General features: G+C 32.5%; 4 protein-coding genes across 15 annotated transcripts in view; 2 read left to right on the top strand and 2 right to left on the bottom strand.

The window, feature by feature from the left end:
- The first annotated feature begins 2568 nt into the window (after positions 1-2568).
- LOC102612642 (uncharacterized) lies at positions 2569-5857 on the top strand. Its single transcript, XM_006493138.4, has 6 exons — positions 2569-3180; positions 3575-3737; positions 3939-4115; positions 4194-4277; positions 4858-4939; positions 5209-5857. Exons 1-6 carry the CDS (start codon positions 2975-2977, stop codon positions 5646-5648), a joined length of 1152 nt encoding a protein of 383 aa, XP_006493201.2. The 5' UTR covers positions 2569-2974; the 3' UTR covers positions 5649-5857.
- Positions 5858-39487: 33630 nt separating this feature from the next.
- LOC102611846 (60S acidic ribosomal protein P1) lies at positions 39488-40398 on the bottom strand. The gene is made up of 4 exons (XM_052438872.1): positions 40327-40398; positions 40120-40216; positions 39818-40024; positions 39488-39722 (listed from the first exon to the last, which is right to left on the bottom strand). Exons 2-4 carry the CDS (start codon positions 40183-40185, stop codon positions 39669-39671), a joined length of 327 nt encoding a protein of 108 aa, XP_052294832.1. The 5' UTR covers positions 40186-40216; positions 40327-40398; the 3' UTR covers positions 39488-39668.
- A 3929-nt stretch (positions 40399-44327) lies between these two features.
- LOC102611169 (serine/arginine-rich splicing factor SR34A) lies at positions 44328-49760 on the bottom strand. Of its 3 annotated transcripts, none has more exons than XM_006493133.4 (14): positions 49595-49758; positions 48620-48885; positions 48354-48468; positions 47644-47709; positions 47469-47543; positions 47238-47388; positions 47048-47094; positions 46878-46935; positions 46531-46580; positions 46370-46426; positions 45874-45965; positions 45678-45749; positions 45556-45592; positions 44328-44563 (listed from the first exon to the last, which is right to left on the bottom strand). In XM_006493133.4, the coding sequence occupies exons 3-14, from the start codon at positions 48438-48440 to the stop codon at positions 44543-44545; spliced, it is 813 nt and encodes a 270-aa protein (XP_006493196.2). In that variant the 5' UTR covers positions 48441-48468; positions 48620-48885; positions 49595-49758; the 3' UTR covers positions 44328-44542. The 3 variants fall into 3 exon arrangements, with proteins under 3 accessions (XP_006493196.2, XP_006493197.2, XP_006493195.2); XM_006493134.4 differs by having other exon boundaries at positions 48620-48691; positions 49595-49740; XM_006493132.4 differs by lacking the exon at positions 48620-48885 and having other exon boundaries at positions 49595-49760.
- A 13243-nt stretch (positions 49761-63003) lies between these two features.
- Positions 63004-72089, top strand: part of LOC102610145 (uncharacterized) — a 10428-nt gene continuing 1342 nt past the window's right edge. The window contains exons 1-15 of one of the 10 annotated variants that reach the window (XM_052438532.1): positions 63004-63368; positions 63462-63546; positions 63657-63759; positions 63890-63974; positions 64530-64616; positions 64748-64842; positions 65757-65817; positions 66122-66585; positions 67034-67115; positions 67203-67379; positions 67451-67504; positions 68615-68707; positions 68800-68865; positions 69776-69822; positions 71355-72089. In XM_052438532.1, coding sequence (XP_052294492.1) covers positions 63252-63368; positions 63462-63546; positions 63657-63759; positions 63890-63974; positions 64530-64616; positions 64748-64842; positions 65757-65817; positions 66122-66585; positions 67034-67115; positions 67203-67379; positions 67451-67504; positions 68615-68707; positions 68800-68865; positions 69776-69822; positions 71355-72089 — 2351 coding nt within the window. In that variant the 5' untranslated portion in view covers positions 63004-63251. Of the gene's footprint in view, positions 63369-63461; positions 63547-63639; positions 63760-63889; positions 63975-64529; positions 64617-64747; positions 64843-65756; positions 65882-66121; positions 66586-67033; positions 67116-67202; positions 67380-67450; positions 67505-68614; positions 68708-68799; positions 68866-69775; positions 69823-71354 lie in introns of those variants that run through there. The other 9 variants (XM_006493128.4, XM_015525531.3, XM_006493129.4 and 6 more) reach the window with 9 other exon arrangements.

Here is a 72089-nt window from a genome sequence, read left to right as displayed (position 1 = left end):
TATGACGTTGAGTGTATGGGTGAAGTTGTTGGTGTAGTGCATGGGTGAAGAAGTTGCCGTAGGTTTAGAGGAGGAGGCTTGAAAGTTGTTCAACGCACGATTTGGGATCAGGTGCGATAGGTGTGCCTGTCGCACATGCGACACGCGCCTGTCGCACCTGATCGCAGCGACTGGCCCTCGCTGTACATCGCGCCCATTGCACGTCGCTCACGATGTCGCACGCTCCTCATGCGATGTCGCACGTGCGACAAGTGCGACAGGCAGCCTGTCGCATTAAGTTTTGTGCGACAGGCAGCCTGTCGCATTAAGTTTCGTGCGACAGGCAGCCTGTCGCACCAAGTTTCATGCGACAAGTGCCTGTCTCACCAATGCAATCACACTGAAACCCTCTTGCAAGTTGAGAAAATAACTCTTACCATACTTAGTGATGCGTATTGATGTTGGATCCAGATGAATTATTGTATTTGATCGAAGTTCACTTTTACCGTTCGCCGTCGGCGTTTGCCGTCGCCGGTGATGATTCAAGAGTGTAAGACTGCGTTTGGTTTGATAAAAGAGGAGAAGGAAAGTTGCTTTTGATTTGTGAACAAGGGTAATTTGGGGAGAAATGTTTGTGTTTGGCTAAAGTTGATAGGAAAAAATTTGAAGGGCTATTTGTGAAAATAGCAAAAGTTTTTAGGTTACTTTTGTAAATTTCCCAAGAAAAAGCCCGGTGACAATAAGCATGGTGATTCGACCTTTTGATCACCCATTTTTAAAAAACCATTTTGGGGGGCTCGTGCCTTACACGGGAAAGATTGGATTGCCGAATCACGAGTCTAATAAACTGTATTACGAAGTTATTAATTTATCAAATATTAAATTGTAAAAATTTTACTGTAACTCCTAAGTGTGATCCAATATCCATGTAATTAACCATAAAGTTGCCCCATTTGTAAGTATTTTATTTTTATTTTGTTGACCTACTGGTTAATGATTGCCAGGCAGCCAGGCACACATATTAGCTGATGTGCTGAAAATCCAATGGCAGTTTCACTACAAGATGAACTTGGCCTGATTATTTGGATTCAAAAAATAAAAATGAGAAGAGTTGGAGTATTGGCATTGTACGCCTTCATTAATCTTATGAAACCTATATTTTATTAAAATTTTATTTAAGAAAAATATAAATAAAATTAATCCCACTGTACTTTCTCTCTTCAATCTTTTCTTTAAATCTTTTTAGTACATGTACGATTTTTTTTATTTTTTTTATTTTTTTGTTGTATCTCTCTTCTCTTTTTCATTATAGATGAACAATTGTTCACGGCAATGCAACCCCCTTTCCACAGCCGGATTCATAGATTGACTAGAGAAGAACATCTATTTGTGATTGCATTTGGACTTCTGGGAAATGTTTTAGTTGCTATCCTGTAAACAATATGTATAATAGTTTATTTTCGTTTTATAGGTACATATCTGTTTCCTTGATTTTTTTTTTCATAAATGTTATCACATATATACTTATTCGCTATTTTTTTGACCGATTAATAAAAAAAATTACAAAAGAAAAAGACTCTTTTTAGGGAAAAAAGAGTATTTTCGGCATTATGTAGAACATAATTAGAAAAGGAATTCAAGAGAACATTGGCGGGGTGCCAATGGTTAGTCTCAAGAATTTGTAAATAAAACATCAAACTGCAAGTAAGCTCTTTGTATTTATCTCATTTGTTAAGATATGTTATTGTCATATATATTTGGAAGCTAGCTAAAGATAGCAAACTAAATACAAAAATATTTTTTAATTAACTAAACAAAATGTAAAATCAGTGATTTTAATTTTTAGATTGCGAGTTCGAATTGTGAGGAAAGAGAGTAAGTGATAAGTGATAACTAGGGAAGGTAGAATTCCTCAAATCTCAATCGAGATTTGGGATAAAATTTTATTCTGATTTATTACTCGGTTGGGATTTGAAACATTTGAAAATCCAATCAAGATTTCAAATATCTCGAAATCTAGATTTTCAAAAAAATATGACAAATTAATTTGATAAATTATATATATCTGACACGCTAGTCGTAAATGTATGATATGTTAGTTATAACATATAGGGCAAAATTATGTTGCAACAGTGGTATGGTACCACACTTGCAACTAGCCATTAGATCCACAATTGTATAGTTGTATTAATTGAATCTAATGAACGAAAACAACTTTGGTACTATACCACAGTTGTAACATAGATGGACTAACATATGAGGTATCGTTTGTGACAAAATTTATAGTTTATGGCAAAAAATTAATATCATGAGGATAATTCGGACTATCGATTACGATTTGGTATTCCAAATCGAAATATATTTTTATCTCAATTTATTATTTGAGACAGAATCAAAATGGACAAAGTTTGGCCATCGTGTCCCATTGCGAACTCTAGTGATAACGAACATTTTGAGAAATTTACATGCTGCTCCGCTAAATAATATTTTTTATTCAATAATACCAAATAATATGGTCAACTTCTTCTAAAGTCTGAACCACCGCCTCCTTTCATAAACAAATTCGCATAATTTGGCTAGGCAAAGAAATTATTCTCCACTCTCCAGTCTCCACCACTGATTGGCCCCTACGAGAAACTAACAACACAATCAATATCAACTTATTCACACGAAATCAGTACTTTTAAAACTCTTCCCAATCCCCAACCACCATTAGTGTCCTTATCAAGATTTATGTACTTCTCTCCCCTTTGTTCCTTCTTTTTTAGTTTACCGCCATTCAATTCTAATCTCTGTCATATCTTTATCCCTAGATTTTTCTTTGGCTTCTTAATATATTGAGGAAAAAAAAAAGAAAAAGACATATCGTCTTTCTCATCTTCCTCTCCGTAAACCTTCAACTTCCCTCTCCATAAACCTTCAACTTCAACTTCAAGCCTCTTTCTTTTGGGCTATGTTTTAGTTAAAACCCCATGCAGCCGTAGGATAAACTTGTATGGAGATGATACTGTATCTGGGTGCTGTATGGGTAGCATTTTTACTGGGGTTATTTATTGGATGGCTGTGGAAGCCTAAATGGGCCATCTCAAGAACTAAGAGACACAAATTGTGTGAATCAGAATCATCAACACCAACCCAGCGTCTGCAAATTGAGAAACCAAGACCACCCCCTGTATCATCCCCTGAATTTGATAATTCCTGGTACTTATAATTTATTTCCTGCATATGTACTGTTTTATTTATTCTACTTGTTCTAATCCTGTTTCATCGGACTTGACTGTTCTTACTTTATTATTATTATTACTTGGTTCAAATTGTGATGGAGGATAATTATTTTGATAAACTTAGGGATTTGCTATCATCATCATGAAAACTGAGTATTGATTTTTGAGACCCTTTCTTTATAATAATTATTCTGTAATTATTCTGTAATCCTTTCTTTATAATGATAAACTTAGGATAATGCTTTTTTCTTTATGATAATTATTCTGTAATCCCTTATGCAGAATAGGGCCAATCAATTGGCTATAATATGCCTTAGTATTTTCCTTCATAATTAGGGATAAATGCTCACTGATGGATTGTACTTGTCTAGTACATCGGAGCTTAATCATGGACAGTCTAATGTGGTGACTGAGGAGGATTTAGAACATCTATGGCGGCTTGCTGAGATGAAAGATGGAGGTCCTACATGGATAAAAATGATGGATCGTTCTACTGAAACTATGAGCTACCAAGCATGGGGAAGAGATCCCAAGGTAGGGTGTCTATACTTATATTGCATTCATGGCTTTTCTTTTAATGGAACAATCAACTTGTAATTGAATGGTAAATCTCATATGTGACATGCGGTCTTCATAAATCAGCCATGTGAGATCTGGGATTATTATTTATTATTTTTTTGCCATTTTCTCGGATTGGTATCTAATTGAAGGAATTTTTTTTTTTCTGATTTTTAGACTGGCCCTCCTCAGTATCGTACTAGCACTGTGTATGAGGATGTCACGCCGGAATTGGTAAGGGACTTCTTCTGGGATGATGTGTTCAGATCGAAGTGGGATGACATGCTTGCATATTCTACAACATTAGAAGAGTGTCCCACCACAGGAACTATGGTAATACAGTGGATACGTAAGGTGAGACTTCCTAAACTCATTTAGCTTATAACTTTCTTTGTTGCATATTCTTATCTTTTTAAATGCTTTGCCTTGCAGTTTCCCTTTTTTTGTAGTGACAGGGAATACATAATAGGACGTCGAATATGGAAAGCAGGAACAGATTATTATTGTGTGACAAAGGTATGAAGGACAAGGCAAACTTATCCTTAACTTTTGTTAATTAGATAACAATACTGATTGCAGCAGTTTGTGTACGGTTATTTAGACTTGTTACACTTATTGGTAAGGAATTAAGGTTTTGGCTTAGGATAATTTATGCAGACTGTTTTGTGAGTTTAGCTATGCATGGTGATGATGAGAATGGAAAAAGTCATTGCTGTGACTGAGTACTGACATTAGATCAAATTGTTCCAGAAAATGTTGGGCAACTGATAATTACTATGTTGTTTGAGACAGAGAGGCTGTGTGGATATTAAAACTAGATTGAACTCCTTAAAACTAGTGAGAGACCCAACCCCATTTGTTGGATATGAAATAACAGATGGTTTGTGCACCTTGAATTTACAGAACGATTTCAATCACCTGATGATTACAATTGGAAGAAATTTGATAAGAAAGAGGAAGCATGAAGGATGAAGATATCTGGCAGAATTGCAGCTCGATCTCTTCCTAGGATTTTTCATTGTGTTGGCAATCTTTTATTTTATAACTGTTTAATTACTGGAGTTCCCACTGCAATGACTCTCTGTTTCTATTGCAGGGAGTTCCATGTAATTCTGTTCCACGGCGTGACAAACCAAGACGTGTTGACCTGTGCTACTCAAGTTGGTGCATTCGACCAGGTAAATTGTCTCTTTTTTTCTTCTAACCCATTAATTTGATTAATTATTTTAGACTTAACTTTAAATGGCCAATGGTCTGAATGCATAGAGCACCTGAAATATTTGATGTCTTTGCAAAGAGAGGATATATTTTGTGGAGGACTCTTAGAGGCATGCTTTTTAGCTTCTAGGCAACCATTGCATGGTGTCAATAGGAGTATTATGTGTAATGTATTCTTGAATTTTTTAAATAGCGTCAATTGTTAACGCCTTCTTTATGCTTAATACAGTGGAGTCAAGAAGAGGTAATGGCCAGTTGACTGCTTGTGAGGTGATACTTTTCCACCATGAAGATATGGGTATCCCACGAGAAATTGCAAAGCTTGGCATAAGGCAGGGGATGTGGGGTGCTGTCAAGAAGATTGAGCCTGGATTACGTGTGTACCAGAAACAAAGAGCATCTGGAGCACCACTCTCTCAACCTGCTTTTATGGCTCAAATCAACACCAAGGTAGATCCAAGTTACTTGAGAGCTTTGGAAGGTGTTGAAGATTTGTCAAAGACTGAAGTGGCAGCTGCATCTGACAGACCATTGGATCGGAACATATCAAAGCTTATAATTCTAGGTGGGGCTATCGTCCTTGCTTGCACCCTTAATGGCGGACTCTTGCCTAAGGCATTTATTTTTGGTGTGGCCAGAAGGTTTGGGAATATGGGAAAGAAATTATAATTTAGTGCTCTAGAATTTGTCTAATTTCACCATTTTAGTGGCTTACTTATCTGTGAGTGAGCAAACTATTTTCCCTGTTATTTTACACTCATCTTTAATCTTTACGAATTAGCTTTTAGAAGAACAAGAAATTATGTATTGTATTTAATTGATACTCATTTACATAGCAGATGTGCTAAGATTTATATATTTCCTCTTTCGTTTGTCTACTTTTTCTCATGTTTGGATAACTTGCTTCATTCTGGAATGAATAGCTTTCATAGCATCATTTATGATTTCTTGTACTGACTAGTCTCTGATTTATAACATCTGCACTATGGATTCATCATGAAATCTTTTCATAACTGTATAATCATGAATTGCATTATACATATTTATCTGAACAGACAAATGCATGTCTAGCATTAGCGATTAATGAGCTACCAAGGTTTCGAAACTGTGCAAACCATCAAACTGTGGCGCCAGCTTTGGCAGTTGAACGTTTTCCACATCCATGTTTGGTTTTGCGAGCACACTTGCGATTGATGCCGGAGCAAATCCTTTAAATTCCTGCACGTAAATGATTTAGCTTTGCGTTTTTCATCATACAAATTAAAGACTTCAATTTACAGTCACAAGGAATCATTAGTCTTACCTGAACTTTGGAATGACTTCTGTCGAGGAGATAAATACTAAATGCAGCAGCAAATGCCGGCACTGTTGCATACATAGTACCCATAGCCATTGCTCTGTATGGGGGAGCTTCTTGAATATTTAGAATGGGAATTGGCTTATTAAGGTTAAATAACTAGAGAAGGAAAAATTAGAGCAAATGAATGAATCTGGGATGACTTGGTGCTGAGGCAAAGAAATAACTAGAGAGGGAAAAACTAAAGCAAAGTAACGAATCTGGGATGACTTGGTGCCGAAGACAAGTAAAGAGTAAAATAAAACGACGAGAGAAAAGCCTAATATTTGAATCTGGGTAAAGAAAACAAATCAAAAATTGACTTTTTTTTTTTTAAATGTTTTTAGATGTCATACGTGTTTTAGCCATCTAAGCCACTGACACTACCAAGTAAGAGAGAGAGGGAGAAAAAAAAATTGAAAAAGCTCGAAAGGGCCAATCAAACAATCAGAAAGGGTAAAACACAGTCAAAGTAGGGTAAGCTCGGAAGGAAATAGCATAGGGCTTCACCAAAGGAAAGCATGTGATGCGCCACATGGAAAAAATCAGAACAACTCGCAGCCATTGATGGTGGATATTGGATTAGGGAAAAATCCAAATCTCCCGCGCCATGGGACTTAACATCTATAAAATTTTTAGTAGTTTTTATCCGTCTTAACTAAGGATTAACATGGTAAATTAATAATTTGATAAATTTATTAGATAATAATTTTTTTAAAAAAAATCTTATTTTTCTCTAAGACTCTATCAATACATAAATTGATATTAACGAATTTGAAAGTAAATACACATGATATGTCTATATTTTTTTTCTTTTATTTTGGGTATTGGCATAATGCTTTACGCATTTGATCTGTCATTTTTACTTTCTGTATATTTTTCAAATGAGAAACTATTGTTGTATTCTAGGACCATGTTTAGAGAAATAACAGAGATATTAGCTTAATATGTTGCCTCCAAAAAGTCTCATTTGATGAGTTATCATGTAATCGTGATCTAGGCATATAATCCAACGAAAGGATTATTATGTAACTAATTCGCTCAACAAGATCAAGTTAGGATCTTGTCATATAGTTTGACAGAATCACTAAATTCTCTAATTATACTATCTGTATATATCATTAAAGTTTTATTATGAACGTGATATTATCTTTATAAATTAATGATTTATTAACTTATTAGTAATTATTAATTTATCGATATATTAATATTCACTAAATTAATAGATTTTTCATGGTGCCAAAATTATTAATTTATCGACGTTGTATTTATATTGCCAATTAGACAGTATTCAAAGATCTACTTTTTCTGGCAAAATAACTAGCCAATTTCTCATTTTCTCTAAATTTTTCCTTAGTTTACGAGTATTTAAATTGATTTAAGCGTTTGAAGTTCCTTTTCAATTACCAAAACTCGTTCTGCTCAACTTCTCTTCAAGTTCAATCCAAGGGTGATATCAACATAGGAGGTGAGAACAATTTCAAAATTTAATAAATAAAGAGCCTAAGAGACTTAGCGAATACATGTCAATTTGTGCAAATCGGCTGAAATTGATGCTAGAGCACCCGATTTCCCCTAGGCCAATCAGCCTTTGTTCCTCAAGACTCATAGCTGGTAATATCAAATAGTTATGAGTGCTCCACAAACTCTGAAGCAAGACAAGGTGAGGAAGTGTTGGTTGCTCTAAAACTTGATATAAGTAAAGCCTAAGACATAACTGAAATGTACTTTGTGGAAGGCATTATGCGTAAGTTGGAGTTTTCAAATAATATTCAATGTCTTATAATAAAATGCATTACGTCATCTACATTCTTCTTCTTGATTAATGGTGAGTTGGAGGTTTAGCCGAACCTCAAAATAGAAATTTTAAAATATATCAGATGTATCATGTCAGTCATAAAATAAGCAAATGATTCTATAATATGTGTGAATTTATTTTAAAAAATCATCATTCAAGTAATAGTTATATTCAATTCAATTACACATGTTATACATGCATCAATTGGTTATAGTATATGAAAGGTATTCTAAAATTTATCGCCCCAAAAAAGATTAAGATATGGATGTCCTCTTTCCCTTATTTATTTCTTCTTTGTGCAGATCAATGCTGAAAATAATAAGTTAATTTATGGTAGTAAATTTAGTTTTAGTTGCCCTATAGTTTCTCACCTAATTTTTTGCTAATGACAGGTTGGTGTTCTCCATAGCAACAGTTGCGAATGTAACCAACTTAAGAAGATATTTGATATCTATAGCAATGCTTTTGGGCATGTCATTAATTTTGAAAAATCATCATTATTTTTCAATCCAAACACTCTAGGGAACATTAGAGAATCCATTAAATGCATCTTAAACCTTGATTCAGAACATGTTTTGGATTGCTTTAAATGATCAAATAAGTGATTATTTGACAATCTAACACCCCTAAGAAATGCTTGATTAACATTTTAAGAATTAGATTATTTAGAGATCTACTTCCTTAAAGATAAAGTGAAAAATTGTTTAGTGAAAAGTGACAAGAACTATGAAAAGTAACTAGAACTAACCTCTAAGAGTCGAATTATTTCAAAATCTGATTATTTAGGGTAAAAAATATAAAATGTTATTTTAAATTATTTTAATTCTAAAATTACTCCTCTCATATCTTTTTAACCAAAATTGATTGCAAATTTCTTTCTTAACCAGAAATCCTAAAATTTCTCGCATCATGATTGATCAACACTGACAATCTCCGGTGACCATTTTGCGTCTAGCTAAATTAGAATTTCTCTCATCACAATTGATTGATTGCTGACAAACTAACTCTAGTGGTCATTTTACCTCTCGCTTAATCGATCTAACTTCGATTAGGCAAACATAAAGGTATTTTTTAAATTCTTTAGTTTTGATTTGTATTTTTTTCCTAGGATTTTTATTCTTATGGATGATTTTGATCTAAGTTTCGCATGTTATGGATTATATGAAGGATTTGATTGTTAGCTTAATCATGCTTAGATTTAAAACAGTTCTAGTTTCTTGTTGCAGAATTAGCTGCCGATTGACATATGCTTAGGTAGCTCTTCACTAAATGTTTAATGGTAATTCTCAATAAGTTGAAATCATAATTACTACCTTGGTGTGTATGGGTTGAACAGTGTAGTTACAGAGTTTATTGAATTTTGATTGTTTAGAATTTAGAGAGAGATTTGGAGGAGTTGTTTAATTCGTGATTTAAGATTTGATATTTATTGGATATTTTTCTCATTGATTGGCCGTTCTGAATTCACTTTCACTATTAAATCCAAAACCATATTAACTATGCAATGGCCTTTGGTACATCATTTGGATGGCCATCTTGATCACAACTACTTTTCTTCCTAAAGCTTGATCCTATTTTGAGAAGTTTATTGATAGCCATTTGGTTAATTATATTTGTGGTAGGTAACTTTGTTTTTATTGTAATGGTAGATGAGGAGGAAGAGCAAATTACTAAATTTAAAACTAATTAGAGAGATGATTGTAAGGAAGGATTAAAGGATTAGAGGGTGTATTTATAGAGAGATTTGAATGTGAATTAGAATAAAAAACATGTTACGATGTGGGGATAATGTACATATCAAATAGTGTTTTTTTAACTTAAATGGGGCTTGCCCTACTGTGTTGGCTTGTTCTAGGAGAATATTGAGGTTCATTTAATTGGCCTTAGTCTGGGAATTTATAATTTCTATTAACCAATATTCTTTTTCGTTTAAGGAAGAGGACTAGAGGCTGACATTAATCTCTCTCAATGTTTTGGTGTTTTGCGGTTTGGCACTTTAATGGCCTTGTGCCCTTGGATTTATGAGTGCTTTAGAGAAGCTTGTCTAACTCTCATAAGAATTGACCTAGTTCCACACTCACATAGGTGAACTTTCATCTAGTGTGTCATAAGTGTCATGCAGTTATGACACACCACCATAAACAAAATTTGGGCTATGGAGTTCATTAAGAGTTCAATTGCTCAGTTTAAATTACTACGATAAGTGCAATCTCGCCATAGGGAGGAATTATAAATAAAGGAAATCTTTATTAAATAAAAATAAGATTACATGATATCGATGGTGCTATAAGATAATAATTAACTTGTTTTCATCTTTATGAATCGACTTCATGGGATCTCCAATCACATAGGTAAGGTTACTATTACTCTTCTCTTCTGATCTAGACAGTAATTCCATCCTCCTCAACATGATCTCCACCAAACTCTTGTTTAGTGGTTTTATCATAGGATCAGCCAAATTCAATTTTGACTTACAAACCTATGCTCACAACACTTGATTCCAGTAGCTTAACAATACTATGCCTCATATGTATGTGTCTATTCTTCCCATTATATATTTTACTCTTAGCTTTTGCCAATAGTAGCTTGATAATCACAATGGATTGGCACAACAATAAGAGGGTGAGCAAAAATTAGAAGATCTACCAAGAGGTTCTGTAGCCACCCAGTCTCGAAACATGCTTGGATAATTTTTAAGATATTGCACCTCCACCAAGGGTGGAAATATAACCACTAGTGGATTTGAGCTCATTTGATTCAGAGATCCTCAATTTGCATCACTATACCCTTTTAAGTATTGGTAGAAATCTACTATATTTAAGCTTGTAATCAATAGTGCCTCTCAAATATCTTGCTAGTCTGGCTGATGCGGTTTACTGATCCTTCTTTAAATTTTGAGTCAACCCAAACAATTTTCTTACAGCGTATGTGATGTCAGGTCTTGTATTATTCATCAAGTACATTAGGCCACTAATTATTTGTTAACATGAATATGTTAATAATATTGATTTTGATAATAACAAACTTTAAATGGTTTTTGATTAAAATGTTGTAGCTATTCCTTAATAAACAAGAGCCTTATAAGCATTCCAATTATATTCATAAAAGATGGATCACTGTTAAATTTCCAATTGAAAAATGATTCTTTGCAAAATCTGGATTAAACTGAGATTTTAGAAATAAACGGTAAATCGTTTATTGAAACGGTTAACCGATTAAAACCAGAGAGCAACATATTACCTAAGCTCTAACCGATTAAGAAAAAAGGAAATCACAAAAAGCTGGGAAGGTTACTGGAATTTAACGGTGGACCGTTTATTTAAACGATTAACCGATAAAATCCAGAATTGAAGATTGTACTCATCTTGCACCATTTAACAAAACCGGATAAGGCTAATTTGTTTTGCAGGTTACTGGAAACAAACGGCGAACCGTTTGTTACAAACGGCGAACCGTTTGTTACAAACGGTTAACCGACAACTTCCAGAGAGGTCATTTCATGCAAATCCTTAACCGTTTAATGTAAACGGATAACTGATGTTCATCTTGCAGGTCTCTGGAATTTAACAGCGAAAGGGTAACCCTAAACGGTAAACCGTTTATTTGAAAATTGGCCCAACGGTAATATTGACCAGCTTAAAACGGTGAACCGTTAATGGCTAACGGCGAATCGTTCGAGCAGACAGCCTATAATGGCTAGTTTTTTAGTTCCAGCTATAAATAAACTCATCCAAATTCAAACAAGATTGATCACAACACGACCATTGAGCTTATATTCGAGAATACAATCTTCATAGAGCTTTAAAACACATTTGTGCTTCATCTATTCACACATTGGGCATTGATTTGTAATCTTAAATATTGTGTGAAAGAAAAATAATTTGAGTGATTGTAAGTGTTGGGATACACTTGGGTTAAGAGATTGGGGACAATCTCTTGTTGTAAAGGTTCATTGACACCTTGGAAGTCAAGTGTAAGCATTTGAAGCCTTGGAGGCTTGCTTAGTGAAATCCTCAAGCCCGGAAAGCTTGGAGGTGTGGACGTAGGCGAGGTTGGCCAAACCACGTAAAAATCTTCGTGTTTGAATCTCTCTTCCCTTATCTTTTTATATTGTAATTTATTTAATTGTTATTCCATTAAATTCATCTTAGATTTGCTTGATAATTTGTCTTAGAACCCAATAATTTTTAGAATCCCAATTCCCCCCCCCCCCCCCCTCTTGGGTTGCACATTTGTATTTCATTTGGTATCAGAGCCTGATTCTCTTGTTAGGACTTAACCGTCTAGAGTAAAAGATCCATGACAATCCAAAATGACTCAACCTTTAGGGAAGGATAGTCCACAACTAGACCACCGTTCTTTGACGGAAATGACTACCCATATTGAAAAACTAGGATGAGAATTTATTTACAAGCACTAGATTATGAAATTTGGGAAGTTGTATGTGATGGTTTGTTTTTGCCCCTAACTAAAAATGAAGTCGGGGAAGATATTCCAAAACCATCAAGGGAATGGGATGAATTGGAAAAGAGAAAATCTTCTCTAAATTCTAAAGCTATGAATGCTTTATTTTGTGCACTTGACAAGAAGGAATTTCATTGAGTATCTAATTGTGAAAGTGCCAATGAAATTTGGCATAAACTTGAAGTAGTCTATGAAGGCACAAATCAAGTGAAAGAGTTAAAAATTTGTAGGTACACTAGACAATATGAGTTGTTCAAAATGGAACAAAATAAAAGTGTGTACTCTATGTATATGAGATTTACGGACATAGTCAACACCCTAGGAGCCCTAGGAAAAACCTTCTCAAATAGCGAGAAAGTTAAGAAAATCATTAGGTCACTTCCAAAAGAATTGAGACCTAAAAGAACCGCTATTGAAGAGACCGAAGATTTAAATACTTTACCTCTTGATGATTTAATTGGTTCTCTCATTTCATATGAAGAAGATTTGGCCGCGGAAAAAGGGCATGAGGAGAAAAAGAAAAGCATTACTCTCAAAGCTTCAAAATATGAGAGTGATGGGGAGAGTGAACCGGATGATGAAGAGTTGGCCATGCTAGCAAGGAGGTTCAGAAAATTTTTCAAGAAAACCGAAGAACGAAGAAATTTCAGAAACTTCAAGAACCAAAGGGAGAATAAAGAGGTAATCACATGCTATGAATGCAAGAAGCCTGGCTATATAAGATCGGAGTGCCCACTTATCAACAAACTGAAGAAGAAAGCCATGGTTGCAACTTGGGATGATAGCGAGGAAGATTTAAGTGATAAAGAAGGGTCGCAAGAAGTATCAAACCTAGCGCTTATGGCAATAGGAGGGGATGATGATCTCAATGAGGTAAGTGATCCCACCTATGATGAATTGTATGATGCTTTTAAAGAATTGCATAATGAGTTTATGAAGATTGGTAGAAAGAATGTATGTCTTAAAAAGGAAATGGCAAATCTTAAAAATGAAAATGAATCTCTAAATGCAAGAATTGCATGCATAAAAGTAGAGAATAAAACATTGCATGATTATGCATTTGTGATAGTGGATGATTATTCTAGATATACATGGGTATTATTCTTAGCTAATAAGTATGATGCTATTGATGCCTTTAAAGTGTTTTGTAAGAAAATTCAAAATGAAAAAGGGTATGGTATTGCATGCATTAGGAGTGATCATAGAGGAGAGTTTGAAAATCATGCATTTGAGACTTTTTGTAATGATTTTGGTATTGAGTATCAATTTTCATCACCTAGAACTCCACAACAAAATGGAGTTGTTGAGAGAAAGAATAGATCCATTCAAGAAATAGCTAGGACTATGTTGAATGAAAATTCATTGCCTAAGTATTTTTGGGCCGAGGCCATCAACACCGCTTGTTATGTTTTAAATCGTGTGTTGATTAGACCTAGCCTTAACAAAACTCCATATGAACTTTGGAAAAATAGAAAACCCAATATTGGTTATTTCAAAGTTTTTGGATGCACATGTTTTATTTTTAACAAAAAGACAATCTTGGCAAATTTGATCCAAAATCAAATATTGGTATTTTTCTTGGATATTCAAACTCAAGCAAAGCTTATCGAGTTTATAATTTCAAGTTCACTAGTTGTAGAAGAATCTATGCATGTTATATTTGATGAGTCTAACCCCTCATCTACAGAGAAAGGAGTAAATTATGATGATGCAGATGGAGAGTTACAAAAAGAACCATCAAAGGATAAACAAGAGAATGCACCACAAAGAAATCAAGAGGATGAACAAGAAGAGCAAACAAATATGGAGCAACATGAAGGTACTTCTCAAGCATTCCCCAAGGAGTGGAGGTATGTTTCTTCTCACCCTAAGGATGTAATTTTAGGAGATCCCTTACGAGGTGTTACAACTAGATCATCACTTAAAAATATTTGTGAGCATAATGCATTTATTTCTCAAATTGAACCCAAATCCTTTGCGGATGCGGAAAATGATAAATCTTGGATTATGGCAATGCAAGAGGAGTTAAATCAATTTGAAAGAAACAATGTGTGGGAATTAGTTCCTAAACTGGAATATCAATCTGTCATCGGTACTAAATGGATATTTAGAAATGAGATGGATGAATCTAGTGTGGTTGTAAGAAATAAAGCTAGATTAGTGGCTCAAGGTTACAACCAAGAAAAAGGAATTGATTTTGATGAAACATTTGCACCCGTAGCTAGACTAGAATCAATTAGAATGTTGTTGGTATTTGCATGTCATAAAGATTTCATTTTATTTCAAATAGATGTGAAAAGTGCTTTTTTGAATGGTTTTATAATGGAAGAAGTGTATGTAAAACAACCCCCTGGTTTTGAAAATGAAAAATTTTCAAATCATGTTTATAAGTTATTTAAAGCTTTGTATGGCTTAAAACAAGCACTTAGAGCATGGTATGATAGGCTTAAGAATTTCTTGCTAGAAAATGATTTTTCAATGGGTAAAGCGGATACTACTCTCTTTGTCAAACATAAGGATAAAGACATACTTGTTGTTCAAATTTATGTTGATGATATTATTTTTAGTTCTACTAATGAATTGTTGTGTAAAGAATTTTCATCTTGCATGAGTAATGAATTTGAAATGAGTATGATAGGAGAGTTGAAGTACTTCCTTGGGCTTCAAATAAAACAAAATGAGGAAGGAATTTTCATAAATCAAGCCAAGTATGTAAAAGATCTACTCAAAAGATTTGGCATTGATGACTCAAAGACCAAAAACACTCCAATGAGCACAACAACCAAACTTGACAAAGATGAAAAAGGCAAAGAAGTGGATATCAAAATGTATGGAGGTATGATCGGATCTTTACTTTATTTAACTGCAAGTAGACCCGATATCATGTTTAGTGTATGTTTGTGCACAAGATTTCAATCATGTCCCAAGGAATCCCATTTGCTTGTTGTTAAAAGAATTTTCCGTTATTTAAGTGGAACCATAGATATTGGCCTTTGGTATCCTAGGGGAACTCATATAGATTTAACATGCTATTCGGATGTAGATTTTTCGGATTATAAAGTTGATAGGAAAAGCACTAGTGGAACATGCTATATCCTAGGTCACTCACTTGTTTCATGGTTTAGCAAGAAACAAAATTCTGTTGCACTCTCAACCACCGAGGCTGAATATATAGCTGCAGGAAGTTGTTGTACACAAGCTCTTTGGATGAAACAAACACTTAGAAACTATGGTATTAACCTAGAACAAATTCCTATTAAGTGTGATAATACTAGTGCTATAAATCTTTCAAAGAATCTCATTCAATACTCTTGAACCAAGCATATAGAAATAAGACATCATTTCTTGAGAGATCATGTTCAAAAGAGGGATATTGCATTAGAGTTTATCTCTACAGAAAAACAACTCGCCGATATTTTTACCAAACCTCTTGGCGAAGAACAATTTTCAAATATTCGGTATGAACTTGGGATGATGAAATTTTCGCATTAATGTCTCTATTCATGCTATTGAGTGTATTGAATTGATTGACTTATTAGTGATTTGATGATTTAATATTTATGAAATGCTTAAGCTTGATATTCAAATGATGTGCTTGCTTTGTTAATTCTTGATTGATTATATGAATTAATTGCTTAAATACATGTTCATGAATCATGCATTAAAATGGCTCATAAAATATTTTTAGATCAATTAAATGATCTTGGAATGTATTATTTGCTGGCCAAAAATTAAATCAAATGTGCGAAATTATAGATAAATTAAACGGCTAACCTTTTCCAATAAATGGTGTACCATTTTATTCCAAAAACTAGATTATGATGTCTGCCTTTTAACCCTTTTACCGATTGATGTAATTGGTAAATCGTTTAAAAACAGAGAGCTCTCTAGAAGTTACTCTTTAGCCGTTAAGAGATTAACCTTTCACCGTTTTCCATTCCTTAGCCTCTGGAAGTTACCCTTAACCATTTAAATAAATGGTTAACCGTTTTCGTGAATATAAAAATGTTCAAAGGTTTTTCTTCTCCTTCTCCAGTTGCCCTTTCACCGTTTCGGCCATTGTTGCGCAGCCGAAGCTTCATCTGCCCTCAAACCTTCATTTTTCTTGTTTTTCTTGCCAAATAAAACCTATAACATCATTTCTTATCACCTTTAGAACACTTTCACCGATTCAAATCTTCAAATCAAGCCCAAAATCGAAAAATCCCAAATCCAAACCCTAAGTGCAGTCGTTCGGGTTTTTTCATTTTTTACCTGATTCTTGCCCTTCTTCAACCAAATTGAGCCTTAAAATCACATCATTTACTCATTCCTAAACAAATAATCGGTTCATCTTCTTCTCCTCACATCTCTCTCAAATTTTTCAAACTTCCTTACTCTTCACCATGGCTGAGCCCCCTCGGAGAAATCTCATGAGAAAATCTGTGCCTCCAAGGAATCTTATACCACCACAGGAAGTCTATGAATTCGCAAGAATTCATTTCCCCATGCCTTCTTTGGCCAAGCGGTTCGAGGATAGCTTCAATGGTCAAAAGGTACTTGACTCTTCCTATGTTGAAATAGATGATTTCAGTACCTTAGTTTTATGTGATAGAAGCATTAGGGATATGCTTCATCCTTGGGAATCTACCATTGACTTTAATGACCGAGTTTATCCCAATTTAGTGCGAGTCTTTTATTCGAACATAGAAATCTCCGCAACTCGCCTAGATAGGATAGTTACTCAAGTCGGCGGTGTGCCTATAGAGTTTGACGATGAAGACCTAAATGGCTTTCTAGGTATCTCTAGTGAGGGTCATGAAATTTATACCTCTAGGAAAGCCCTTTCTTTTGACGGTTTTAGTCATGTTGATGGAATCCGTAATATTTGTCACCGTCGAGACTTGTCTAATGAGATCTGTAATCTACCTTTTCGGTCTCAACTTTTACCTCTCCAAGTTCGCATTCTTCACACTATTTTACAGCACATAGTGACACCTATGAAGGGTCACTCGGATGAGGTTACGAGGTTGGACGTTGGCCTATTAGATAGCCTCATTTTAGGTCGTCCCATTAACCTCGGCTATGTTATTGTGCAGCACATGTTGAGTACTCCCACGGTTAACCACTGCTTGCTTCCATATGGCAGTATCATTACTAAGATACTGCGACACTTTGAGGTGCCTCTTCTCGATACCGGTTATATAGAGACTAGACGGATTGGTCCAGAGGCCATGACTAGTATCGGTTTTTCTAGGAAGAATGGAGAGTGGATAAAAACTAAAAACTCCAAAAACCGGGATACCTTGATTACTCCATAGGACGATCGGATGCTCAATGATGTTTATCCTCCCGATAAGCTTCTAGATTTTAGATTAGGAGCTCATCTTCATCCTCCGCGTCGCCGTTTTGTCCCCCGGCCTCCAGCTGACTCTGACTCTGAGGAGCGTGCGATGGATGCTGACATTCCCTCCTCTGTCGAGCCACCTCTGGCTCCCGAGCAGCCTCCTGCTCTTGAGCCATCTACTGTTCCTGAGCAGCCCTCTGCTTCTGAGCCACCTCCAGCTCCAGTTCAGCCCCCTACTTCGGACGTTATGCAGCAGTTGGTTGCTGATTTTCGCAGGATTTCGAAGCGGCAGCAGTTGATTATCGATCGTTTGGACACTTTCTCCCATGACCACCAGCACATACGTTCTGACTTTCAGACCTTCCAGCAGCAGAGCATTGATCAGCAGCTTGAGCTTATCGCTGGACAGTGCACTCTTCTCCGCTATTTCGGTTATGATCTGGGGAGCACATCTTCTCCACCTCCATAGTTTCTAAGTTCTATTTTCGCACATACATTTCATATTTTGTTTGTTTGTGTGTTGTTATTTATATTTTTATACACACTGCTACCTCTATATGATCTTGATGGATTTTGATGACATGTTTTTGTGATGTTCTTGATGTTGGATGACTTGATATTGGTTAATGAAATTGTTGGTTTATTAGTTGATGGAGTTTTTAATCTCATTTTGTATTAGTGGTTTTGCTCCATTTTAAGGGGAAACTCTGCCAAATTTTTTGCTCGCCAAAACTAGGTAACTTCTTTTCTTCTACAGATTTACGAATTTCTTTCCTCTCTTTTCTTTTTGATGATGAAGGGGGAGATAATTATGGGGAAATTTGAAATGAATTTTGTTTTTAAAATGTCTCCTTGAACACAAATTATTTTATTGGACATTTTTTTTAATTTGGTCATATATTAAGGGGGAGCAAAATATTAATTGAAGTTTGTCATCATCAAAAAGGGGGAGATTTTTAACATGAATATTTTAATAATATTGATTTTGATGATAACAAACTTTAAATGGTTTTTTATTAAAATGTTGGAGCTATTCCTTAATAAACGAGAGCCTTATAAACATTCCAATTATATTCATAAAAGATGGATCACTGTTAAATTTCAAATTGGAAAATAATTCTCTACAAAATCTGGCTTAAACTGAGATTCTGGAAATAAACGGTGAACCGTTTATTGAAACGGTTAACCGATTAAAACCAAAGAGCAACATATTGCCTAAGCTCTAACTGATTAAGAAAAACAGAAATCACAAAAAGCTGGGAAGGTTACTGGAATTTAACGGTGGACCATTTATTTAAACGATTAACCGATAAAATCCAGAATTGAAGATTGTACTCATTTGGCACCATATAACAAAACCGAATAAGGCTAATTTGTTTTACAAGTTACTGGAAACAAACGGCGAACTGTTTGTTACAAACGGTTAACCGACAACTTCCAGAGAGGTCATTTCATGCAAATCCTTAACCGTTTAATATAAACGGATAACTGATGTTCATCTTGCAGGTTTCTGAAATTTAATGGCGAAAGGGTAACCCTAAACGGTAAACCGTTTATTTGAAAATTGGCCCAACGGTAATATTGACCAGCCTAAAACGGTGAACCGTTAATGGCTAACGGCGAACCGTTTTCGAGCAGACAGCCTATAACGGCTAGTTTTTTAGTTCTAACTATAAATAAGCTCATCCAAATTCAAACAAGATTGATCACAACACGACCATTGAGCTTATATTCGAGAATATAATCTTCATAGAGCTTTAAAACACATTCGTGCTTCATCTATTCACACATTGGGCATTGATTTGTAATCTTAAATATTGTGTGAGAGAAAAATAATTTTTAATCTTTTACTTTGAGTGATTGTAAGTGTTGGGATACACTTGGGTTAAGAGATTGGGGATAATCTCTTGTTGTAAAGGTTCATTGACATCTTGGAAGTCAAGTGTAAGCATTTGAAGCCTTGGAGGCTTGCTTAGTGAAATCCTCAAGCCCGAAAAGCTTGGAGGTGTGGACGTAGGCGAGGTTGGCCAAACCACGTAAAAATTTTCGTGTTTGAATCTCTCTTCCCTAATCTTTTTATATTGTAGTTGATTTAATTGTTATTCCATTAAATTCATCTTAGATTTGCTTGATAATTTGTCTTAGAACCCAATAATTTTTAGAATCCCAATTCCCCCCCCCCCCCCTCTTGGGTTGCACACTTGTATTTCATTATTTGGGCATATATCACTTGAGCAACACTATGTCTAACATTCTTTTTTAAGTGGGTATTACCATCATATGAAATTAACACCATTTTGCAATCATAATACCCAAATCTCCTCAACAGCTTTTAAACATATTGTTCTTGAGATAACATGAGCCCATCATAACTCTTTATGATTTCGATGACTAAAATCACGTTTGTCGTTTCCATATCTTTCATATCAAAATTAGAGGCCGACATCTCTTTAGTCCCATCAATAGTTCCAATAGTGGAACTTAGAATAAGCATGTCATCTACATAAAGGCACATGATGACAAAAGTATTAGTGTTAATGGATTTAGAATAGATATATTTATTTGAATCATTAATCGTATATTTGTTGGATAATAATATTTGATCAAATTTCACATGCCATTGTTTTGGTACTTGTTTTAAGTCATATATAAACTTAACCAACTGGCACACCTTTTGCTCAGAACCTTAAACTAAACAACCTTCAAGTTGATCTATAAATATCTCCTCATCCAAGTCTCCTTTGAGAAAGGCAACTTTAACATCCATTTGATGCACATGTATATTATGAATTGCTGCAAGAGTAATTAAAACTCTAATAGATGTAATTTAAGTTACAGACATCTATATATTTCTTCTATGTGAATCCCTTGGCCACCAATCTTGTTTTATATTTATTAATAGATCTATCGGCTTTTAATTTCTTTTTGAAACCCCACTTGCACCCAATAGGTTTTGTATCTAAAGGTAAGTCAACTAACTCCCTTACATAATTGCTCATGATGGAATCTAGTTCATTGTTGACAGTTTCCTTACATAATAGTGCATCTTGAGAAGTCATAGCTTTTGTGAAGGTCTAAAGACCATTCTCAGCAAGAAAGACATAGAAATCATCACCAAAATTAGTGGCTTTTCTCATTCTTGTGCTTGTTCTTGGTTTTGCATCTGAACTTTCAGAGGAATCAAATGTTGACTTAGTATAAGGCAATCGTTTCTCGATGCTAGTCTTTTTAGGAAAAATATATTGAAAGAAGTCAGTATTTTTGGGCTCAATGATAGTATTAGCCTCAAATGAGAGACTTTCATCTTGCAGTACTAAGAACCTATAAGCAGTATTATTGTGGGCATACGCTATAAACATACAATTGATAGTTTTTTGTCGCAATCTTGTTCTTTTGGGATTCGGTTTAAGAACTTTAGGAAGACACCCCTACATTTTGAGGTATGATAAGTTAGGCTTATATCCTCTCCAAAATTCATAAGGTGTCTCACTAATTTTTTTTTAATACAAAGTATTATGTTTTAAACATGACAAGTAGATAACATAGTTACCCCCCAAAAGTTCAGCAGTGCCCCAGAACTTATTATCATGGCATCTGTCATGTTCTTCAAAGTTCTATTTTTTGTTTCAATTGCACCATTAGATTCATTTAATATGGAGGTGTCACTTCATGGATGATACCATGATTCTCACAATAAGCATTTAACATCATATTCACCTCCTTTATCAGTTCTTAACATTTTAATTTTCTTAATAAATTGATTTTCAAGTTCACTTTATAGAGCAAGAACTTTTCAAGTTCCCAATCTCATTTGCATATCTTGAGAATAATCAATAAAATTAATATAATACCTTTTGCCTCCTCTGGTCATGGTCTGTTCTAAATTATCAAGGTCGCTGTGAATTAAATTGAGGAGTTCAATTTCTCTATGTTGAACTTGTTTACATTCTTCTTAGTGGATTTGGCTTTCCACACATACCTTGCATTTGTCATTAGACAAGCCTAAATTAGACAATAAACCAAGTTCTTTCGTTTTCTTAGTATAAAAAAAAATTCATATGACCAAATCTTCGATGCCAAAGATGAATACATTCAACAATATAAGCAGAAGAAAAAGTTGTTTCATTCATTATAACATTAAATACCTTGAGTTTGAAGAGTTCTCTCGAACAATACCCTTTCCTAACAAACATACTATTTTTTGTTATTACAATTTTATCACCCTCAAAAGACACTTTAAGCCGAGCTTTGCCTAACATATAAATAGACACTAAATTGTATTTGATCTAAGGAACATGGAGTACAATATTTTGTGAAGAATTTTACCCTTTGCCTAAGATCAGAGTAGACCAAGAATCACTAAGGTAAATGACTTCCTCTCCTTCCCTTGCTAGAGTATAGTCAAAGAAAAAGTTTTTATTGCTACATATATATCTTGCAGTGCCAAAATCATTGTTACATATATATCTTGTAGTGCCAAAATCAGTCACTCAATCCTTGCTTCCATCTACCATGTTCACCTCATAAACAATTACAATAGTAATGATGTCATCTCCTTCTCCTTTAGCCACATCGGCTTTAGGAGGTTTTTTGTTTTTTGTCCTTTTCTAAGTTTTATGCCTGCATTGATAGCATAATGCCCAATTTTTTTCACAAACAAAACAATGAACTTTCTTCTTAGCAATGGGCTTTTGGGGTTATTAGGGTGTTTATTGCTTTTTATTAGGTTGAAGAGTGTTCTATATTAAATTTGCATTGCAATAAAATTCCTTGCTTTTATCAAATGCATCTCTAATTTATTCTTCTCCTCAATTCTAATATAGGTAGTTGCATCTTCAAGACTCACTTGTTTCTTCTTATGTTTTAAGGTTTTAATATAATCTTGCCATGATTCTGGCAGTTTCTCAATTAAACAACTAGTTACAAATCATTCAGGAAGAAATATTTCCTCTTTTTTAAGGTTATTAACCAATATGTATTATTCATAGATTTGGTCATTCCACGGATTTGGTCGAACATAGATTTACCATCCACTATCCTAAAATGTAGAAAATCACCGATATAATGTTATTGAGTCCTAACATCTTCAACCATATATTTTATCTTAAGTAGTGCCCATATCTCTTATGCATTCTTATATGGATAATAAACATCATAGAGTGAACTGACAATAGTATTCAGTATTGTGTACTTACAGACCTTATTACCAACATTCCAATTATGAAATTTCTAGTCATAATCTTTAATACTCTTTTTTAGTGGTGATGATTGTAGATAGTCAGCAAGGCTGTGAACATCCAGTATGTCATTGGATGACCTTTTGTTGCCAACATTTGAAATTTTCTCCATTGAACAATTCAATCTTGGAAGTATATGGCAAGTTTTTTCCAATGACGATAGCGAAAGCTACTACAGGAAGATCGGCAGTGAGAGTAGTAAGTGCAGGGGCCATGGGAGTAGCATGTCCAACGATTGATGAAGAGAGATCTTGTGGTGAAATATCACTTATATTTGGTCTTAAGATTGTCGGAATTTTAGGACTAAAAACAGCAAAGTTTGGACAAAAAGTAGCAAATAGTTAAGGTATGCGACAACACGGTCCTTAAAACCAAATTCCACCCCTCAAGATAAAATATCTCAGTGCAAGAAGGACAAACAAAGGCAGTTTGATCTTCAGGATATAATGACTACTATTGGAATGTTACACTTTAACACAATAGTTTAGGAGAGTAATAAAGAACACATAGCAAGTTTTTGGATGATCTCAGTGTAATATATTTGGCTTTTTAAATAGATACAAACCTCCATATAATTTGAATAAATAAATGAAAAAAAACCAATGGTAAAAAAACATTAAAAAATGGCCAAGCCCATACACATACACGACATTCTCGTTGGGTGGGGGAGGGGGGGGGGGGGATGAGCTTGTTACCACACTATATTTAGTTTCTACATATAAACCAACTTATGTTCTCTTGTCTAAGTAATGTGAGATATTGGTAATTTGAAATACCAATCCAATCTCTAACATTACTTGTGTCTTTCTCTTTGGAACACGGGGGCTTCATATATGGTTGTAAATATTTCCCTTCTGAAAGTTGTATTATATTTCTCTTTTGCCACTCCCGGGACATACACTCACCTTTCATCATCTCATCCTCTCCATTTAATTAAATTTTGCAATTCGTTTATCTGGAAACTGAATTTTTTTATGCTTTGTATGCAAATTTGTCTCTAATAGCTATCTTCGATTTATAAAATATACAGATAAAGATATTTTGGGAAGAAACAGTTCATATGAATTGTTTAAAATATTTGAATAATCTCTTGACTTTTTCACTTGTTACTGTTATGTAAAAGCTTCTGAGTAAACCTAGGCCTAATCCTCCGTTACCTTCTTTTTCTCTTCTCAAAAGAAAGCTTGCGAGAAGATTATCGCATTCAATTAATTGAAATTTTTGAGCTAAATTCAATTCACTTGCGCATAAATTCCGGTTGGTTTTCTTTTCTTTACCAACTTGCCTTATTTGATGACACTTAAAAGAAGATTGTTTTCCATGATTTAATTATTCACTTGTTTGTTTTATTATTTTTGTCAGTTGTCAGTCTAATTAATAGCTTTGACTAGTAAAATGGCCTGTTTATAAATATGCCTTAAACTACTTGACAAAGTCATAATTGAGTACGGGGGTGGGCAAATTAAGTTTCTGTTTGGATTTTTCGGATTCAGTTTAGCTTATAATCGATACGGTTTAGAGGATTCCGGTTGGATTGAAATAATAAATTCAAACCGAATCAGAACCGAATTTAAATTGATTTTCAACCTTTCAATATTCTAGTGTTGTTATTTTTTTATTTTTTCATTATTACGTGCTTTACTCAATTATAATAATATATACTCATGTGATAAATAATAAATAAATAAATAAACAATGCTCTAAAAACATTAGACTTTCTCCGTATAACTGCAGTCACTTCCATTAAAAATTATATATATTAAACTTTTTTTCTATTATTCAATTATAACTTGCAATTTTCACTTGAATTTTTTTTATTTAAGAGTAGTATTTTAAACTATATCAAAGTGTGTTTTCATTATATCTTAAATTATTCCTTCGTTTCAATAGCTTAAAAAGTCCATTAAAAAATTATTCTTTATTTAATATGAATAATGATGACAATTTTATAAATTGTGTTGAAAAATCAATGTCTTCCGCGCGAATCAAAGTTGGATGTAGGTGACAAATAACGTTCATTGCATCCAATATCGTTGAACATTGATGCTCCCTGACCATTATACCCCTAATAAAAGGGCTCCAATTATTTGTACTTTTACCAGATTAACTTTACACGGTTATGATTTTGAACTTGAAAATTTTACCAAATTACTAATTAACCGAATAATCTCATTAGAAAGACAAAGACGGTAAAGATTGTTTTCGTTTGCAACAAGCAATATACAAAAGAATCATACAATTGAATTTAATAATTCCTTGAGAAACGCTACCCGTACTTTTTTTTTTTTTTTTTTTGATAAGAAGAAGAACTCTACCGGAACTTAAAATCGAATAATTGTTCCCAATTAATTACATAGAAAAATTCAATATGGAACGATGGTCTCGAAACAGTTTACCCCATCGAGCTCCAGCGCAAACCTCGGCGTCTTCCTCGTATTCTGTTTCTGCTGCGTTATCTTGTTAACGTCATTCGCCGGCGGTGGCATTGACGTTGACGTTGACCTGCCACTGTCTTGGTTCTTCTTCTTAATACGATCGCTAACGTTGTTGTTGTTGCCGTCGTCTTTTGGCTTCGAGAACTTGAGTTTCTGGCCGTACGATTCGGCGCAGAAGGCATCGAAGGAGCTGAAAATCGACATCATCGTCGTTGATTAACTTTTGATGAGAGAAACTGAAGTGAATTGCCTTGTAATTGATATTGAATTTCAATTTGTTGTCTTTATAGATTACGAAAATCCGAATCCGATGACAATAAGATTTCCTAAGAGGGGAAGGTATTTATACTGCAAATCATGATTCATATAGGAGGGAAATTAGCTGGAAACGTCTGGAAGGGCGGCGTGTTTATGGAAACGAACTGGAAGGGGGATGCGGAGTACGTGTCATGTTGTTATTGGATTTCATTTGACGTGGCGTCAAGTCAATTTGGATGGACCGGGAGGACTCTGTCAACGCGCTTCTTTGACTAAAGAATTAGAAATTCGCAATGGTGCATGTCGATGCAGTTGAATTTACCAATGCGAATTGTCAAAAGTCCTAATTGTGAAATTTTATTTTAATTAAAGTCAATTGTGTGATATTAAGATAAGAGTTCTAGCCACCACCAGCACATAAGGACGGCGGGTTTGCTGTGCCGTTTTGCCATTTTTGCTTTCAAAATCAAAAATAGATTTTGAAATTAAGATAAATTCAAAGTAATCTAAAGAATCCAAAAAGTTGATTCTTCTCTACTCCCACTCAATCGAACCTGAAATTTTGCACACCATTTCTCTCCCACTCAAAAAAAAAAAATTTTTAAAAAGGAATATTTGCTCACAGGTTCTCTCCCTTTAATGTCATGCAATCTATTGAAGCACGCACACCTATCGCTGAAATGATAGATTTAGAAACAATTACAAGATCGAACATTTGGAAGAATTAAATGATACCGAATTAGGGATGGCAATGGGGAGGGTAAGGGAGGGGATCGACATCTCTGTATCTATCACTAAGATTCTACATATGTTCCCGTCCTCGTTAAAATTACTTGAAAAAATCCCCCTCCCCAAGTAACTGATATATTTTTTATTTTTTATTTTAATTTAATTATATTAAAATAAAAAATTATAATAAAAATATAATTAAGGCGGCTGCTGGCTGCTGTAGAAAATTAGAAATTAGGTTTTACAATTTTACTTTAACTTTTGTTTTATCATATAAAAGTTTAAAATATTTAATGAATATTATAATTAAAAAATTTTGGGCCAACAGGATCCTATCTAGCTTTTTTAATGTCTTGAATAGACATTTAAAAATATAACAAGTTAAGTAGGCCCAAAAGTTTAATAATATAAACACTTTGATATTTGTTATTTACATCAATATTTAGTATTTTATTATTTAAATTTTATTATTTATCCACTAATAATTTTAAAAAATAAAATTAAACTTAAAATGGGGAAATGAGAAGGGATGGGGATTCCACTTCATCCCCGTCCCTTCCCTGAATGAGAAGCTAAATCATCCCCGTCACTTCCCTGAATAAAAAATTTGGTATAAAATCATCTCCAAACCCTCTTTGAATGGGAAAATCCATAAGACTCCCCATCCCCGTGGGGATTTTTGCCATTCCTAAAATGAATATTTGATGTTGTAACCCGAATCGAATTTTAAATCCTAAGTGAACTAATTTTTTAACTTGTTTGGGTTGAATTCTCAAAATTGAACGGGTTACAACTTGAATTAGAACTCATAAAAATCTAAAACTCTCATCCCTAATTCTACTTCTTTTAAAAAAAAAAGATGGGGATTAATTATGTAACACGTTAATGACGTGGTTTTTATCGATTAAATTCAAAGTTTAAAGATAATTTATCTGAGCCAATGGGTCCATTGGCACGCCCATGCCCTCAACAACCTTGAGGATATGGGTTTAAGTCCCAGCATAGGGTCAGCGCTAGGACTTGCCTCTCTATATAATATGAGTTAATTGGCTCCCCACATTGGGGTATGATCGATTTCCCTCCAATATTAATAATGATGGCAAATCTCCCTCTAGTTTAGTGAGGATTGATATTCGGACTATGCTATAATAAAATTACTCAGGACAAGTCCCGACGGATTTTTGATTATAAATATCAGGATTGTAATATATCAGTGCATAAAAAATAAAAAAATAAAAAGATAATTTATCGTAAATTTTTGATGGAGTTAAGATGGTAATGCGACATTGATAACTTTGTAAGTTTGATGTAGATTGCTGTAAGGAAAAAGAAATGTATTTCTTATAATGCGTAAAATATTAAACGATCGGTGAATATTTGTCAAAAAAACACACGTAAACGTAACATTATATATTTTTTATTTTCCAATTGCTACAACGTGGGAGTCGGCCAACACGGGCGAAAGAAATGGGGTACTTGTCGTCCTGTTATTGTGACAGGAGCCAAATTTTCTAGAGAGAAAATGGTGGGGAGTTGAAGTTTGGCCTACTTGTTTTCTCCTTTTTCGCTGGAATGATCCATTCTACATCTGTGTTTATCCCATCAAAAGTGAAAATGAAAAATATCTTTTTTGGTGTTTGAGATGCGTATCTGGATAAAAACATGCTAGATGGTTCATATACTTTCTAAAGAATTTTAGTGAATTTCATGCGGTCCCTCTCGCGTTTTGATTTGACATATCCAATCAGTAATGTTTCCTCGTCCTTCATGAATATTGAAAACTCTTGGTGTTGCCGGGAGCCCAGGAAGGGTAAATAGGGTTCGAGAGTAGGGTTTAAAAAACTTTTAGGGTTATTTAAATAAACGATGGGATATTTGAATCTATTATCATAACCGTTAAAGTTAATTTATAATAAAAAAAATTTATTACTAAAAAGTTCATATTTAAAATTGCCATTATAGACAGCACTATGTATAAAAAAAAGGGTAAAAGCTTGTTTAGTCCCTATATTATGAGGTTAGTGTCCATTTAGTCCCTGTATTTTTAAAAACACCTCAAAGCGTCCCTGCTACTAAATATTGACACTTATGCCATTTTTTTTTATTATTTTTAACTTATTTTTACAATATTACATTTTTACAATAATATTTCTTTTTTGGATATTAATAAAAAAATTAAATTATCAAATTAAACTCAAAAATAAAATAAAAACAAAAAAGGTATATATTAATTTTTGTGGAAGCTCACGTATGTCTAAAAAATTAATATCGTAAAAAATTACATTTATCAATTTTTTTAGAAAAATTAATATTTTAACTCAAGAGTGTGTTCCACAAAAATTAATATATATATTTTATTTTATTTTATTTTTTGGTGTTAAACTGGTAATTTATTTTTTTCTTTTTAATAATGTCTAAAAAAATTATTATAATAGGGTTATTTTTTTCTTTTTAATAATGTCTAAAAAATTATTATAATAGGGCAATATTATAAAAATAAGTTAAAAGGAACAAAAGATAATGGCGAAAATGTCAATAATTTAATGGTAGGGATGATTTGAGGTATTTTTAAAAATATAGGGACTAAACGGACACTAACTTCAAAATATAGGGACTAAACGGGCTTTTACCCTAAAAAAAATTACTTATTTACTCTCATCTTCATTATTCAATGACCTTTTTTTTTTTAACTTACCCATTTTATTAAATTTATTTTTCCTCATCTATGATTTTGTTAATGGAAAAAGATTCACCGAATTTGTTAAATATTTGACTAAAAGTTTATCGTTGGTCAAATTCTTCTTGACGTCCACCAATAGTTTTTTTCTTTCCAACTTTGAATTGGACAATGAACTCTCTCCCTAATTTGCTGCAGTCTATATATGAAAAAAAAAATTAGGCAAGAACTGTTAATTTCTTGATTTTTTTAATTAAGTATAAATGTAAATATTAATATATTATCAGTTGTCATTTTGAATTTTAAAGGTATTTTTCCAAATGCTTGAAGATTAGGGGGGGATGGGGGGAAACTAAAAATAAACCAAAAAATTGAAGGATTTGGACCTTAAACTGTTATTGAAGGATCTGGGCATGAAACTTTGATGGATAACAGTCTATAAATAAAGAAGAAAGGAATAAGAGATGGAATAAATAATGAAAAAGCCGTAAAAGGAAAGGATAAAAGAAATAATTATAATTAAGCTTAATAAGGGCATTTTAGGTATTAAAATGGGGTTATGCAATAAAATTTTATATTTTAGATTTTAATGATGTGCTCATTGAATAAATGGATTTCATGAGTACTTAGTGGATTCAAATAGCCCACCATTAAATAAAATATGAAAAATTAGTATAAAACGTCTACATTGACCCATACAATTAATGTTTAAACTTTAAATATTAAATAATAAAATAATTTAAAAGTTCTTTGTTAAGGCACACTAATGTTTGATAGCCTTTGGGCTTTAATGCTTGGAAATTTTGTGTCGGTGGGGCTATTTAGCCTTATAATTTTTTTCCTCCATAAACTATTGACGTGTATATAATGTATACATATTTTACTTTTAATTACATAATTATTAGTTATTTTTATTTATTATTTTTAATTAATTATATTATTTTATTGAATAGGAAATTAATTGGAGATTATGTATAAAAAAAGGACATAAAGAAGCTCAATTTCGGAAACATTAATTAATTGATTTTGGGAGCAATTAGGCATATATGCAAGTGAATTCAAGCCAAGGAAACCGAATTCAACAAATTCATTCATCCATGCACATGCGGACAAAGAAGATAAGATGATTTTAGCTTTAAAAGTGGCCAGCACATGAGGATTGAATCAAGCTTAATTGGGCTTTGCATAAGTAGACCAATCTTTAGCTTGTGTGAGGCGGTTTCCTAGCAATCAAAATTTGACAAAGGATTCAGCCAAGTATTATAACTAAAAAAGCCGACTTTTACTTTTGAGAGGGCAGCCACCAGAGGGGAAAAAAGGGCGCATTCGTCAAAAAGAAGAATAAAGCAACGGCAACAGCAGTTCAATTTCCATGACTAGTTTATTTTTTTTGTTACTCCCATTTTAAATATGTCTAACTAATTTTTTTATATGTCTAACTAATTTTTTTATATTGAGGTTAATGATGAAACTTTATTCAACGAAATAATTATCTTTTTATTTAATTAATTCCCTACATATTTGCTTTAATATTTATGGTTCTTGTTTCACATGATTAGTTGGATGTTATTAAATTCTTTTCACCAATTCTGTCATGCATTATTGATTGTTAGAATTAATATTTGACTAAATCTATGCTTGGATCTATCAAGTCTATACATGATTATCTTTGATTCTGTGTCTTTCATTAAATTGTTTATACAAAATGCTTAGGAAAACTTTGACTATTTGTTATTCAATATGTGTTACATGGGATGTTTAGATCTCAGACTATTAAGCAGAAAAGAACCGACATTAGATTAATTTTAATTGAGCTTAATTGTTATATCCATGAGATGACATAGATTGATTTCAAGTTGTTACTCTAAAATTGAGGATTAATTAACAATTAGATAATTACTAGTTGAATAGCGATGGATTCTAAAACCTTGGTAATTTTTGTCTTATTGAATTCTCCTTTGCTTTAATTATTTTCTTAGTTTAATTAGTTTTATTTCTCTTAAAAATTCAATTTGCCCAACTAAGTTATGATTAATATTAATTTTAGATTTAAATTATATTTTTTAATTTATCGCAATCCATGTGGGTTCAACCTCGTTACCACTATTATATCTCTAGATTCGTGCGCTTGCGAGTATATTAAAATTTTTCATAACAACTATATATGTAATTTTTTCATATATATATAGTATTGACATTAAATAATAGTCTTAGTAATTATTTTTTATTTTTGATGATTTGGTTTGATAGTAATTTATTATTTTTAAAAACTTGAAAATTGAAATTTTAAATTTGACTCAAAGAATTTTCCTTGAACTCCACCCCTGGCAATTGCATAGAACTAGATACAACAAATATTTTTATTTAAATATGAATGACAATACGACAACACAACACAACAGAACAATTGTTGGTGTTGCATAGAACTAGATAAAAAACAAATATTTTTATTTAAATATTAACAACAACAACAACACAAGGGACAGAACAATATGGCAGATTCATGAATTGTATATTTCTATTTCTATATTTTCAATGCTGATAAATGGAAAGGCAAATGACATAAACAAAAGAAGTCTTTTTAATGAGTTGAAGCTGAAAATTTCAAACAAAGTGGGGCATAACTGAAACAGACAAAAAGATTAATTGGGCAAGCAGGATTCAGTGGCTTTGTCACGTTGGATCTTTAAACTAACATTAGAGTTATATGTGAATAATTATATATTACAACTGTTATATAAGATTAAGTCTAATTAAAATTGATCTATTAAACTTTCAGTAATTTGGACTTTAATGTATTTGATACAGGTGGGCTTTTAATATGTATGTAGAGATTTAAGGCTAATTCTATTTCTATGATAATTTGAAATAGGAATATATGATAACAATAGGAAAAATTATCTATGTAAATGATTATAATCCCTAGGTCACAAATTGAAATAATAACTAGGCAACCCAAGAGGGGGTGAATTGGGTTTCTAATAATTTAATCAATTAAAACTAAATGCAAATTAAACAAAGTTATCAAATACGAAATAAACAAATTAATATGCAATAAAAAATAAGGAGATAGAGTAAGAGAGAGCAAACACGTGATTTTTACATAGTTCGACCAACTGTGCCTACGTGCACGCCTCCAAGCTCACCGGGCATGAGGATTTCACTAAGTAAGCCTCCAAGGTTTCAACAACTCTTACAATTGACTTCTAAGGTGTCAATAAACCTTTACAACAAGAGATTTTACCCAATCTCTTAACCCAAGTGTATCCCAACACTTACAACCTCTCAAGGATAAAGATTACAAATGAATTTTCTCTCACACAATATATTTGATTACAAATGAATACTCAATGTGTAAATCAAAGAAACAAAAACAAGTTTAAAGCTCAACAATGGTTATATGCTCAGTAGTAAGCCCAATGATAACTCTTAGATCTATCTTTGTTTGAATTTGATTGAGCTATTTTATATTTGGAGCTGAAAACTAGTCGTTGTTGACTTTCTGAAAGAAATCGGATCACCGTTAACTGCTATCAATTTACCGTTTTGACTAGTCCAAATGACCCTTGGGCTGAAATTCAAATAATCGGTTCACCGTTTGAAATTATCAGTTAGCTGTTTATTTTCAGATACTTGCAAAACAAATTAATAACTCTTTAGAAATTATCGGTTAGCCATTTTTAGTAAATGGTTAGTTGTTTTCTACAGTGATTTCTATAGTGAAACTATTTTTCACAATTATAGTTTTACCCTAAATTTTCTATAATTATACTATGGCCTAAATATTCATAAAACTTTACAAATAAGTCCATTTTCAGAGTTTTAAAACTTTTTCAATTAGACCATTAACTTGAAAAACAACCAATTTCATAAAATCATTTTTCCATTAAGTATAAAACCTTTATATTATGAAAATAATGATTTATTTAAAATGTATGAAAAATAATTTGAGCTTTTAAAAGCTTAATCATTCTTAATTTTGTTTGTTATCATCAAAATCAACATTATGGACACATAAATGTTAACACATATAACATTCTATTCTTTTCTAACATCCTATCATCAGAGAGAATGCAGTGAAAAATTTAAAGTATTCTACAAGATAACATGCTGATCTTGAGGGCTAACTACAAAACGGTAGAGAGTAATAAAGCATTAAAGATTATAGATTCAAATATGCTTCCACATATTTAATAGTTAATTCTTTTTGAGAAATATATGAATGTTCCTAAATTTTAGGTGATGGCTTTCACCTAAAGATTATTTTTCTAACATGCCAATCCAAGAGAAATGGTGGCCTTAGATTTTAGTGTTTCACCCAAACTTTGTTAGCAAAACAGAGGTCGGACTGCTTCATTTCCGAAGCTCTAGTGTCTCTAGTTCGTAAAGCTAAATAGTATAAGAAACAATAGTCACTTCTTGAGTGCAAGCATGGACTAAAATCCTTCTTTCGTTTGGTAAAATATTTTTTTGGGCAAAAAGTTGTAGAGGAAGGATATTAGATGGAGGAAATGGGGAAAAAGCTTTGATTAATGGCATAATTGGCTACAAAGACCCAATGATGGAGCAAGTTAGCATAAATGGATTGATAGTGTTAACATGCATATTTTCATAACATTGATTTTGATGATAACAAACTAGGTAAATATGTTGGAGATATTAAAATTGGTTAAATTCTTAAAGCTGTATAACGTTTTTAGGCAAGTTTAAGAATTTGGACAAAAACAAATAACCATTAATATTAAATTGGCAAACCATTTTTCTAAAGGAAGTTGTATAGTTTTGATTCTGAAAGATAACGGTGAACCACTGATCAAAAAATAGTTAACTAATAAATTCGAGAGAGCAAATTCTTTGGAATCGGTAAATCGATAACTCTAAACAGTGAACCGATTATTTAATCGTAAATTGCACAAAGTGAACCAATATTTAAATGGCAAACCGACAACTCCAAACAGTGAACCGATTATTTAAAATTCAGCGTAACGGTAAATTGCACAAAGTCAAAACGGTGATCCGACAATAGTAGACATCGATTCAATTATTACCAAAAAGTCAACAACGATTAGTTTTTCTTCTCCACCTATAAAAGGCTCAATCAAATTCAAATTGAAGAGATTCTACAATTATCATTGAGCTTGTTACTAAGAATTGAACCTCTCTTGTGCTTTAAAACTTGTTATTCTTTCATTAAATCACATTTTGGCACATATCAGAGATGTCTATATACAAGACATCTTTGATGCCTCAAGTCTAAAGACCATTACTAAACATAGTGTTTATCACAATATATAATAAGCCATTAACACTCAAAACCATATGACTTATTATTATTTGGTCAACTTCAGTAAACTTGTTCTCATAACAAGTACCTATGTGTTTGACTTGATATCTCATGTCAATGATATGAAACTCACTATCAATTTCAATATCACATACTATAAGGAGTCATAATACATAATAGAGATGTCTATATACAAGACATCTCTGATGCCTCAAGTCTAAAGACCATTACTAAACATAGTGTTTATCACAATATATAATAAGTCATTAACACTCAAAACCATATGACTTATTATTATTTGGTCAACTTCAGTAAACTTGTTCTCATAACAAGTACCTATGTGTTTGACTTGATATCTCATGTCAATGATATGAAACTCACTATCAATTTCAATATCACATACTATAAGGAGTCATAATACATACTAGTGTTTATAGGAATTTTTAACGTCTAATCATAAATCCACCACTAAGAACTATTTTAGAAGTATAGTTAAAGGATACACGTTTCATATTTTCGACAAACTCAAGAATGTGTTCCTTTACTATTTTACTTTTTGGACTATATTCATTAAATTAATCGATTGGCCTTTAGGGCATATCGCTAACAATTCACCCCTCCCCCCTCTTTAGGTTGCTTAGCTAGTATTTCAACTAGGGTACAAAATAGTAGATATCATACTAGTATCGGAGTAACCGAATGTGATTAAGTTACATTCTAATCAAAGCATGATTGAATCTTGTTTCAATCCAAATAACTCAATGAGATTTTAATAACGCTTTAAAAGCGAGATTAGATGACGCTTTAATCCAAACGACTCTATAAAAGAGATTTTGATAAATAATTTCAAAGGAATATAAAAGAGAAGTTTTTATTGAATACATGAAACTGAAGTTATGAAAATAATAACAAGACTTACATATTTATAATAGAGTAAAAACTATTTCCCCAAGTTAACTTAAAAAAGACAAACTAAAACATAATTATAAGAGAAAGAAAAGAGTGACACACATGTTATAGTAGACTCCAATTAAAAATAAAAAAATATCAAAATATCTAAAATAATAAAATTCAAAAATACTAAGATATCATCCAACATGACCTAATATGTTTAGCCTTATTTGCCCACAATCTCTTCTACTCATAGTGAGTTCAAATGTCAAAAGTGTTGTTATATATATAGTAGAAGGTTATATGTTGAATTAATTCGTCAGCATTTTTTCAGAAATTGCTGTTCAACAAATTCTCATTCCAAAGTTAGCCATGGAAGAAGATCAGGTCTCCTGATATTTTAGAAGAGAGTTCATTTCAATGTAAAGAGTGCATACCGTTGGCATTTTAGCTAGCATTATGACTTATAAAAACCTTGTAATGGATATAATATATCGCATTTTGTATGGTCTATGACCGTCCCCAAAATTAAAATTTTTCCATGGAGAGCGCTCTCTGATCTTTACCAAATGCTGAAAGAATTGCAAGTGAGATTCTGCCAACTACTATGTGCCAACAATGTTGTAAGAAAAACAGAGGATGTGTTCATGCTAATTTTTGGGTGCAAAATATGTAATGTATGCTGGAAAATCTCTAATTTTGTTGAGTTGATTAAGGGTTTTCAGAGGATCTAGTATTTGGAACTTTTTGCATTATACTGTCTCAGTATTAACTAAAACAGAGATTGAACATACATGTGGTTTTTTTATGTGGGCATTTTGGAGTGCTAAGAGTGAAGTTTTGTTTCAAATAAACAAGTCAAGTTAGTTAAAACTGAATGTGGATGTTGCAATATGTGAGCAATAGAATTTGGATAGGCTAGAAGATGCTGCATGTAGTGAAAAACCGTAAGCCATCAATTTTCAGCATTTTATCTGCCAACTAGGTTAATTGATGCCTCTCATGATTGAATCAGGTGCTCAAAATGTGGTTAATATGGTGCATGGCAAAGTAACTCAAAGAAATTTTTTGGGTGTTATCTGAAATCCAAGATGAGACAAAAGATTTGAATTTTCTTAAGATTTATTTTAGGCCAATAGCCTGCAATGCATTTGCCATAATTTACCCTAAGTTGCTTTTGAGTTTCAGGATTCGAATCTTCCTCTAGGCATCTTCTCTCCTAATCTTCTTAGGTTTTTAAGAATCCGTTGATATGTGTAATTAATCAAATTAAATGACTGAGATTAAATTTTATGTTATAGTCTTCTTTTTAACTCATAGTAACTTAAATGTTATAATCTTATTTTCTGTCCCTTCACAAATAAATTAGAATTTTAATTATTGCGATTTTAAAGAATTCAGAACTATAGCTGTAAACCCAAAAAAACAACAGAACAACTTGTCTACGGCTATGGTCCTTTGTTTTTTGGATCTTTTGGGTTTCTGGCTTTCCTTTGTTTTTTGGATCTTTTGGGCTTCTGGCTGTCTTGTTGTACGCATGCACCTTCCAAGTAACAAAAGGGGATATCTCAAAATTGCATTAAAGCTGCTGCCAGAGCAATGAAGAAATTCTAGAAAAAAAACTTGATGTCCCTCTTTCTCGTCATACATGGATGGAATGATTTTTCTTACAATCAACAACCGTCCACATGTTGTGTTTGCTTGACCTTTGTGGTTTTCTTTCAAAGTGTAGGAGCTCATTTTCTTGTTCACCACTGTGCTGCTTGTGGGGCTACAACTCTTTTTTTTTTTTTTTGGTTTTGAGTTCGCAGCAAAGGATTGCAAGTGTCTCACTCAAGCTTGTTTGTTTTGTTGCTTTTCTGAGTTTGCAGCTGCTGTTTTGAATTCTTTAAAATCGCAATAATTAAAATTCTAGTTTTGTGAAGGAGAGAAAATCATAATAATTAAAGAAAAATTTTTTGAGCTACCATGAGTTAAAAAATAAGAATATAATGTGAGATTTAATCTGAACCATTTAATTTTTTTAATTACACATGTCAATGGATATTTGAAAGTTGAAGAAGACTAGGAGAAAAAATGCCTAAGAATGAATTTGAATCATCTTATCTGGCCTTTGATAAATTACTTCCCTTTTAAAAGAAAAAATAAAATAAAACCATACACACACATTAGCTTTTATGTGTGCGGGCTTTTATGTGAGTTTGATATAAATGATGACATTGTACTCCCTGAATCCTCATTTTCCAACTAATGGCAAGCAATTTCTGGCACCCATTTTGCATGCTCAAATTGACACCTTTTACAGGACGTTAATGTTTGGGCAGCCAACCAAACATAGTAACCGTAAGGCTTGCAGTTTTCTAACACAGTACCATAATCACATAGATATTACCTACTTGGTTTTACAGTTTCAATTTAGGGCCTATTTGTTCTCAATTTAGGACCTATTTGGTAGGGAAGTGCTGTGACTTTCTACCCGAACCAAAACAAATTTTTAACTCAAAGTCTCAAACCGTCCCCAGCTGAACTTAATTCGATCTGGGATTAAAAATTCGGTTACATTTGGATTGTAACCGGAACCAAAACCAGAAAAACCGAAACTCTCACCCTATACCTGCCCTGGCCAGTCTTTCATCATCATTGGACTCGTTAACAAATAACCCAAGCTTAAAATTACCGACACCCATTTTTGTTTACTTTCCTTTTAAATCGACATTATATGAAAGTGGACGGTAATAGAGATGGCAACAAATGCCACGCGCCTTGAAAATGTTGATAGTGCATATTGAAGAAGGAGATGATGGAGAAGGACACGATGAATTTTAGTTTGCAGGAGTATATTATGAAATTAAATTACTTTGAAGCCGTCTTTACTTATCTTTTTTGGAAAAAGAAAATTACCATCACTCATCAGACCAAAAAAACAAAGGCCTAAATAGTCCTAAACCACCTATTAACCAAGCAATAAACCACGCATTATTTGGGTCAATTCTCTACCAAATATTAGAAAATAAATCTACAGGATAGATTTATGAAATGTTAATACCAACAAACTTATATAATATAATGTTCAAATATAGCATATCCATGACGTTCAAACCCATTATTTGAGAAACTTTGTATTGAGTACATATTAGGTGCAGGTGCAGGTGCAGGTGCATGAAATCATGAAACATTTACAGGTTTCAATTTCCAGTCAGTAAACGCAGTTTTCCAGGCGACTGTTCCAATATCATCCACTCTAGACAAACAAGGCGAAGAGAAGAATAGTGCAAAATCTAAACTTTAGTCAAGCATTTTCATTATCAGAAGCTGTGGACTTACCTATATCAAGACTTAAGGAAAACAACTGACAATTTGTGGAGCTACATTTAAGGGGATAGCAAGTTTAACTGAGGAAGAAGTGGACATCCGTATCCATAGGAGGAGAAACTCACTGCCATTGGCAAAATTAACTTGACTCTCTTCCTAAATCTAAAGGAAGTTTCCATGGAACAATTATTGGTGATACAATGTCCTTAGCTGACTAATAAAACATCTTTGCAAATTGTTTAAACATGAATGCTACCACTAGTAGTTATGCAAGATGTAATTAAAATAACCAACAGCCTAAGCATCAACTTATCTCAATTATCAGCAAGACAAAGCCTACACAGAAGACACATGAGTAACAAGCTTTCAGGATTCTGCATATAAACTAAATTTCAAAAAATATGCAATGCAAAATCTTGAAAGTAGCAGCGAAAATGCATAATCTCTAAAAGGTAGAACACTTGGCAAAGCAGAAAATGCATAATCTCTAAAAGGTAGAACACTTGGGCAAAGCAGAGACACGTTTAAGATCCATGTGGGGAAAAAAAATCTGAGCCAGCAAAAAACCAAGAGAGTTGTGGTTTCTGTGCTAAAATTTGGCCACTGTCACCCCCGCAAGGCAGCAAGGATGACATAGTAAGACAAGTTATGAGAACTTTCCTGCTTATCACATTAACACGAACAGCATTTGCAAACAAGAAATCAATCAATCATAACCAGTTGATTAATTATGATTGCAATCAGTATGAAGTAAATAAGCATAGAGAATGATAATATTCATTTTGTGATTAGAAACTTACTGTCGAAGTACACCGCGGGAAATAGAACTAAAACAAAAACAAAAACTGAGCTATACCACTCAGCTGCGTCCTACATTCCAATAAAACAAAAACAGGAAAAAAATAAGAAGAGAACAAATTCTGACTCAACTGAATGCGGTGTTTAATCAAACAAACTGAATCCCATATCATCATCACTTTCTTCCTTTGGTTCTTCCTGTTTCATAAACAAAATCCAACAAATTCAAAAGCTAGTTTTTTGGAAAATATTAAATTAATTCACAATAAAGAAAGAAGTCTTCAAAAAAATACCTTTTTCTCCTCAGCGGCAGGGGCGGCAGCTGCGGCACCACCAGCAGGGGCGGCGGCGGCAACGGGTGCAGCAGCACCGCCACCGGAGCCAACATTCAAGATGAGATCATCCAAGTTTTTCTTTTCAGCCAACTTCGCAAAAAGGCTTGGCCAGTAAGACTCTATTTGCACATTCGCTGCCTTAACCAAAGCCGCGATCTTCTCCGCCTATTTGATGGTTATTATATAAGTAAACAAACCAATAAAAATATTTTGAACAAAAAAAAATCCGAGGATTCCAAAAGATAAAAAGGCAAATTTACAGTGACTGCGATTCCATCGTCGTGGAGAATCAAAGTGGCGTAGGTGCAAGCTTGCTCTCCGGCCATTATTGCAATTGATAATTCTAAAATCCGCACACTTTCATAAACAAACAAACAAAACAAATCATATCAAATGAGTAAAAAGCTTATTTTCCAAGAAACGGATCTTCGTATCAGAGAGAGGGAAGATAGAAGGATAACAAATACCTGAGAGGCTGCGTTTGGCTTGTGCTGCTGCGTTTGAGAAACTCTTCGCCAAGAAATGTGAAGGGCTTTTATAAACGTAGATGGAGCTAGGGTTTTTGAATAGTCGCAGTCTCGTGAGCTGCTGGATTTGAACCAATAGAAAAGCCCAATATCAATTTGGGTGGTCCATTTTTGAAGGCCTAGAGTTGCCCGATTATCAGAATTGTTGATCGTGATCAATTTATTTTACCGCCGAAATATTCGATAAAATTATTTTTTTTTTATATTAAATTGGCCAACTGGGTTTGGGTGTCCGACTACTTCATCCCACAATCTGACGACTAATTTAGTAATATTGTAGTTTGGGCTAGTTTGATAATGTTATATCCTTTAAAATAAGGGTTCGGCTATGTTGGAACCGCTCTAAGATACAATACGTTTTTTATAATCATTCAATTAAAATTATAATATGTTTTTTATTATTTATCATTTTACGTGTGTGGTTGTGATTTATATTCTACCTTAAAATAGTTCCAAAATAGCCATTACCTTATAATTTTTTTTATTATTTATCACTTTACGTATATAGTTGTGATTTGTCCTCTACCTTATAACAATTTCAAAGTAGTTATTGCCTTAAAATAATTGTTATTGAATGAAGCTGTTTAAGTTTGCTGATTACTCACTAAACCCAAATATTATATAAACCCATACTTCAAATTCGGAAAAAATGATTTTACCATATAAACTCATCTTAATACCTAATATACCCTTGTCAAACTCAATTATCAGCAGTTCTTTCTCTCTCTACTTTTTCTTTCCCAACTTTTTCAGCAGTTCTTTCTCCTTCTCTGCAGCCCTTTCTCAATTTCTTTTTCCCTTATAATTGTTAAGGACATGTACACAAACACAAATACTTCTTCGATTTCAGTCGTTTTTTCTTTAATTTTCCATATATTTTAAACACACTGTCAGAATAAAATTTAGGGAAACCACAATTAATGAACTATGTTTATAAACATGCTAAACAACAGAACTTAATCAATTAACGATTGTCCATTTTAGCATGGCTGTTTTATTTTCATATTCAGAGAGCTTGACAAGGAAGAAGACGGCGTTTTTTCACGAATTCATAAAAGCTTGACTGGGAAAACTTCACGGTCAAATCGAAGAGGAGCTGTTAACCTAAACATTTAACATCTTTGTTGGATCTTTTTCGATTAAACGGTGTGATGAAGAAAAATTCAAAGAAAAATGAGCGTATGTAAGATAGATTTACAGATAGTTTCAAGACAAGAATACAATAAAAAAAATTTCGTTTGAGTATATGCTTCGTCTATAACAGTAATTTATTGAAGGGACATTTTAGTACTATAATTTTTATTAAAAAACTGAGTTTTTTTAGTAATTTAATAGGTTTACACCCATGTTATTAGCTGTATTATATAAATAATCAGTTATGAAAAGAATTAATTTAATAATTAATAAAATTTATTTTTAAAAGTACTGTGAGTTTTAAAAATAGTCATATGTGTTTGATAAATTTTACTGTTAACTAATGTAAAAATATAAATAATTAAATTAGACAGTAATATTAAATAAAATTTATGCAAACATTTACAAGCATGTATATAAAATATTCTTTTTATTGTGTACATATAATAATTGATAACTAAAATAAGTATTTTATTTTTATTTTTATTTTTCATTTAGTAATCTCAATTTAAGTGGTAATAATAGTAATCTCTTTAAAATGAATGATTTTATTTTCTAATTAATAAGGATAATTTTTATGTCTTTATAATATATATGAGGATATATATGAAATTATATTATGTATAAAAATAATTCTCAAAATTAGATTTTGAAAAATTATTCTTTCTCTACTTTCAAAATCCTTTGCAGAATGAAATAATTTTACCAAGAGTAATTTCTTAACAAATTTATCAAACACCAAAATTAACTTTTAAATTTTTTAAATCACTTTTGAACCTTCCAAAAGTAACCCAATCAGGCTCCAAATATTGTTATATAATAAAAATATTAACTAAATATGATAATTTAACAGAGTTCAAGAGATAGACTACAATAATTTTATTCGTCTCTCTATAAATTTTCAGTCATTTTCCTCTATTGGAACAAATTTTCAACTCGTTATCATGTTTGTAAAAGAATTAGCGATTCAAGAACAATGTGATGCAATTATATGAATAAGCTTCTTATTTTGATATAAATAGTATTATTATATAAGTTTTTCAACTTCTAAGTAAAATCTGTGAAACTCTTAAATTATTATAATTATCTTGACTATTGTTGTCAAAATTATTATGTAAAAAGTCATATTTGTTAACTATTATCAACGTTTATTTTACAATAATTATTCATTCCGAGTCATTATATTATTCCAAATAGCAATAAATGTGTCATTACTCATTAATTTATTAGATAATAAATTTTATAATTGATAAATTCAATATTCTAGTAACCAACAAATTTTATAATTGATAAGGTTAACATATGAGCGGATGGAGAGAGAGAGGTTGAATAGTTTATTGAAAATATAGTCCTTAAAAAAAATTATTATTATCTAGGGATATTTTAGCATATACAATGGGTGTAGAAAACAGTTTGGAGGGTTCAAATTTAATATATAGCCCCACCTTTTTCTTATATTATAAAAGTTATGAAAGCTCCAATGAAAAAATCTTATTCCAAATAGAGATCGCCAATGGGCCAAACAGTACGTGGCACAACACAGGTTTGTGTAGCATGGCACAATATGAGCACATTTTAGTAAGACATACGGCATGACACGACAAAGATGCAGGTTGAGCAGTATGTAAAATTTTGGGCACTCGAACCTTAAAAGAATGACATATAAAAAGACCTGCAATAAGTATATTTTATATTTTAATAAAAGTGAACTTAAAATTTTATAATTGTGTATATAACTTGAAATTGAATCTTTTAATATATTTTATTAGCGTAAATTTTTACAATTCATTTAATTCATAGTTTCAAAAAAATAAAACTCTAACTGATTCATATTTATAATTTATTAAATGAATAATTGATATTATGATTTTAATAAATAAAATTATAAATATCATGATTTTATAAATATTTATTAATGTTACCATGCATTATAATCTATGACTCTATGTAAATTGAAGTTAACAATTAAATTAACCCTTAAGAAAAAATTTATTATTATTATTATTATTGTTGTTGTTGTTAAATACTAAAAAAAAATTTAATACTGTAAAATCTATTTTAATAAGAGTAATGATACAGTCACAAACTCTTTTACAAACTTATTTTGTACAAACTGACGTGGTATTAATTCATTGATTGAATGAAAATATAAATTAATAAAAACAAATCATGTGGGCCAAGTGATATTTAATTCAACCAATCTTATCATGCCACATCAGTTTGTACAAAATAAATTTGTACATCAGTTTGTACAAAATAAATTTGTACAAGAGTTTGTGGTTGTATCATTACTCTTTTAATAATTAATATTACACTCTTATTATTATCAATTTAATATGTACTTAAATTTTAAATTTTTTATTATATTTAATTTAACTAAAAGCACATGGATCCAATAGGCTGAAAAAAATACACATGCCCTCTTAAAAAAAAAAAATTATCGTGCGTTTTTTCCCCTTAAACTCGGCGCGCCACGTGTGGAGACGACATGTGTGCCCGACTAGACCTGAGCTAAAAAAATATAAAGTACAACAGGAAGCATACAGTGGGCGCGACGTGAATATGGGCCATCCTTTAATGGCCGGCCAGACCTGGCCGTCAACCATCTCTAGTTTAAAAACATTCAACCATAGCCATTTTTCCCGATCAGAAATGAGCTTCCGAATTTCTCCCATGAATTGAATTGTTTCAGATGGTAGTTAAAAATGCAAAATACACATTTTAAACATCAAATTCACATTCTCAGCAGCAACCAAGATCACATTAATAATAATTATTATTAAAAAAAAAAGAAATGCGTCCAACCATTGATCTTGAAAATTCCTCCAATAAAATTAGATATTTAAAGTCTCAGCAAATTTAAAAAGATAGGCACTACCAAGCCATAAAAGCAAATAACTAGTCTTAGGTTTTTGTTAAAACATTTCCAAGTAAAAATTGTCCACTCAGATATTGATTACTTGCCCCTCAAACTCATCTAAGCAAACCAGGCTATGAAAAGTTTGGACATCAGTTATAAGAATCAGCCACTTCCAGAACGCACCTGAAAACATAAATTAACCTTGTATTAGATACTAAAACAACTCAGCTGATATTTATCACTAAAAAGTTGTATATATAATTGGGTTCTTTTGTCCATATTTTGGAGTTTCTCTTTCACTGGAAGTTTTCATGCTACATGTTAGACAACTCGGAGACATCATTGTTACGTAAATAAAACAATTGCTAACCACAAAATCATATAGAAGATATTTGTGTCAGGAGATATCATGCAAACTTATCTTCATCCTTCAACAAAAGTAAATAACCTAACTAAACACAGGATAAAAACTGACAACTTTTTTCCTCCTTTCCTTCCTAATAGCTCTAACATCTGGCAGTTGAACTTGCAATATAAATCAGAACCTTAGTAAATTACAAGCACAAGCAAAGAGGATTCCCATAGGCTCTGGTCCAACATACATATCCTCAATAATTAGTCTAGTCATCGGTTGGAAGTACTGTTTTCCTGACTAAAAACCATGGTAATAGAAAGGAAACTTACCATTTATAATTAATTCTCATAAACTCTAGGCTAACACCTATATGACGATTAAAAGAGAAGTCGATCTAGATCCAGATAAAAACACCTCCAAAATTTTTCCGTACAGTTCTAGACATAACATATGTAATATGATAGCACATGGACTTGCTATAATCACCCTTGCGTTTAATTGTCATTCCTCTCCACACTGAAATGCCAAATTTACAGGCAATCTTATTTCTGGTTGGAGGTTTCTTTATTTTATGTGGCTAGAATGTAATGCATCTGAATTTCTCTTTGCACACATATAAGCACCAGTCCATCACTCAAACCAGGAGTTTATTTGGCTTACAGGATGATACCACCAACTGTCGCACACAAAAACAAGCATAACTTGAAAAAATCATTGAAACCAGAAGTTCATTAGCCTTCAGTGTGCCATCGAGTGCAACCACTCACACACACAGATAGAAAGCACGTTTTCTCATCATTTAAAACAACAGGAAACTTGCCTTGTCTGGTGATACTGACCGCGACCTTGATCTTGCCCTGCAATTTTTTAAATTTAATACTCAATTTAAAAAAAAGGATGGTCCAGAAAGAGGAAAAGTACAGAAGTTACTGACTGTATTACCTGGACGACTTGACAGGAGAAGCAGACATAGATCTTGACACTGATCTGGAAACAGAACGCTCTAATGATTTACTGCAAACGGTAATAAAAAGATTATTAGAATCCAAAAGAAGCACTTTCAGGCACAATACTCTTATTTTTAAAAAAAGGCACAATATTCATAAAAAAGAAAAAAAAAGGAAAACAAGCAAAATACCTTCTATTTCTTCGCACAATTCTGCTTCTGCTTCGGCTTCTACTTCGGCTTCTACTGCGGCTTCTCGATGGACTACGATCGTATCTTTTCACCTATCCAGTTGATGAACAATCACACACAGTCAGACTTATCAGAGAGGACCTCTATTGCCAGCAGTAAATATTTTATTGATCCTTAGCCTCCAAATAAACCATTGTGCAGAGCATTTTAACCACAAGATCCAGTACAATAGTGAGGTGGGAATTTCCAAGTTATGTTGCTATCAAGAAATTGCACCCACTTGAATATGTTGTGATACAATAAGCTAACAGTTTCCCCCACATATGGGTGGGAAGAGGAAGGTGGAGCATCTACCAAGTTAAATCTATACTTCATAAGGGTATATGGACACTTTTTTTTTGGGGAAGAAAAAGGGTACATGGACACTTAGACATCAAGACATCACTATAATTAACTGTTCTAATGCTCAACATAAAAATGATGTATAGAAAGGTACCGTTATGCGCCCTCTTGCCCAAGGATTTCTAAATTCAGTGTCATCAAGTTTCCGAATCTGAATAAAAGAGGAATACATCGCTTGTTGAATTCCAGTAGTAATGCAGAGGCACAAACAGATAAATATTAGAAAAAGGAAGAGCTTATTTTTAAAAAGCTTACTGCATATTTCATGTCTTCAGGATTAGTATAATCAACGACCCCATAAGTCCCTGAATACACACACAGAAAATTCAAAGTCAATAATATCATAGCAGGAGATTGCCAACCTACAAGAAAATAAAGACAGGTCATAATGCATGAGTTTGATCAGAATGCACTAAAAACAAAGAACAAAAGTTATTGTCAATTGATTTCTAGTATTTGGCTGCTTTTCAACATAGACATTTTGGACGTGCTTGTCAAAAAAATCATATATTATCAACTGATTCCCAGGATGCATGGTAATATGCTTTAGAGCTCAAATACAAGAAACAAAGAAATTGCTAAAATGGATATAAAAGGCATACCCTCACTATCACGGGAAACTTCAGCAAAACAAACATCGCCTGCTTTTCGCATATGATCCTGAAATCAATTTCAAATAAGGTTAGCAGTATAGGAGCAATAAGAGAACTTATGCATTATTCAGCATCAATGAAAGAGCTTATGCAATGTTGTAAGTATTAACACATCAAACCTTTAAATCCTGCCAGGAAGCTGAAGAAGGAAGCCCGCGGACAATAACTGAACACCAAAAAAAGAAAAATGTTCAATAAAATACTTGGAGCATCTGAAACCGAACAAAAATAAAATATAAAACAAAAACAGACAAAACATTTCAGCACAGCATTGTCCATTATATTCTATATTCTTGTATCTGGACACACCTCGATATTCAGAATGGCGTGAGATGCCAAAACGACCAGCACCAGCACCAGCACCAGCACCACCAGCACCACCAGCACCACCACCACCATAGCCACCACGACGATCACTTGATGATGGACCTCTACCACTACCACCATGGGCGAGCTCAACCTGCAATAATGACAATGTGAACCAAATCACAAGAAATAAAAGACCAAATCTGCATGGAAATGGTTAAAATCTCTCATTACCCTTAAACGACAACCATCAAAGTTATAGCCATCACGACCTCTAATAGCATCTTCGGCATCACGAGCATTCTCAAACTACCAAACAAACAAAAAATTTAGTCAAACACCATTCTGATGTTGTCTGGCCATAGCCAACAATAAAAATAATTAAACAAACAAAAAGTGAGAAACATACCTCAACAAAACAATAACATGGCGGGCGAGGGGGGATCTTTAATTCAATATCCAATATACGGCCATACTAAAAACAATGAAAAGAATATATTGTTAGAAAAAAAAAACCAGAAAATTATATTCAATATCTATGATGCAGTTATACATCTACTTACAACCATGTTAAATATACCCACCAAAATTAGAGTCCAAAGTTTGCACCGAAGAAATGAGCATTGCAAAATGGTTTAGAAAAATAACAATCAACCTAACAGCAAAGAAAACGGTGAACTAACAGGCTTTCCAAGTTCAAAGCCCTAAAGGACAGCCATGTAATTTTCAACAATTGCTCATTAGACTGCACGGACAATGAGGCTAATGACTGCAGCCATGTTAAGTTACATTGATTACTTCCAAAGTTCAATATATATATATATATATATAGAGAGAGAGAGAGAGAGAGAAATGTTCCAGTCAGGAATTTTAAAGTGCGGGAAAGTGCGGGAAACCTTTAAAACTGCATGGTTTTAAAGGCTTAAAACTGTAGGCCTTTAAAGCCGTGTGGTTTTAAAGCTTTCCTGGACTTTCCCACACTTTAAAATCCCTGACCAGAAAACTACTCTCTCTATATATATATAGATAAAGGAGTTTATTGACTAGCCACTCAAAACCATCAAACCTTACATTAAACAAGAACCAATATAAAAATCCACAGAAGCTTTAAACACAAACCTTGTAAAAGAGATCCTCAACTTCATATTCTCTTATATCAGAGGGCAGGTTGCCAACATAGATTGTACGAGAAAAACGACCACTCATTTCTGATGGTAAGGACTATAAAATTTCACTGCATTAAGGAAACAGAACCACATAAATAGTGAAACAAAACTACTCAATTTCGAAAACAATGTAAGCCAATCCACTTTGATATTCAATTATCATCAGCATGTACTCTGACGATGATAAAAATATGACAAAACCAAAACTATGAAGCAAACCAAGTGAGCAATCCTCCATGAGAGCGGTGCTCCACAAGCTCCATTGCTCATTTGCTCCAGGATGCTCCAAAGCTATAATAAAATTGAAATTTAATTTGGTCTCCTCATCCTCCCATGAATTTTTGCAGATGTATAGATCTCCAGAGAGTGAGCAAGAATCTCCAATAATAAATAAAAAAACCCACAAGTCCACCCTGATTCTCCCACTCCCTCTCTATATCCCTATGTATGATTGCAAAGCTCATATTTGTCCAAGCGCTTGAAATCTATCATAAAGAAAGCATTTGTCATGAAATCAGGTAACATAAACATTTATTTATGCATTTACCTCTCTCACCTCTCTTCTCAAAAGAACCAAAGGAAAAACAAAAAAAGGGCATAATATATTCCTCAGCTCTCTCTCTCTCTCTCTGATCAGACAACAAAACCCTGTAATAAATTCATCCCCAAGCTAATAACTTTACTTGTATTTCTCCAATTCAAAATTTTCGAACTTAGATACATTAAGAATCCATGGAAGATTCTTTGTTAATAATCTATTTACAGTTTAATTGTCTAAGCTATAGTTCACACAAATTCTGGCAAAAGTTGTCTAAAAGACGACAATTGAGCAAATATCAGTCTAGAAAAACCACCCTGATTGAGTATATGTTTGGGGACTGATGTGCTTCTACTTTGAATGCACAGCTAAAGTGTACGCTGTATAAGTGTAAAATGACCACCCATAACAGTACTGCCATTACACGTGCAAAATATGTAAACAAGCAAACCCTAATTCTTCTCTATGCGTCACTGAGGTCCGCAACTCCATGCCTTGGGCTCAATTCATAAAGCCATCCCCCACATCGCACTAACAATTCAATTGCTCCTCATGCATAAACAATTTGAAGAAATTGCAAATACTGGATAATCTGACACTAATTACCATCTTAATTACGAAACTTAATCAATATCAGCAACATAATAACAGTGTACCAAGATTTATGAGCAGGAGAAGCGTCGCTGAACCACCACGTGACGACCCGCCGGTCCTTACCGAAAACGACCGCTGCTTCCGATGGAGAGCTCCAGAGAGAAATGAGAAGACCTAGGCTTTTGAAGAGAGAACTAATCTCGACAATGGCAGAAGATTTTAGAGGAGATAAATCCACACGTTTATTTGGACGGCTAGGATTCTTTATTCTATTTTTAATTCGAAAAGGACCGCCGTCCGTAAGCGATGATTTCTTCCTTGTGCGGGAGATTTTGTATTGCAGTAACTTTATTTCTTTTTTTAATCTTTTTCAACATTTTTTTTTTCATTTGAATTGACAACATATTTTAAAGTGTGCATAATCTATTAGGGGTGGGTATGGGTTGGTTTGGGTTGGATTTTAAATCAATGTAAATTAAACCATAAAAATTTAGATCTAATTTAAACCAACCTAAATATTTTTAACTCAACACAAACTAAATCATTTGGGTTTGGTTTGAGTTTGGTTTGAATTTTATTATCAAAATAATTTTTATTTTTAAAAAATTTAATTATATCAAAATTATAATAATTATTAATTGTTATTAATTATTAAATTGATATTAAAATATAAAAAATTATAGTGGATAAAAATTATAAATTTTACAATAACTTAATCTTTAAATTAAAGAATACTAGAAAATCAAAATAAAGTTAATCACAAAAATTATTATTTCTCAATAAATAAGAACATACACTTTAATAATAAACTTTTACAAACATGACATTAACAATCTAATAATAAATTTTGCCACTTGTTATTTATTTAATTATACAATATTTGTTTTTATTTATCGTTTTGGTAGTTTTGCGTTATGATGTCTACTTATATGCTTAATTTTATTTACATTCTGATATTATATAGTGTGTATGCTTTATGTTCTAATTTCATTATATGGTGAGCAAAGTTTTATACAGGGCCTAATATGGGCATTACATTCAATTATTGACAAAAAATTAGCTGCCATCTATCATATCGGACACAGTCCAAGCCGAGTTATTATTGATCACTAGTAGAGTCTCCTGCTCTTTCTATGATGATCCTTCCATGTGGGAGGAATTATTTTTGTAAATAAGAAAAAAAATTATGTTATTTACAATAATAATTATTTAATTTAAATTTATTTTTACATGTTATTTTCATTTTCTAACTGTTGACAATTAATCACGCCGTAAAAAATTTAATGGTGGCCTTTTACTTATTTGTGTTTATTTATTTTGTTTTCATTTATTTCATTTGAAAAATGTGAGTGTTGGGGGTTTGTCCATGACCCATGGGTAAATCATACCCAACCCATAATGAAATGATTTTCTATATAAAACCCACATCTAACCCATTTTCATGATTTACCCAACCCAAACCATTTAATTTAGTTTGGGTTTGGGTAAACCCATGGGTTGTGGGTTTATGCCCACCCCTATAATCTATTGATATTTATAATAATATATTTATTGGGATAATTTTGAATCAATTTTATTAAATTGCTGTCTAAATTTCTTTACCCTCACACATTCTAGAGGAAAATCTACTCGATTCACATTAGTGCCTTAGTGATCTACCTCAACCTAATTTTTGCAACTAGAGGACCCGTGCCCTCAAAGATTTTGAGAACAAAGATTCACCAATGGGCTGAATTGATAATCTCATTAACTTCACAAATTCCTATTTTTTATGGGAAATTTACACCAATAACCATAAAAGTTTTGGTTTTTTCCATGTTAATCCCCTAAACAAATTTCTATCAACATTAGTCATAAAAGAACTTTCGAGACTAAAATACCCCTCTCTCTCATATCTCCCTCAATACTCTCTTTCACCCATCTCTCCCAAATCGAAGAAACTCCCATCATCGGCAGCAACATCAGCCCTCGTCGGCAGCGGCTCCATCCCTCATCGGCGTCCGATCTACCATCTACAGCCTTCAACAAAACTTAGGTTAGCTATTTTACTTATTTTCATTAATTTAAAATGAAATTTTAGAATAATAATTATTGTAGTTTGAGAATAATGGTGGTGGTGGTGTTTGTGGTGGTTGTTGTTGTTTTGAGAGTATGTTGATTTGGGAGTATTGTTTTTGGGAATGATTTGGGGATTTGTTTTGGGCAGCAGCGCGCGCGCGCTCTCCCGTCACTGGGCAGCAGCGCGTGCGCGCGCGCCCCTGTTGTCGCACCAGTTTTGTTAACTGAACACCGTATTCCTGTTGCATATCTGCTCTTATGTCATTCGGAGTATAAATTCTCTTGTCTTGAATATATTTTTCTGCGATAATATGACCGAAAACCCAACTCCTTACTTGATGACGTCCATCAACCAATACCTCATTATGACAAGTGTGTACATTATCAATTCTCCGCACCACCTAAGGAACATTTTGCTCGTTCAAACTTCTAGTTGCTCGAATACGCCATTTACATGATTCCAAACAACAATGAGCCTCGAAACGTGTCGTTGTAGACCGTGCAATCTTGAAATCAAACTTATCCCTAAAGGCAACCTTGCGTAGTTGTAATATAAACTCATTCTTCTCAGTAAATAGCTTACCCACACTGATATCATCTAAGTCACAACTGCTAACAAAGCTTGGAGCAACCATGTTCGAAGGCAAAGTTGGAGCAAGACTTGTGAGGGGGTCAATTTTCCTTCTTGATCGAACCATAGGAGGAATAGGTCTATTGCCTCTGTTATTCACAAGAGTATTGTCTTCACACTCATCCTCATGCTGAAACGACAGAATATTCGAAAGACCGGCTCCTCCATCATCACCATCATTATTGAAATGAATGCCCTTAATACTATTAGAAGGTTCTACATAAACATTATCCCCCTCCGTCTCATCATGAAGATCATCATTGTCCCGAAAATCATTGTTGTGATACGGAGAATACCGTTGGTCCAACGACGTCGTTATTGGAAATACCGTTGCTCCAACATCCTGTAACGTAATGCCGTTATCATTAATGTTGTCATAATTATTGTGGATTGGAGAGTAATATTGTTGCATCGATATTGTCCTTGGCAACATCTCTTCTTCATTATTGGGGCCAGACATATTTGCTCTAAACGAAGTTTCTGTATCGACATGTGGCTCAATACCTTCGCTCGGAACTCGAGGTGATGTGGTCATGAATATAGGAATGCATCCAAAATTGGTTACATTGGATGCCATATGCAATACAACCCTCACCATTTCATCATCAAATATATCCATGGGTAGTGCACATATATGATATAATGTGTTACTAGACCTCAAAGTTGTCTTCATTGTGATACTATATTCAGTATGGTTTATTTGTAACACCTCGTATACTCTTGCCAATAACTGATCAAACAGACAATTTTTCCCAACCAAAAAAGCTCTATTTTTACCATTCACATACTCCATACGCCCATCATCTAATGTCTCCCACCAACCATCGTAACACAATTCAAGTACAACTGAATCCATTAAGCCTGAAATTATAAAAAAAAAATAAATTATTTGAGCCCCAAACATAAAAAATCTCAACTACAAAAATGAGAGATTGTGACATTTGATTTTTAGGTCCCAAATTATCTATTCCCTGACAATGATCATATGATCTACAAAGGAGATATACATCCTTAAACAATGATGGCTAATAAAAACTGCTCGCAAGTACCTTAAGGGTTGTTCTTTTTGTTGAAAATGTCCTTCATAAGCTATAGTATGATAAAAGATTGGAATAAAAGTAAATTCAGTTTCACATACATACTTTCTAATCACTTGCTCAGAGTAATGCTTCCATAGGTAGGGCTCATCCAATACATAGTACTTTGTATCACTCTTAATCTTGGCCTTTTGTGCATAGTTCAATTCCTCTGGTATTGTCCTAGTAACCAAGTAATTTATAATATCTACATACCAAGGAGTAACTAAACCTTTATGTAACAACTACTCATCTGAAAAGTTCTCATGCATTATAAGTGCATCTTCGTTATGGATAAGACTACTCAAATGATCTGCTACCAAATTCTCAAAATGTCTCTTATCTAGAATCTCTAAGTCAAATTCTTATAAGAGAAGTATCCATCGAATGAAGCACTGCTTGGCATCCTTTTTGGTGAGCAAGTACGTAAAAGCCACATGGTCAGAGTAAAATGATTACCTTAGATCTAATCAAATAAGAGTGAAATTTCTCCAAAGCAAAGATAACCACTATGAGTTATTTCTCGGTCGTGGAATCGTTAAATTGTGCATCATTCAGTGTGCGGGAAGCATAGTAGATGATGTGAGGAAGCTTGTCAATGTACTGGCCCAACACGACTCTAACAACATAGTCACTAGTATCGCACATGATCTCAAATGGTAGATCTCAGTTTGATGGTTGAATTACAAGAGCTAATGTCAAAACCTCTTTCAACTTCCTAAAGGCTATCTGATTTCATTGAAGTCAAAAGTCATATTCTTTTAAAGCAAGTTGCAAAGGGGTAATGTTATCTTGGAGAAGTATGGCATGACCAAGAAAAAAACGAACCTCCTTCACACTAGTAGGGGATGGTAATGAGCGAATAAGATTTATCTCAAATCTATCAACTTTAATCCCCCTTTCACAAATCATATGTCCCAACACAATACCCTAATTAACATAAAGAGGGTGCAGTTGCAAATTTTAAGTAATTTTGTGGACATATGAACAATCAAATTCTCAATGATTGCTACACAATCAAATTCTTAGTAACTTTTAATTTATGGTGAATTATAGATGATAGTCAACTTAACTAGTAAAATCTCTTATGGTGGTATGAAAGGAATCTTGTTCGCATGAGTGGAAAGGAATTTGGGTTCCTATTAGGCAATGTTTCCAACAAAAATAGTCATCTATCATATTTTGAGAAATTGTGGCAATACTACTTCTCAAAAATGAAAAAGCTTTCAAATAATTATGTTATCCATTTAAGAAATAGGTGGCTCCCTCCTCTATTATTTCCTATTTTTCCGTAGATTTCCTTTAGTAGAAGATTTTTTATCAGTTACATCATGTAATATTTTGTGTTTTTTCCATCAAGTGTGGCCTCCTAATAGCTTTAAATCACGAGACAATGAACACAACAATAGTTAAAGATTAAAGGTCTACAATTAGGATATTATTATTCTAAGTTCTTGGTATTATTACTTTGTTCTACTACATTAATTAATAAAATAAGAACTTGTTAGTGTGGTTTCTAATTAAAGATCATAACTTCTACATGGTTGTGCAAATTCGTTTGATATGACTGTTAACATCTACGTCAAATTTTCAATCATATTCTATCAGTGTGATATGATTCTATCATATTTCACTACTAAAACAGTGCCCCTGTCTATTGGCAAAGTCACAAAGTTAAAGAAATGAAATAGTTTTAGTTAGAGCTGGCAAAATTTGACACGACCCGAATACCCGACACAAATAAATGGGTTTGGGCCATTAAATTTGACACGATTATTAAATGGGTCGGGTTCGGGTCAACACGACTTTTTTCCGTGTCGGGTTAGATTTTAAAATTTTAACCTATTTACTTGATCAATGACACGATTATTAAGCGGATAAATGGACCATGTCAACCCGAACCCTCTAACACGACCCACTAAAATATGACATTTAAAAAATATATATAAATAAGAATACATTTATAATTAAGATAAATAAAAAAGAAAAAAACAATAAGCTTTACATATTGCGCGCCAATTGATAAAAGTTTCTAGCCACTAATTAAAAAAATAATTTCCACCTAAAAATTCTAGATTGTTGCCAATTAAAAATTAAGATAAAAAAAAATTGCCAGTGCCACAATCCATATACTAATATACCTTCAGTTTTATCCTCCTACCATCCCCACTTTCTTTTTCATCAGCAAACACTTGATTAAATCTCAAGTTTCAATTATAGCAAGTTGCAAGACTTTGATCGGTTGCTCTTGAATTCATGGTTAGGTTAGTTTAAAAAGTAATTTCTCAATTATTTAAATATTGTTTGCATTCTTTAATGGGTTTTGTTTTCTATTGCTTCCTTCACCTGTGTGCTTGTAGCTTTTGCAGTTTGGTTTGAAAGTAATTCTTTTTAAATTTGTTTAAATTTTTTTGACACTTAATTGCATTCCTCTGTTATAACTTAATGTTACAATCATTATTGATATGAATTTTTTTGGGTACAGTAGTAACATGGAATCGGATCCAAATAATGATAATTCAACTAACATTGAAGCCTTCTTACATGGACATCGAGTGAATTTGAAGGAATTAGAGCAAGATGGTGACATTGATATTCTAAAGAAACAACGCAAGAGGAGAAGAACATCTAAAGCATGGGGTATGTTCACTAAATTGCCATTAGATGCATATCAAGATGGAAAGGAAAGGTCTATGTGTGTTTGTGGAAAAATTTACATTAGCGAAAGTAATTATAGGATTGGTAACATGATTAAGCATATTAAAAAATTTCCTAAGTTAAAAAAGCCACGTGACCCCCGTCAAATGATCTTAGACCATTCAGGTTCTATAGGGTCATGTTCTTCAGAATTTGATCAGTATGTTTTTCGTGAGTTGTTGTCTGCAACAATTGTGAAACATGGGTTACCTTTTTAGTTAGTTGACTTCGATGCAATTAGAGCTTGTTTTGAGTTTCAGAATTCCGAAGTATAAAATATTTCTAGAAATACAACAAAATCGGATATCTTAAAAGCTTATAATGTAGAAAGACTCAGGATTAAAGCTATGTTAGAGGAGGTTCTTGGTAGAATTTGTTTCACTTCTGATTTGTGGACTGCCTGCACTACTGATGGATAAATGAGTCTGACTGCACATTTTATTGATAAAAATTGGGTTTTACAAAAAAAGATTGTTGAACTTTACCTTGATGCCATCTCCACACACTGGACTTTGTTTGTCTGAAAAGCTATTATCTTTATGGACATAATGGAGTGTTGAGAAAAATGTGTTTTCTATAACATTGGACAATGCTTCAACTAACGAGGGATGTGTTACTATGTTGAAATCTCAGTTGAAAATTAGGAAAGATTTACTGTCTAATGGTGATTATTTACACATGCATTGTTGTGCTCATATTATCAATTTAATTGTTCAAGATGGATTAAAAGCAATAGAGGGAGAACTTTATAAAATCCGTGAAAGCATTTCAAGGTAGAAAACAAAAGTTTTTGGAGTGTGTTAATCAAATGTCCTTGGATAGGAAAAAAGGCGTGAGATAAGATGTCCCTACAAGATGAAATTCTGCTTATATTATGCTTGATTGTGCACTTTATTACAAAAAAGCTTTTTTTCACTTAGCATTCTAATTATAAGTACTGCCCTTCAGAAGATGAGTGGAATAAATTGGAGAGAATTAATAATTTTTTGGTACTTTTTTTATGAGATTACTTGCATATTTTCTAGATCAAAGTACCCCACTTCAAATTTGTACTTTCCAAAAGTATTTGCAGCTTATGTAACTTTGAGGGAATACTCAGAAAATGGGAATGGGTATATGAAAGACATGGGGTAGAGGATGCTTGAGAAATTCTTAAAGTATTGGTCTGACTTTTGTACAATTTTGACAATAACTGTTATTTTTTATCCTCGTTACAAGTTACAATTTGTTGAATGGGCATACAAAAAGGTTTATGGTGAAAATTCCAATGAGTTAAAAAAAATATTAGAAAGAAGTTGTTTTCATTGTTTAATGAATATATGTTCATTTCGACCCAATCTACCAATACACCTTCCATGCAAGGTTCTGTTTCTCACTCAAATGAGAATGATGACAAAAAAAGGTAGAGGAAAATTGGATTCATGTCTTGAGGTTAGTTTTATTTATTTATATAGATATTTTTAATTGCAACTTATTCTTATTTATGTCATAGTTATATTTTATGTTTGATGAATTTTAATTACATTTCATGTTTGTTGAATTATTCCTTTTTTTTCATGTATAATAGGAATATGATAATTTTGAGAGAATAGAATCTAGTTGTACCCAAAAAACTCAACTGAAGCTTTATTTGAGTGAACCACGAGCTAATAGGAGCAGTCACTTGGACATTTTATTCGTTATCCTGAGCTCGCTTCTATGGCTCGTGATGTCTTAACCATTCCAATATCAACAGTTGCATCTGAATCGGCCTTTAGCGTAGGTGGTCGGGTTCTTGATCAATTTCGGAGTTCACTTAAGCCCGAAACAGTGGAATCAATAGTTTGTAGTAGAGATTGGATTTTTGGACAAGAAAGTTATCTTTTTTTTTTCTCAATTCTCTTGTCTTTATGAATATAATATTTGTTATGGTAGATTTTAAATTATGGTTATTTACAATTTGGAGTCTAGATTTTGTTTGTTTTGCTTTTGCTTTTGCCTTTTTTTGGCTTTTGCTTTTTTAAATAATAATAAATAAATATAACTTTTTAATGTAATATAATAATAAATAATATTAATTTATTTTCTTTTATTTTTACATCATAATTATTAATATAAATTAATAAATTTATAATTCATTATTCACATTTAATTTATATTATATTAAAAATATAACATAATATTAGATTATTTAATTATATTATAGTAATTAATATATAAAAATTGATTATTATTTAACAATTTAATATAACTAATATAAATATTTATATATGAATAAATTTAAATAATATTAATTTAAAATGAATACCAATGAAAATAATAATATAAAATATCATTACGTTATGATATTATTTAGAGATTATTTGATTAAATTTTTACTTCGATCTTTATTTCACATGTTATATATTTAGAAAATACTGAAATATAAATATAATGCTGTCAAGAATATAAGGCTTTAAGCTTCGATTTTTATGAAAAATTATGATATTTTTAATATTTATATTAAAAAATAATGTCAAATTTCTAAAATTTAAGACTTCTATATTTAGTATTTTTCTTGGTACTAATAAATATTACAAAAAAATTAATACAGTACAGTGTAGCACCAAATATTATACAACATTATAATAATATAATGATAATGCAATACAGCATAATGCAATATAGTGTGCCAAACGCACGCTAAATGTATTGTGTTAAAGTGTATTATGTGAGGATGCATTGCATTATAATATAATGCAATACTATCTTTCGTGTAGTATTGATTGTATTATATAAAATAATATTATTTGATATTAATATTAAAACTAAATTAATATTGTTTAAATTTATTAATATTTTATAGTTTTATTATTTAGTTTTGAAATTAAGTATTAATAATTATTTTTATATATTAACTTTTATAATATAAAAGTGATTTTAATAATATATTATTATATAATAAATTATTAATTAATATTATATTATAATTTATTTCTATATATTAGTTATTATAATATAGTTTAATTTAATGTTACATTGTCAAAATATAGTACTATATAATTATATAATAAACAATATAATATTAAATTATAAAGTTATTTTTATTAATTAATGTCAACTATAATGGCTTAATATGAATTTACTTTTAAATTTAGTCTTTTAGTAAATAATACATAACTAATATAAATTAAAATACTTTTTACGTATTTAAAGTAAAATAATTAAAATGATTTTATGTAATCAAAGTAAAATACTTTATTAGTTATTTATTTATTTAATGTTTTGTTTTATCACAATCTTATATTATTATTTTTATTTGAATATAAATATAAACTAATATTTAAAAAATTGAATTTTATTATAATTTATTATATAATAAACTTTAAATGAATATATTTAAAATATAAGTTGTGTTTTACTGAACTCTGCCCCCGTGAGTTTATTTTATACACCTTTTATTCAATGGTAGGCTCAGGAAATAAATTCAGAAGGGGCTTAGTATAAATTGATTAAAAAACATTGAACAAGATAAGAAGAGCCAACAAAAAAAATAATAACTAAAATATTCAACTTCTTGACATGTTTTCATGTTTTAAAAATGTTGAATAATAGCATCATTGTCAATATAAGCAAATACATCTTTTTCAATGTATATAACTAAGTTATTATCATTGATCACTGATCCGGTTTTGAAGTCTATTCTTCATAAAATTCATGATTGAAAATATTCTCTCTACAATTGCAATGCCTACAAGTACAATTAGAGCCAATGTAACCAATAAATAAACTAACGCATACACCTTATCCTTTTTAGTCTTAATCATTGTCCTTGTAAGTTCACCAATCCCTTTCCATCCTAAAAATTCTTTACTAGACAACAGATTTGCAATGTAAACATTAAGTTGCAGCTTAAATGCTATAAGATCTATTGTAGAAAAATCTTTAGGATAAAATTTAACCAAGTCCAATAATTTTCCTTGTCAAAAGCTACAAATAAATCATTTGAGCATAGATAGGGCAGGCAAATAAGCAACTAAGAATATGACTCACTGAAACAATCATTCGGCTCTTGGGGTTGCATGTCTAAGACAACATAAAATAACTCAACTCGATACTGGTGTAAATTTGTGATTTCTTGAGCTTTATAGCATGATCACCCAGGAATTAAAAATAAATTATCCATGCCTAAAACATCAATATCATGCTTGCTGCGAAAAGTAGAATCTTGACCAAATAAAAAATTTCATTTGCTATCTCTCAAGTTCTGAAGGTTACGCTTATAAACTTCAATCAATTTTACCGCATTCAAAATATCATGATATTTCCTTTGTAATGCTCGTGATAACTCATTTGCATAGCCGAGAATATTTTTCATCAAAAATAAGCAAAATATGAAATAAAACTATTGCATCAACTTTAATAGTATTTTACCTTGAAACCTTTATTTAGAATTTCCTTTAACTTCAATTATCTCAAGCACAACAACCACAGATGGGAACATAGAAATCCTGCCTATTAACGTATTATAATGAGAAGATCAACGTGTAACAATAGGACACTTTAAAGGAATCTCTTGATTCAAACCTTGTCCACTCGAAAACTTGCCCTTACCTAATGCTTCAATAATTACGAGAGCATGTTTCTCACAGAAAATGTCACAGCGTTCAGCTAATGCTCCAATAACATTAACTAGCATTGAACCTAAATTGAATAAAGAATTAAATTATTCATACTTTTTTTGCCATAAATATAAGAGCCAATTGAAGTTGATAAGCAAAACAGTTACATAATAAGCAAATTCATTCTCCTCTAAAATGAGTGTTTTCAAACCATTGAACTCAACCTACATATGACTTGCCCTATTGTAACCTTACCCACGTAATATTGATGAACTTAATTCAAGCCTTGATAACATATTATCAAGAGACTTTTTAATTAAGTGAGGCAGCTGTAATACTAGAGATATGTTCAATGCCAACAAAATGTTCGACCACATATCCATTCTTATCCACATAATGTAATACAACAACCATTTGATCTTTGTAGATATATTACGAGACTTATCAATTAAAACAAAAAATAACGAATCATCCATCTCTCTAATAATAGAATTAGTAGTTTTAACTGCAGCACAACTTACAACGTCTTTTTGAATCTTTGGGGATATCATTTACAAATTTAGAGGAGTGTTTCTAAAAGTAACAACATTAATATCTTCATTATGATCAACAAGGAAGCATAGAAGCTTAATAAAATTCCCTCGGTGCTTAAAACATCAGACTCATCATTCCCACAAAATGCTAGCACTTGATTTAAAAGAAACCAAATACAATCAACAACAACATTCAAGTGAGTTTCATATATATTTGAGTTTTCTTGGATTGTCTTTCAAAAAATGTTACAATATGCTATTTATAATTTATCAACCTTTCACAATTTTGCCTAGCTTAGTTATGGGCACTATTGACACCTCCTGTATGAATCTTTAATTTTAATTTCTTCTTCCAATTTTCAAATCTCTTCCCAATAAAAGTAGTACTGCCTGCTTAATCACTGTTGTCTTTTTTGAAAAGATAACAAAAAAGGCAATATGCAAACTTTTCTTTCATACTATATTACAACAAAAAATCAAATTCTTCGAACCAATTTGAAACAAATCGTCATTTTTAATGTCTCAAATTAAAAATTTTACCCCTTAAGTTGAGAAGGATGCTTTTGCAAGTATGCTCTTTGAGCTTGATCTTAAATTTTATAATTATCAATACAAGGTCGTAAGCCAAGGTCTGCAGGCAAATTTTGTAAATTAACCTCATATGAACCATTATTGGTTCTTTTCGGAGGAGACAAAAGTGGTGGTTTCTTTTTAAAAAAGTTCTCCATATCTATTTCAAATAAATAAAATCATTATTAACTTAAATTCCATAATAATAGCTAAATCCTAACAAAATAACTGCAACAAGACTGATTAGTTTAATACAAATTTCATATTACAAAAATATTATTTTACATTACATTGAAGAGGCTCACAGGAATGCTCGAATATTAAACAACATGTTTATAGATTTTATTCATTTGTTTGCATTAAAAAAATGATTATTTTCATTATATAATAAGTTATAAGCATTTCACTTTCTACACAACACCCACTATCCCACTACTTTTCATTTGAATTTTTAATGTTAAAGTATTTCTCACTTTTAACAATGAACATTTACTTTTGGAGTTTTCTATATAACTATCAGAATACAAATTGATGAATAGAGGTGCAAAAGACTTAATATAGCATTCATGTAAGAATCATTAGTTCGCTAGTAAGGCATAATTCCTGTTTCAGATTTATATTTGGTCTAGCTGCAACTACAGTAAGGGATGACATGCTCAACGGTAGCAGTGGCAGATGATAACAGGCTGGCAACAATAGGAATGGAGTCGTCGGCAAATCTACGACAATGGTGGTAGACTGGTCATAACCCACTCAAATCGTGATTTAGGGATTCATGGTTTATTGGGATTTACTTTTTTTTTATTCCTTAAATTTTTTATGGTTAATTTATAAACAATGAGTGTTGTAAGTTAATTTTAAATTATAATTTGATTAAATTTAAAAGTCTTAACCATTTAAATAGATTTAATTTAAAAGCTCAAAATATTTAATATATTAGTATTGGACCTAACAATTAGACGAGACTAAAAGAGCTCAATTTAAGAAATTTTAAGGCGTAGGAGGGGTTTAATTGGGTCCACCCATGTTATTATTGTATTATCTACCTATTTAACACAGTTCAATGCAATTGAAAATTGAAGCCAAATATGATTAGCATAAGAGTAGTGTTTTAATATCATGCAATAAAGTATAATGCAAGCTGTCAAATGCACTAAAAAGATAAAATAGTCAAATAAATTTATATGAAAGTAATTTCAATAGTAAAAAAAAATTAAGTAAGAAAAAATTAAAAAATAATTAATTAATTGTAAACAATTTATTGTTAATTTATATTATTAAAAATATAAATTTACAGAAGTAAGAAAAAATTAAAAACATCCCAATCCCTAGTCCTGACCAGTTTATGGGTATCTCACCTGTAACGGATATGAATCCATAACCAATGGATAATCCGGGATCCATACTCCATACCAACATATATGGATATCGGATAATTTGATAAATCCATCTATCTTATTAAGATTTATTCCAACGCGATTCGAACTAGGGTTTTTCACTCTTCACAACCTTTTTTCTTGCTGTTGTTGCTGCAGTTTCCCTCCAAATTCTCCTCAAAATAAAACAGCAGAAAAATGGCTTCACGTTTTCAGGCAGCTACGCTAGCGACCGCTCCGTGCTATCCAAATGCCATCGCGTGGTCCGACGAGAACTTAATTGCCGTTGGTTCTGGTCATCTCGTCATCATTCTGGTAACCATTACGCTAACTGCTACATTTGTTAGATTTCAAATTTTATACTTTTAATTTTTATTGATTTTTTTCTTTTAAATTCTAATTCTCCAGAATCCAGCGTTGCCTTTTGGTCCTAGAGGACTGATCACGATTCCTGATTGTGAACCGTATCCAATTGGAGTGGTGAAAAGAGAAGGTAAGAGATTGTAGTTTCAAGTTTGCTACTAAAGTATGCTTATTTGCTTTTACTTGTGTGAACATTTCAGATTTTAACATATGTTTAATTTAGAACTGGAACTTTTACAGAGTTACTTAGTGATTGCCTGTTGTCCACTTCTTTAAATCGAGATCGTCGACCTTCTGTTCGATCAATTTCATGGTCTCCTATTGGAATGGCCTCTAACTCAGGGTATGAATTTCAAATTATTTTTGTTTCTCCTTTTTGTCGCCTGTTCTTGTAATGGTCTTTTTTTTTTTTTTAATGTTCTTTAGAACTTATTAATGCTATTTAATTGTGTTCGTGATGTAATTTTATGCAGGTGCTTGTTAGCTGTTTGCACAACAGAAGGACATGTGAAGATTTATCGCCCTCCATTTTGTGATTTTGGGGCTGAGTGGATTGAGGTATGCACTATGGAAACAAATTCATGATGCCAATATTGGGGGTGATAGGAAGTGTGCGTTGTAATTACCCTGGGAATTATTCATATTGCCAATATTGGTAATGCCAAATCTGCTAATATAGTTTGAACTCAACCATATTCCAGAAATGTTAAAATAGAGCATACAGGTCCCTGTAATTGATCTGTATATGTTTATAGTCATTTATTATGTGTCAAATATAATTTCTTAAGAAACTGCTAGCAAATTTTGTTGGTTAACTTTAGTCCATACATAAAATGCCACGTATTGCTTGAACACAATGCATTTCGTTTGTAGAATACTTTTTCATTTTTCACTTTGAATAAACAAAATACTTGAGTAACAAATGATTACCAATTTCTGTTCTTTTTTTTTCTCTCTCCTCTCTTGTGAGTATTTGCACTGTTTACTTTCTATTATTGTATTTGTAATGATTTTCCAGTTTTTGTCTTGAAAGTTTGTTATTTTGGATAATATTGTTTTTGTTTACTTATAGCAAATTAGATTCCAACTTTGTTTTCCTCCAACCTTTCTTAGGTCGTAGATATATCGGATAGACTTTATGACTACCTTGCAATTATTAACTTTGGGGAACCACACATTTCTTCTGCAGAATTTCCTGAAGTAAGTTCTATCATCTACTACTGACCCTTGTTTGTGTTGCTAAATGATGTTATGATGCATTAATTAGCACACCGTAATAACCCAATCAGCCCTTTAGTCTGCAAAATAATATTTGTGTTCACTCTTACTAGGAGAAAACACCAGAGCATGAACCTATTGATGATTTGCCAAACTCTGTACCAAGAAAGGAGCGTAAACGTAGAAGAGTCAACACATCTAGTGTAATGTAAAAAACTCATCTTTTTTTAATTTTTCTCTAATTAGAAGTTTACTTAGTACCATATTTCTTTTTTGTTCATCAGTTGTGCAATTTATTTAATTTAAATCAGGAAAGTATATTATTATATTAATGTTAACTTGCTTGAGAAATGAAATTGGTAAATAGTTTGTAATCTTCTGTAACACATAGTGGAAGGTATGAATAAAGAACTGAATGTTTCTGCCTGGTGAGCTGTAGGATGTGTCATGGATATAGTGATTTATTTTTAGAAGACAAGATAGGTTCATCATTTGGCATGGGTTGGAAAAGGCAGTATTTTTATATGTTGCTTGAAATTGAGAATTTTGGTGCAGAAAATTTCCATTAATCACTTTTACGCCCAACTTTTATATATTTGAGCAATTATGTGATGGTTACGGTGGTGACAAAATAAGAACATTGACTTCCATAAATTTACAAAGAAGGATGAGAATAGGAGCTTCTTGACCTTGTGCTTAGAGTCCTATGGCCATTAGACCTCTATTCCAGTAGGCATCACTCTTAGGGTTAGCATCAGCTTTACATTTTACAGACTCAATGAACTACAAATCATAGACGCGCTGCTGCTAATTTATGGATGCAACAATATTTTTTTATTTTGGAGATACGACATGCAGTCACGAACAAACAACTATATCCTAATAAGGCCTTTAAATTACAACATGGACCTGATTTGGGGCTTTCCTGGGAACCTTGGTGGTCCAATATAGTATGTTAAGTGGGCTTTTCTTCGTCTTTTTGTCAATAATGAATTTAAGTAGTTGTATCTTTAATTTTAGAAGTTCAAACTTACATTTTGTGAACCTCTGGTTGACTGTACAAGATACTTTCCTGGTTGCACTTACCCTTTTTTTTTCTCTTTAACAAATGAATTTTTGCAGTAATGGTAGAAGTAGCAAGGATTCTGATGTTGGCTCTTGCCTTTCCATTGAAATGGCCAGGGTACGGTTTTCCTGTCAAGTTTTTCCTCCATTCACCCATTCCACAAGTCACTTTGTGTATTCTAGTAAGAATTGTAATTTGTTTCTTTTCAGAAATTAGTAGGATTTAACTTATATGGGTATAGTGGGTGCTAGTTGGTTTAACTGGCAAAATCTCTTGCTGTACAAGGTCTACAATTGGAACCTTGCCACCCACATAGTGAGGAGGGGATTTGATAACCATGTTTTTGCTAATTAAAAAAAAAAAAACTTATATAGGTATCAAGTTTCAGTAAGGTTATTTCTACCATTTGTTTCATTTTCAGATTGTTGACTTTACATCTAATAAGATGAAAGACAGTAATACTCATCCAACAGTTGCTGCATCTAAATCTAAAGGAAATTCTATCACCAAGATACCAAGTAATTGCTGTCTCCCACTGATAACCGCTGATCAGTATGCCTCTCGCAGTGCAATGTTGCATTCCCTCGCTGTTGCCTGGTCTCCTGTGCTCAGATTATCATCCAAAAAATATCCAGTTCCTCAAAATGGTTCCTCCAACTGGTTCTCAATTCTAGCTGTTGGTGGGAGGTCTGGCAAAGTTTCATTATGGAGAATTTGTGTTCCAAAATGCTATTCGGTCGAGGACTGCAAGGTTCCTACAACAGCAGTGCTCATTGGGCTATTTCAGGCTCATAATTCTTGGATCACTTCCATCAGTTTAGCAGTGCTTTCGTCTGATTCTTCAAATCCTCAAGTTTTATTGGTTACTGGGAGCTCTGATGGAAGGTGAGTTATGCATAGTAGTATATTTTCATTTGCTTTTAAACTTTTCTCGACTGTAGAAGGTTTCATTTGTAAATGGTTACCAGAGCTCTTAGTCACTGCACCTTTGTGTGTACTTTTGAATAGCTTGGATATGCAAGATAATATTTGTCAAACATAGTCTAACAAAAGAAGTGTTTATTTTACCATTTCAATCATTTGAATTTAATGTAGAGGAGAATGATAAAATAATATTCTAGGATGAAATGTTTATTTTCATATAATATCAATTGGAACCCAATACCCAAAGCATGATTGATGCATTTTGATGATGAATACTTGCCCATTTCCATTATTTACATCAGTGCCGAAACCTATTTAACCCTAATGTTAAAGAAGGAAGAGTTTAATCCGTTGAGTCCCACTGTATTTGTGAGGTTATTTGTTCTAATATATTTATTGTCTTTAATAGTGTGAGGATCTGGGATGGATATATTCAGGAGTTGCAGAAGTCAGCAGAAGCTCACTGTGTTCCATTTTCCCTTTTGAAGGAGGTAGCGCTTGTTTGTTGGAGTATTTTCATTTCATATACAGAGTTAATTAAACCAATGCTTTTTTTTTTGTTTTTCTCTCTTTAATAGGTTGTAACTGTTAATACTGTCCCAATCTCGGTTCTGTCACTCATTTTACCTGTCCAGTCCCCTCGTCTAATGCTCTTAGCAGTTGGCAAAGGATCTGGATCTTTTGATTTGTGGAAATGTGACATAAGTTGTAACAAATTTGATAAAGTTGGCTCATACAATGCCCATGATCAAGTTGTAAGTGTCTTCTTGTTATTTTATCTTCTGCTGCATCTCCATCTTGATTTAATTACTTGAGGGTTTATCAGGTTACAGGTTTAGCTTGGGCTTTTGATGGATGTTGTCTCTACAGCTGCAGTCAGGTACTAAATTTTATGAAGTTCAGCTGCATCATACAATAATTCTTAGTATGACAGGTGTCATATGATGATTTTTAGATTCATACCCGCTCTCTGATGTTTTTTATGCATTAAACTGGTTACCAGTAGCCTTATTTCATATTCAAATCTTTTTCTTCATCAGTTTGTCTGATGCCTTCTGCCAATTTATATATATTCCTAGTTTCACATGTGCTATCTCTAAGTGTATATAAATTAGAAGAAATATCTTCAGCAGAATATCTTTATATATATTTTAATGGCACTTACAAATTTTGCCACAAGATTTCAGCGTGTGGCAAGTCAAGTTGTAGTTGCTCTAGGTCGATATGAGCAGTAGTTGGAAAAAGAGATTTTGCTTATTTGTCAATCTTTTGTAAATTCAACTTCAATTAGATCCAGTTAATATATAGAGTCAATATTTGGTGTGATTTGATCTTCTGCATTTTTAAATGAAGAACTCTGCAAAGTTGTTCTGAATGGCTTGAGCCCTCTTTTAATGCTCAAGAAAACAGTTTTTGATAGTTCTAATTACATGCAAAATTCTAATAATTGTGTCTGCAAAATACTTTTCAATCTGCTAAAAGTAAAAATTAGATTTCTTTCAGAAAATAAAAATCTGAAATATGCTCGCTCTTCACTTCTTAAATTTTGCATTCGTCAAATTTTGATCTCTATAGATAAAAAAAGTAAATTAGATTTCATAAATAATTTGAGCTGCACCTCAAAATATAGATTCAAAACAGCATGTCAATCTCAATTGGAAATTAAGGAGTTGTTTTGGTTTAAGTAGATATTTTTTTTTGTTTCTTTCTTGAATGTATATTTTTTTGTTGTACATTTATTTCCACTTTATGGGACCCTTAAACCAAGAGACCATAGCAGCTGAACTAGGGAAAGAACAGAAAGAAAAATGTATCTAGAAATTCAAAATATTTTATGAGCATGATTATTCATTTTACAATATAATACTTTTTTCCCCTCCTTTCTTGTCAAAATGTTATGTACTTCAGTGCACACAAGCTGTCTCTCCTTTGTCATGCAGGCAAAAAATGAAGCTGCTAATTGAATTTCATTATCTAATGATGGCTGTAGGATAATTTTGTGCGTAGCTGGATTTTTCATGGGAATTCTCTCTCTGAAGTATCGATTCCCACAAACACTCCTGGTCTGCAGAGCTGCACTGATGTATGATGTTACCCTTTCTGTTCTTCATTGACTTAAAAATACTTCACTAATATTTCACTCTAGTTGAATAAAATGTGAATCATTCTATCCAGCTTCCAGATGCATTTGTCTCTTGTCTTGGCATGGCCGTGTCTCCTGGAAATCTTGTTGTTGCTATGGTATGGCATTCTGTCTTCCTGGTATCTCCCCCATTTTTTCTTTTTTGCTAGTAGTTGTAACGGTAGACATAGTCGCCCTCCAGAAAAGCATTTTCCAGCATATAGCCTACATGCTTAAATTTTAGAATCTATTAGATTGCATATGAATGTTTCTGTTATCAAGAATTAATATTCTGCATTTTTTTCACACTAGTTATTTGAATAGACACGTTTAATTGGTATTACTATTATCATTTTCAAAAAAGTTTCTTCTCCTTTTAGGTGCAAATTTAAGTATATTTCACTAGTACTTAGTAGCATATTATGTCTGCACAATAATATTGTTGCTGTTGGATACCAAAGTATTATATTGTTTGATTCTGCTGTTTTAAACTATAAATCAAGATTTTTTTTTTTTGGGAACACTTTTGGTTCACAAATTTTCTACTTGATTTTATTCATAGAAGTGTTCTTTTTTTTTTTTTTTTTCTGAAAAGAAAATCAAATAGTCTTTACAACTCTTGTTCAAGGGGCAATCAAAGTGCTCTAGGATTCATGAAAATATTATAGTTTTTTTAATTGTATCTACAAGAACATTGTCTTGCAAGCCCCCCTTTTTTTTTGGGGCTTACAATTGGAAAAAGGATTTAATACTAATTAAATTAGTTGCATGAGATTAAAACAGGTACACCACTGATCTTTAAGTATTTCATTAATTATCATTAAATCATTCTGTTCATTAATTGATAAGAGGAGGCAGAGTAGAATATCGGATTCTGTAACCTACTAATTTGCTGATACAAAACTTGTCTTTTCAGTTTTTTGTTTTCCCAATATCTAGCTACTGCAAGTCTTTATAGTGCTATTGAAAAGCTGTTGTTTCACATACTGTTAAGTTAAAACTGAAAAAGAAAGTGACTGATTCTTATAGGTCCGCAATTTCGATCTGGATGCATTAGATCACATGTACCAGGCAAGGTGAGTGACTCCTTTCCTACTAAATGCTCTATCAGAGTGTAGTGTGTGTATGTAAGAATTCGTGAATGTGATGTTTGCTGTAGAATAAATTGTTATATAAAACTAATAATAGGATATTAGGGAAATGGATAACTCAAGTTAATAAAAACGTAGGCTGTGTTTGGTTGACCAGAGAGAAGACAGAGGAGAGGAATTTGAATTTCTCTGAGGTTTCTACTGTTCGGTTGACAGTAATGAATGGGAAATCAAATTTTGATGGAACTCCAATTGCTTCAAATAGAAGAATTCGGTTTCCTCAATTTTTTATTTCCAGAATGCAGTAGGTGTAAATTACCATATTTATCCCTTAAAAATCATTTAATTACTGTACGCTGTTGCACATGGTTATTTTATTTGCTATTGCCATTTATAAGAGAGATAAAAATAGGAACTTCATATTTTCATTTAATTAATTAATCATTTTTTTAAAGATAATTACAACAAGTGAGGAAGCTGAAGCTCAAGCCTGTATTCTCTCTGAACATTTCATTAATGTAATGTTGAAAACCAACTGAATATTATTTCTATAATATACTTTATTTATTATATTTTTATTTTTAAATTATATACGTAGAAAATTGAAGAAAATCAAATCAGTTGATAATAATTTTTTCGATTACTATTTGCTTTATTTTTTTTTATTTTAAATGTAAAATTTATTTATAATTATTAATCTAGTAAATAATATAAATTGATTAATATTTTTTTATATTTTTTTAATTTTACTTAAAAACAAATATTGAAATTTTACCAAAAAAAATAAACTCCCCCCCCCCCCCCCCAAAAAAAAAAAAATTCCATCCCTTTCCCCCCTTGAATTCCATTCCAAACCAAATAATAAAAATGAAATTTCCTCTAGCCTCTCTCCTTTCCTCTCCCTTTCTCTGTTTTCCACTTTTTTTCTTTCTTATTTCTTCAAACCAAACACCACCTTAGTGATAACTATAAGCATCAAAAGAATATGAAAGGGGAAACTAGCATAACATCCCATGAAATGGTGACACAAACAAGCCAATCTGAATATTTGGCTTTTTGATCTCAGCTTGAGGAAATTGTCAAAGTTTGAGTTCAGCTTGTGATGGATCGAGTTTGACAATGATGCTCAAGCTTTGTTTAAATATTAGTTTGTGGCATATATTTTCTTATATTTAGACTTTATTTATAGTCAACATTCTAGCCTTTATATATGAGGAATGTAAAAATATATTATGTATAATTTCATGATATAAATCAATAGACGATAATCAATACGTAGGTTCTTGAGCTTCCTTGTCAAAGTCAAGCTCAAGCTGGAGTTGATTTGAGTTGAGCTCAAAAATTAACAAGCTTGAAAATATCAAAGTTGAGCCAGTTTATTTGTTAAGTGAATTGTTCACATCTATGAGAGTGAAAATGGAGGGATCATGTGAGAAAATGCCAAATAATATTTGACTACTGCATTTTTACCCTGATGTCTCACTTTAGAATGTTTTACTCGCTGGAAACATGTTCAGGGCTCAGAGATCAGCTATTGAGTTCTTCTGGATTGGTGGGCAACAATTAGATGTTTTGTCAAATACTTTTCCAAAGTATGGTCACGAAGCTTGCCCTGATTTTTCCGAGAAGGAATTGTCTGTTTGGGAGTCCAATATTTTGTGGTCTTTGCAACAATATGAAGATTTGCATAAGCCTTTGGTTGTTTGGGATCTTATTGGAGCATTATTGGCCTTCAAAAGGTCTATACCACAATATGTTGAATGTACACTACTTAAGTGGCTCTCATCATTGTATCTAGGATCACTCTCTTCATTATATTTGGGATCACATGTTGGCCTTTCTATGAAAACTGTTCTATCACATGTATCTAAAAGTGTATCAAAGATTAGTTCTCGCCAGTTGCACCTCATTAATATTATCTTGAGACGTGTAATACTAGCAGAGCTCAAGGCTGATCAAATCAACAGCAAACTACAGAACTTAGAAGGAATTTATGGCTCTGAAGAGGAGCAACTTACCGTATGGATGGAGTTGCTTTTGAACAGTGAAAAAGAACTCCGTGAAAGACTTGTGGGTTTCAGTTTCTCTGCTTTTATAAGTCTTGGTGCTTATGCGACCTCAACTTGTTCTCAAACTGTGTATTGGTGCCCTGATGGAATTGCACAAATGGAGCAGTGGGTTGCACATAACCATGAACATGTAAGAGATCAACTAAAAGTCCTTGCATCAGAAGTTGCAGGAAGTGACAGAAG

Source organism: Citrus sinensis, chromosome 3 (genome assembly GCF_022201045.2).
Source record: "Citrus sinensis cultivar Valencia sweet orange chromosome 3, DVS_A1.0, whole genome shotgun sequence".
In the NCBI taxonomy this organism is placed as follows: Eukaryota; Viridiplantae; Streptophyta; class Magnoliopsida; order Sapindales; family Rutaceae; genus Citrus; species Citrus sinensis.
The sequence above is the reverse complement of the archived record's forward strand: the minus strand, read 5'-3'. Positions and strand labels throughout refer to the sequence as shown.

Excerpts from the sequence above, each read along its gene's own strand:
- LOC102612642 (XM_006493138.4), top strand. The coding sequence starts at position 2,975 with ATGGAGATGATACTGTATCTGGGTGCTGTATGGGTAGCATTTTTACTG. Across the intron at positions 4,116-4,193 it reads TAATACAGTGGATACGTAAG|TTTCCCTTTTTTTGTAGTGA; the intron begins GTGAGACTTCCT and ends TTTGCCTTGCAG. Across the intron at positions 4,278-4,857 it reads ATTATTATTGTGTGACAAAG|GGAGTTCCATGTAATTCTGT; the intron begins GTATGAAGGACA and ends TTTCTATTGCAG.
- LOC102611846 (XM_052438872.1), bottom strand. The coding sequence starts at position 40,185 with ATGGCCGGAGAGCAAGCTTGCACCTACGCCACTTTGATTCTCCACGAC. Across the intron at positions 40,025-40,119 it reads ACGATGGAATCGCAGTCACT|GCGGAGAAGATCGCGGCTTT; the intron begins GTAAATTTGCCT and ends ACCATCAAATAG. Across the intron at positions 39,723-39,817 it reads CTGCCGCTGAGGAGAAAAAG|GAAGAACCAAAGGAAGAAAG; the intron begins GTATTTTTTTGA and ends TTTATGAAACAG.
- LOC102611169 (XM_006493132.4), bottom strand. The coding sequence starts at position 48,440 with ATGAGTGGTCGTTTTTCTCGTACAATCTATGTTGGCAACCTGCCCTCT. Across the intron at positions 47,389-47,468 it reads TTGATGGTTGTCGTTTAAGG|GTTGAGCTCGCCCATGGTGG; the intron begins GTAATGAGAGAT and ends TCATTATTGCAG. Across the intron at positions 45,593-45,677 it reads TCTCCTGTCAAGTCGTCCAG|GGCAAGATCAAGGTCGCGGT; the intron begins GTAATACAGTCA and ends AAAAAATTGCAG.